This window comes from Dipodomys merriami, unplaced genomic scaffold (genome assembly GCF_024711535.1).
Source record: "Dipodomys merriami isolate MVZ:Mamm:240054 unplaced genomic scaffold, mDipMer1.0.p SCAF_4, whole genome shotgun sequence".
Taxonomy (NCBI): Eukaryota; Metazoa; Chordata; class Mammalia; order Rodentia; family Heteromyidae; genus Dipodomys; species Dipodomys merriami.
Window position 1 is genome coordinate 65,178,717 of NW_027205603.1, and position 72,089 is coordinate 65,250,805.

The window sequence follows — 72,089 nt, forward strand, 5'->3', positions numbered from 1 at the left end:
ACTAGAGATAAGAGTCTCACAGACTTTCTTGCCCAGGTTGGCTTTGAACTGTGATCCTCAGATCTCAGCCTCTTGAGGATTACAGGCATGAGCCACCGGTTCCCAGCTTCTTTTATTTCTTTTAAGTTGCACTCCAACTCCCCAAAGCTCATCTCCTACTTTCCATCGGTCCTCAATACTAGCATAAGGTCCCTGAGGGCAGACAGTATGCCACGAAATGTTGCACATGCAGAAAATGCTCAACAAAAATTAATTAAATCACTTTCAATCAAATTATGCTTGTGGTATTTTTGGGCCACAAAACTATTCTGTGATGATTTTTGTGAATTGGAAAGTCAAATATTTTGACAGAAATAAAGTCTTTACATTTAAAGTTTGTGTGTTATTGTTGTTGTTGTTAGCAAACAGTAATAGAATTCCAGGCCATGGTGTTATGTGGATTCTAGTGTGGTAATCTCCAAAGATGTCTACTGTCAAGTTTATTCTTCCCTGTGTTCACATGCTATAGCTTCCACTGAGAGATCAAGTGCTTATCTTCGACTTGGTCTATATTTGTGACTTGCTTTGACCAACAGACCATTGAAAGTAACACTGTGCCATTTCTGAGGTTAGCTTTTATTGAATATGTTCATAAGAACATATTGTAAAGAAGCTTGGTAGATGGCTGAAAAGAGAGAGAGAGAGAGAGGGAGAAAGAATCCTTGAGGATCCTGACATGGGAAGAAAGCCTCTCTTACCAGAGAGCCTAGCCAAATAACCAGCTAAATGCAACTGTGAGTACGTCACCTTAGCTGATGCCAAAGGAAAGAGAAGAACCACTTACCTTAGTCTTTCCTGAGTTCCTGAACTCCAGAATCATAAGAAATCATTTTCTAGTCCAAATCAGTTTAGGAGTTCATTAAGGTCAGTTCATTAAAATATACTTTGCATAAGTTGCTCTTTCCATTAACTTGACACAATTAGTACTTGAAGAAATGTAATGATAAATGATTAGTTAGTCATTTCCTCCGGCGGTGATGCACCATGAACTTGGTATTTTTGTCATGAAGGACATGAAGGAGCACATGATGGCTGCCATCTTAACCACTGGTAGTGGGCCACATGACATGAGCTGTGCATAAGTGCACATTTGTGAATGTTACAGGAATGACTAGCACTGTTTCTTTTCAACTTAGTAACCACACAACATTTTCATACGTAGCATAGGTATGGAATGGGATGGCTTGAATTGTCCAGAGATAGACTATTCCATAGGCTCTTCTACAGTGTGAATTTGCCATTCCCCCATTGACTGGGCAGTCTCTCTCCATTCCTTTGACTTAAGAGAACTCCATGCTTTCTTTCGTCAGTAATGATTAAGTGTAAGTTTCTCTCATGGTTCTTGGAAGTTAGCTGCTACAGAAGAAAAGCAGTTACTCTGAGTGTCCCCCGATTTCAGCACAATAGACTCTGCCATCATCATCTCTACCCAATTCTTCCAGAAACTTCTAGCAGCCTGTGTGTCTCCCACATCAGTCTGTATATAGGTTATAGTCACCGTGGAGAGTTCTACGTTATTCCAAGTCCTGTTCAGTTGTATTGACGGCAGGGACACCACACAAAGCTGTCTCACTGTCAATACTGCTGACAGTTCTCACTCCAGCTGTTGTCCTGGGGTCCCCTCAGCCACACAGGGTAGCATGGGGGGAAACTAGTGTCTTACAAAAGCCTCTGGTGGAAACGGTCCCTTCTCTCACCCCAGCAGGCACGATCTGGACTCAAGGCACAGGTGGAAAAGAAACCAAAGACTGGCGACTCCATCATCCTCATCCCAGCCTCCTTGCTCTGCTTCTCTCTGTGACCCCTACACTGTAGTCCCGTCACCAGGGACACACCGGCATGTCTCAAGCACGAGTGACGGCAGGGAAGCCACCAGAAAAAATATCGCAGGTTTTTCTCACCTATGCCTGCCAAGATGCCTTTTCTAAGAATTTGCAAGGATCTTGAGAAAAAATAAGCAACTACAAACCCCCTAAAAATGTGCTCTCTCTCTCTCTCTCTCTCTCTCTCTCTCTCTCTCTCTCTCTCTCTTTCTAACACACACACACACACACACACACACACACAATTTTTAAAATCATGGCAAGAATAAGTAGGAATCTTAAATATGCTTTCCCTCAGACTTCTGTGTCTCCAGATATGTTGTGTTAATTAACAAGGTATATATGTTACCTCAACATCAGACCTGAAACTTTGAAGCTACTACAAGATGGAGTAGGGAAACATTAGCATTTATAGGCATAGGTAGGACATTTTTGAAGAGCCCCAGGGGAACAGCAGATAGGAGAGACACTTGACACATGGGATTACATCAAAATAAAAAGTTTCTCTACAGCAAAAGGCATAGTTAGTAAACTAGAAAGACAGACAAGATACTTGGAGACAATCTTTACCAGCAATATATAGCTAACAAAGGCCTAATATCCAAAATATACATGGAGCTTAAAAAATTAACACTGCTCCAAACTAATAAACCATTTGACAAATGGACAAAGGAGCTTAAGACAGACTTCTTGGAAGAAGAAGTAAGAATGGCAAATAGAGACATGAGGAATGGTCATCATCCCTGGCCTTAAAGGAGATGCAAATCAAAACAGCTTTGAGATTACACCTTATTCCGGTTAGGTTGACCAGTATCAAGAATTCAACTTTCTCCACAGATCATTTCAAGCCAGGATAGAGTAAAGACATTTGTGCATTCCTGTTCATTGCTGCACTAGTCACAATAGCCAAGTTATGGAAACAGCCCACATGATGAGTGGACCCCCAAAATGTACCTATACACAATGGAATTGTACATAGCCATTAGAAAGAATATTATGATGTCATTTGCAGGGAAATGGCTGGACCTACAAGCAATATGTTAAATGAGGTAAGCCAAGCTCAGAGAGACTAATGGCCCATTTTCTTTTATATGTGGAGGCTAGATCTAAAATGCACCAGGACATGATAAATTACACAGGACTTTAGACACTCACACCCCAACAGTCAGACTAAAGGAAAGGAACCCAAAGGTATAACTTCTCTGAACATTTAAAATAGTATTTATTGAAATGAATTCCAGGAAACTAAATTTAAGGAAAAAAAGAAATGATTTCCAGGAAATGGAAAGAGGTTTTTGTTGGTGTTGGTGGTGGTGTTTGTTTTGCTTTGTTCCCCGCCCCCCTTTGGGGTAGAGGAAGAGGGAACAGAAAGGGAGAGCAGAAAGATGAACAAATGCAATCATGTTATTCAGTAGACACTCTGTGGAAAATGACCTGAGTAACTTACGGGCAGGGATGGGAGGGGAAAGCTGAGGGAAAGTGAAGGAAGGGGTGAATTGTCCAAAACAATAAGTGTACTCATTATCTGTAATGTGAGAGAGAGAAACTACAAAATCTATTAGTTCTATTAGGTCTCTACACCAGAGGGCAGGGATCAGTCTCAGAGAATCAGCAGCAGACGATAAAAAGGATGGACATAGAAGGAAGAAGAGAAAGGAAAAGCAGCATCCAGCCTGGAGCAGCTTCCCCCAGCACTCATCCATGGCCTGCAAGAATCCTGTCAATAATGAATAGGGCAAGTCAGCTCCTCAGGGACCCCCTGGAGCCTTTATTGCTGAGACAGTTCAATTATTGATGGATAAGTATATAGTAGGGTGGTCTGGGCTGACAGCTGGAAGGCAGCTGACAGCAATTTAAATGAATTCTGCCCACAATCAGATGAGGCTACTCTGATTCCCAAAGACACTGGAGGCCCTGGTGAATGAGGATGCGGATGAGGTTGGGGTTTTCCAAGGCCCAGAACTCCCTGGCCATGTCTAGAGATAGGAGAGAGACCTTGTCCTGCATAATGGACTTACCCAAAGATGTTCTTTACTTGTGAACATATTTAAACAATGACAACAGACAGCTTCCTTAATCACCTCATCTTACTTTGATAATCAGCAAAGATCTTATTTCTAAATAAGATTTCACCGACTTTTGGGGAAGACACAAATCAATCTGCAATGGCTCTTTCTACCAAATCTAGAATTCTTTACATCAACTTCCAGCCCACAAGTCAACAGAAGTTTCTTCATTTTGCCTATCTCTTGGGCTCAACTCCAGACCATCTTGACTCACTTCAGGAACTTTCTACCTTGTTTGTACCCAACTGTGACTCCTCCAGCATACTGCTCAGGGACCTTTGAATGATAGAGCTCCCTATATCACTACAGTTTGTCTTGTTGGATTCTAGAGTCCACGGACAACTTCTGTCTACCCAGTGTGTGCAGGAGCTGGCCCTGCCTCCTTCTCAGACACCTGCGTGTGTGTGTGTGTGTGTGTGTGTGTGTGTGTGTGTGTGTGTGTGTGTGTGTGTGTGTGTGTGTGTAAGAGAGGGAGAGAGAGAGAGAGATTGAGAGAGAGGTGAAGGGGCAACAGAGAGGATGCTTCCATGCTCTTGTTATTACCAGGGCACAGAGCTGTCTGGCTCTTAAGGGACCTGAATAACAGTCAGTTCCTGCTCTTACTTTGCCATCTGGGAGACTCTAGGCACATCGTTTAACCTCTCGAGAACTTTCTTCTCTGTGTTTCTAATGATTTTTAGGTTCTAAGGTTCCAGATAGTTAGGCAGAAGATGGACAGGAAGGATTTGTAAAGACTAGTGATCTCTCTCTATATACACCTCCCAGAGCATACAGCCTCCATTGTTTGTTGATAAACACTCAGGGGCTGGCAGTTGTCTGGGGTACCAAGTGTTCAGTGGATACTTGTTGAATGTCCAGGAATGCAATATTTTCATGAGTTGTGATCTTTTTACTTTTTCTGGGAACAGCTTGAGGAATTGCATCTCTTATAGAAGAGCGGAATCCCCAAAACATATTGAAGCAGCTCAACCTCTGAGCAGGCCTGAGTGTGAGCGTGTGAGTCTCCACAGAACACAGACCCCTGGAGAGGAGACTGACACTCATAGGTTTTCCAGAAACACATTTGTTTTCAAGCTTCTCACACTCTTTACCCTCCCACCGAACTGTTCCTCTACATTTGTGTTGACAAATGTTTTCTTTGGCACGAGCTCAAAGGTAAAACCACATGAAACTCCCAGTGCCCAGGAAAAATTTCCAAGAAAAGCAAAATCCTCTAGTAAAACATGAAGGTGATAGTTTCACTCTGTTGTTTGTGGGAAATCAAGGAAAACAAAAATATTCAGTGAGGAGGAATTGTTTTAACAATTTTGTTCCTCTTCAACAACTTTTGCTTTCTGTTCTCCGCCCATCTTCTAACACAGTCCCACTTTTAGACCTCAGGGTTGGAAAAAGCAGAACACAAGGTAAAGTTTGTCTGGCAGGGACAGGAACAAAGAGAAATGAATAGCCTCAGAGAATAATTAGCAGAACTGTGGAGATTATTTTCCTTCCCCAGAAAAAGAGAAAATGAGGTGCTCTGAAATCTTAAGAAAGCGAGAACGTCTGGGCCCCCTCCCCATACTAAGTCTTCACAGAACTGCCCAACTTGTCTTGAAGAACTTCAATTGTCTTGAAGAGTTTTCCCACCTGTCCGTAGGCCCCATGACCTCTCTACTTTGCTGGACAGCTCCCAGGACTGGCCCAGGAGAATGAGTGAAAAGGGATCTGCATCATGACAGGAGGGCAGGGCCTCTGCCTGCCAGCAAAGGCTTAAGGGAGACCCCACAGGTACTGTGGAGACCTACCAGGGAATAACAGGAAGCCTTTAGAGAAGCATAAATTGTGTCAGCCAAGCAGCAAAAGAAGAGAGTTTTCCCAGCAAAAGGAACAGCATGTGCAAAGCTGCTAGTTCCCATAAAATACTGCTGGGTTGAACAGCTCAAGGTGGAAGGAGCAGGAAGTGCCATGTTTTCTAAGGTACTGAAGGGAGTGCACAGGAAAGAGACATAGTGAGATCTGTGATCATTTCTCAAGGTGATCCATCCAGGAACCAGGAATGTAAAACCAGAAGCGCTACATTGTGGCAGGGTTGGAGGTCTGGGGTCTTGCAAAATGTAATATCCAGGCTTGGTGTTGTTGGCTCACTCCTAGCTCGCTCCTGGCTAATCCTGACTTCAAGCCCTAGTGCTTGAAAGGAGAAAAAGAAGGGAGAAAGGAAGGAAGGATGGATGGAAAGGAGGAGGAAAGGAGAAAGGAAGGAAAGGAGGGAGGGAGGAAGAAAGGGGAAAAGGAAGCAAGGAAGCAAGATAGGGGCTGGGAAGATGGCTCAGTGGTAGAGCGCTTGCCTTGCATGCCTGAGGCCCTGGGTTCGATTCATCAGCACCACATAACAGAAAAACCCAGAAGTGGTGCTGTGGCTCAAGTGGTAAAGCACTAGCCTAGCTGAAGAGCAGAGGGACAGTGCCCAGACCCCACAACCAACAAAAAAAAAAAAAGAAAAAAAAGAAAATATAATATATGACAAATGAGCAAGTTAGCAAGTTCCTTAGCCTCTTCTAGACCCTACTATGATACAAACTGTCTTGTTGATTTTCTAGTACTATAACAGAATATCATGGGCTAGGGAAATGATAAATAGAAATTTGTTCAGCTCATGCACCTGGAGTCCTGGAAGGCCAAAGTCAAGGGGCTGCAGCCGACAAGGCCTTCTTGCTTCATTACAATATGGTAGAAGGCCAAGCAGGCATGCAGCAGAGTAAGAGAAAGAGGGTACTGTGCTTATAACATGCCCACTCTTGTGAGAATCAACCCACTCCCTCTCTCAGTAATGACATTAATCCATTTCTAAGGGCAGAGCCCTCCTGACCCAATTCTCCTATTAGGCTCTGCCTCCCAACACAGTTGCACTGGGGATTAAGTTTTCAACACATAGATTTTGGGGGACATATTCAAGCCCTAGTATGGGCATAATAGAATCAGCACTTCAAGCTGCTATGATTATGAGAAATAGTTTGAGAGCAGGTAAGCAGTGCCTGTCTTACAGGATCTAGTCACAATAGTCACACTAAGATTAGGCCAATTGTACATTTAATTAAGCCACCTTCCCTTTAAAACACAAAAAAATACAGATTTTCATTCTATTCATGATAGAGTCTCTATCTTTTCATCTTAGGTTTAGACAGGCTCTGTGATAACTGTGACCAATAGAATATGGTGTGTCTGTGTGTGTAAATATATATATATATGTGTGTGTGTAAATATGTATATATGTGTGTAAATATAGATAGATAGATATAGGTAGATAGATAGATAGATAGATGCTCTTCCAGCATCCTGAACCCTGCATTTAGGAATTATCAGCTCCCATTCTTCCCTCTTGGAGCACTCCCAGAAAGCCCAGGGTAAGGATTCAGCTGGCCAGAGCTCACCATGTTGGGAAGAGCACCCACTAATGCCTGATCACCACCTTGAGTTGTTCCTGTCACACCAGGCAGGGGAGTGAAGCCATCACCAAAAGTACCACCAAGGGACCTCATCCAATGTCACAGGAACAGGAATCATGCACCTGAGTAAGCTCTGTCCAAATTTCTGATTCACTAAATCCTGACCTAGGATGATAAATGGGGTGATTTTCTATGTAGTAGCAGATAAATAAAACCCCACAGATTATCTAACCCTCCGAACAACCTGGAGAGGTGGAAAGTATTAACTGCATTTTACAGATGAGGTAAACCAAGATAAAGACCAATTACTGAGGTTATTTCAGTCACTCAGCTGATAGGAAGTAGAGCCAGGATCTAGTTCCACTGCTAGCCCTAGGGAATAGGACTCTGAAATCCTGAGTTTCAGAATCTGCACTGTGAGGTCTTAGTCTTAGATTTTCTTGCATATCTAATTCCTTTACCCAGGCTCCAGGGTATTGAAGGGTATGGAATGTGGAACAGATTTCTAGCAGAGGGTGGCATGGCCAGAGCAGGTCACTGCTCAGGCTCTGTCTACATCCTTTCTTAATGGTCAGGTCTGCAGGTTCCAGGCAAGGCTCCTATCTGGGCTGATACAAGGGGCTGCAGTCTGCTGGGACAACATCTAGAATCTCTTACATCCATTACCCTCAGGCATCACACACACTGTCATTCTTGTACTGAAGCACCTCTGTGGCCAGCGGTCGGTATCCCTGGAGCATATAGAGTAGGCTATCTGCCCACAGTTCTGTTTCAGTTTAATTACTTAGTTGTTTTGAAGTAACCCTACTCTCAATTTACAGATGGGAAAACTGAGGCTTGGGAAGGAAAACTAACTTGTCAAGTAAGTGGTTGGCTTTGGATGACCACCGAAATCTACTGACTCTGCGCTGTTGGGCTAGAGCACCAAGCAGGGGACTCCCACCCCATAGAATGCCAGTTGGGTAGTTCCAGAATCATCAAGGATGTGGTAAGCTTTGCCTCTTGGTCTCAGTTGGCCTGTCTCAACTCCCAAGATTTCCGAGATTCATTCTTCATATCAAAATGAGGGTTAAATGATTGCACATGTCATTTTGGAGTCATTTTGGATTGGGAAGAGCGGGGGTGTGAGCAGGCAGTGGACAATGGCTGAACTGGCAAAAGCAGCATGAATCACTCTGTGAGAATGAGCAGAGTCAAGACCCCATCATCACACAAGAGAAAGGCTGTTCCGAGGTGGGCTGTGGGGTCAGGGGGGAGAGCTTTCCGTTCCATCTCTGCCCAGCAAGTGGCCACTTGGGAACTCACTTAAAAAAAACTTTTTTTTTATAGAGGTGATGTAGAGAGGGATTAAATTATACAAAGTCAGGTAATGAGTACATTCCCTTTTCTGCAGTGTCTTCTGTTCCCTCACTCTCCCAATTCCTCACTCCCATCTCCACCCACAAGTTGTGTAGTTCACGTTCATCTATGTCCAGTGAGCTCCGCTGCTGCACTTTTTCTCCTTGAGTTCTGTGCCCTCCTCGGCACACTCTCAAAGACACCATAAATAATGTCAAGAAAGCAATCATCAAAAACTAAAAACTAAAACAAAGAGTCTTTTGTTTCCATATCTTGGAGTTAATTTCAGTATGTCTTTTATATAAATATGAAGAGTCACTTATGCATTGTGCCTTTGTGTTTCTCTCCTGGGAACTCACTTTCTTAAGGCTGGAATGAATGACCATGTCTCAAACAAACAAGCAAACAGCAAGAACAAAAGTAATATTATTTGAGGAAGGTTTTCATGTGGGAGGTTCAAGGAACATTCTGCATTTTATCATAAATGATACTTTCCAAAGCTGCACTGGAAGGCTGAATGTAGAATAATAGGACGAGTCTTGATCTTTGACAAACGTGGTAGCCTTGCAAAGAGGCTAAAATGTTATCCAACTGAAGAGGAAGGAAAACTGTGGGCATGATTTAAAATTTCCGGTAGCCATTTTTAAATGTAATTATTTTAAATAATTTATTTAACCTGGTATATTCAGTATGTTCCAAATGTTGTCATTTCAAAATAGAATAAAAGTATGGATAGGTTTTAATTTTTCTACACTGAGTCTTAGAAATCCATGGTAGTTTATTATGCATTTACAATATAACTCAGTGTGGATTGCTATATTTCAATTCAACAATCACTGTCAGTGTTGTGTGTGTATGTGTGTCTACTAGGGCTTGAACTCAGGGCTTTGCATTCTTGCCTGCCTTTTTCACTCAAGGCTGGTATTGTACAACATCTCCACTTTCAGCTCTTTGCTGGCTACTTGGAAATAAGAGTCTCTCAGATTTGTCTGCGGAGCTGGTTTTGAACTGCAATCCTCAGATCTCAGCCCCCCCCAAGTAACTAGGATTACAAGTATGAGCCATTGGTGCCATGATATTGAAAGGATGTGCTGTCTACTTTCTGTACCTTTATCTGTAGGCTGGATTTTTTTGACAGTATCAGAGCTTTCTATTAAAAAAAGGAGTGGGGGCTGGGAAGGTGGCTCAGTGGTAGAGTGCTTGCCTTGCATGCATGAGGCCCTGGGTTCGATTCCTCAGCAACACATAAGCAAAAAAAAAAAAAAAAAAAAAAAAGCCAGAAGTGACGCTGTGGCTCAAGTGGTAGAGAGCTAGCCTTGAGCTGAAGAGCTGAGGGACAGTGCCCAGGCCCAGAGTTCAGACTCCATGATCTACAAACAAACAAACAAACAAACAAACAACAAAAACCCAAAATTAAGTGGGAGGGGCTGGGAATTTGTGACCTAGTGGTAGAGTGCTTGCCTTGCATGCATGAGGCCCTGGGTTCCATACCTCAGCACCACATACACAGAAAAGGCCGGAAGTGGTGCTGTAGCTCAAGCGGTAGAGCACTAGCCTTGAGCTGATGAGCGCGGGGACAGCGCCCAGGCCGAGTTCAAGCCCCAAGACCAAAAAAAAAAAAAAAAAAAAAAAAAGTGGGAATAAAATGTTCACTGAGTGAACTGAATGTGGGCAACAGAGGCAGTCTCTGGGGCCAATCCTTGACTTAGAGGACATGGGCTCTCCAGGGACAAGGACAGCACTGGCAGCACAAAGCTTTGCACCAGTAAAACTGCTGGGACCCTCAGAGAGCCAAAATAGGTGCTCTGTAGTTTCTCAGTTCCCAAGATTCCTTCTTGGCACCCCATCTCATTATACTTCTCCAAGTGAGTCTCCTATTCAACCTAGCATTAATCACCATTGATGATGCTAAATGAGATACATAGACTCTACAAGGGAGCAACATCTTTTCCCTAGTTAGCCACTTTTCCTCCCAAACCATTAACATGTGGCATGTTGGTTCAGCTAAATGTTACTCTTTGATCAATATGCTCCTTAATAATAAAACTTTCCTGCAGAATTTTAGGTGGAACCCCCAAATTTATGTGTATTTATACCATACCATATATTAAGTAGTCTGGGTACACTCCAATAATTATTAGGATGAAAATGATTTTACTAGTGGAGATGAAGTTAAGGGGTTTATGGTGATGAAGAGAAAACCTGTCATGGAACTCAATGGTAGCAAGTGGCTGTGAGATCTACCATTCATAGTTAACATTACGAAGTACCTCTTTCAAGCTGAATGTCAAGCTACAGAACCCCAGCTCCCAGCTTTCAAGTGTGAAGCTAAACTAAGCTTGTGGAAAGTGCAACTCACAATACAGTGCATTTCCCCACACTGAAAGTACTAAAGTCTTCTACCACGAGAGGCATGCTGGTGAATGTTTAAAACAAATTGAGCTGTTTAACCAAAGATTGAAGATGGAGGAAACTAAACAATGGAATTGAACGTATTTGCTACATTGTTTAATTGGGAACTAGCTGATATGCTGGATAACCTACAAGAAGAAATCATTTTGCTGCAAAGCCATGATGAACTGAAAGCCACTGAATTTTCTTTTTTTTTTGTCAGTTGTGTTGTGGGGCTCGAACTCTGGGCCTGGGCGCTGTCCCTCAGCTCTTCAGCTCAAGGCAAACACTCTACCACTTGAGCCACAGCACCACTTCCAGTTTTCTGATGGTTTATTGGAAATAAGAGTCTCACAGACTTTCCTGCCCAGGTTGGCTTTGAACTAGGATTACAGGCTTGAGCCACCAGTACCTGGCAAAGCCACTGAATTCTATAAACATTATATAAGCAGCCTGGCACTGGTGGCTCAAACATGTAAACCTAGCAACTCAAGAGGCTGAGATCTGAGATCTGAGGTCTGAGGTTGGTTTGAAGCTAGCCCACACAGAAAAGTCAGGAGATTATTATGTTGTTAACCAGCAAAAATCCAGAATTAGAGGCATCGTTCAAGTGGTAGAGTGTCAGTTTAGAGAAAAAAGCTCAGGGACAGTGCCAAGCCCCTCAGTTCAAGTTCCAGGACTGGCATAAAAAAATTACATAAGCAATGATAAATTTCCAACTGTGAGGAGACATGCTTTGAAGAATGAATCTGTACTCAGAAAGACTGCTGCAAACAGTTCTTTTCAAAACTCAGCACTGCAGTCAACTGAGCTCCAGACTCACCATCACAAACTCAGAAAAGCAGTTGGAGTAACTTCATCGTCGATACCAGCTACCATCACTAGAGAAGCAGTTCCCAGCCACCACATTAGAAGTTAATTGAATGCATGACCAAAGATAGTGGACAATTTTGTATGGCCCTAGAATTATATCCAAATGGTCATTTGGCAGAAAAAAAAAGGTCTCCAGCCCTAGTTTAGTAGGATATAAAGTCCTTAAACTTCACACATACACACATACACACAGACACACACACACAGATACACAGAAACTCATCATGTCCTAATAAAGATCTTTAAAGACTTTCCTCCTTTTCAGAGATGGCTGGTTTTCTCTTTGGAAGTGCCGCATTTGATAATAAATCCTTCCAGTTCAGCAAATCTCCAGTTCTTGGCTTTCTGCTCTTCCACAGTGAACTGAAAATAAAAGACAATTTTAACATGTAATGAATTTCACAGCTTCTGTAGACTGCATGTTCAGTTTACTGTCATTTAATCAAACTTGGTGGCAAATGTTCTTTTCTGTTACCATTCAAGTGAGCTTTGACTATTTTTTTAGCCCCATATTTTGTTTTCATTAGTTCTTTTCCTGTGACCTTTGATGCTCAAGACTGAATTAGTCATGATCCTTGTATCATCTCTACTCTTGCATGCATTTGTGTGATATCCTAGTTCCGTTCCAAGTTGAAAATAGCACTGTTAATTTAGACTTACCTGTCCTAATACCTTCAGCTCTCCCTTGTTTGTTCTCTATCGGTGTCCTCCAAGTTTTGTACTTGCATTTCTTGATAACAGTATAAGTATCAATTCATGTTTGAGTTTTCCAGGGAACATGTTTAGCTAACAGGCTTTTTTTTTCACAAGCCATTGTTATTTATGTCGTTATTTCCACTACTGGAGATGATGTGACACTACACATTCTCAACAAACGTTTGGATTATTTTGAATTTTTTTCTGATTCAGTATAGCTATGATATTGTTTTATAATATTCTAATGCGTACATCCAAGATTCTTGTTGGGCTATATTCAATGTCACCAGATAATCCCAAATTGTATTCTTTTGAAACCCAGATTTTTAAAATTTATTCTTTTGAGATAGTCTCCTCCATCTAAGTTAACTGGAAAACTTATCTTGCTTCCTCCCTCAGCATTCTGAATGCTGCGTTAACATATGCCATCTTGCCTTGTGATTAGCTTTTGAACCTCAAACTGTGTGTGTGTGTGTGTATACATATATACTATACACACACACACACACACACACACATACACACATACAGGATAGACATCTCCTCCCCTTTTTAAGACAGGGTCTGGTCATGTAGCCTAGCTTAGCCAATTTGCTGAGTAGCCCAGGGTGGCTTCAGTCACTGAGCATGCTCATGTTCAATCTCCCCTTGTTGCTTGACGGAAGTTTTATATATTCGTGGCACTGATCTTTTGTCAGGTTTTGTCTCCACAGCTGTGTGACTCTTTCAGATGCCTTAATTTCTGTGAATTTGTATTTTCAAAATTACAAAAAACATTGGCACTGTGTTCCTTTTTTTTCTTGCCCTATCAGCAAGTTCACTAGCCTGTATCTTAAGAACATTCTAAACTTTGCTTTTAAGTACATCACCTGGAGTTGGCTTGTACATACAATAAAAAATACAACAGCAAATTTCTCAAGTCCCAGGCGACTGACTCTCCACCCTCTCATCGCCACACAAATTCTAAATGACATCTGCTTCCAAACTCCAGCTTTAATGTGAAAAGGCCTATTTTGATTGCTGTCAGCCTTAATCTTTATGTGGTCCCACCCAAATTCTAAAATTTGCCCTTGTAGATTCTGTAATTTCCATCTGGATCTTATTCTGCAAATATAAGCTGAACAAATCTCTGCTGTGCCTTAAAGGACTGACTCAAGCCAACACCCAATTAGATTAGCAATTATTAATACCAACTAAGCATTGATTGGGACTGGAATTTGGAATCTTCTATAATGCTTCAACTTGGACTTTTAGTAACGCCACAGAACAAACTATTATGAAGTATTTGGGTCTTACCAACGTGTTTATATTCATTTCTGCAACAAAGTAGTGGTTAAGACACCCTTTTGCAAAACTGGGTAGTTGGAATAATACATACTTGTCAGTACCGTTTGACCTGCTACAGGTACATGTCAGTCTTAAACATACAGTGCTCATACAGTGATGATAGCACACTTTGGGTCAAGCACACTTTCCCCCCAGTAGTATTTAATGCTGCAGCTACAAGCATGATGGTAAGTCACATCCTTTCTTTGCCTAGTCACTGGGCTACACTTACTCAAGTACAAATGTATAACTGAACATACTCTTCACATGCAAACCCCACTTCACTGGATTCTCCAATTTATGGGCACTGTTATGTTCACAAGACAGACATGAAGCCTTGATTTGGGACAACTAGATAAATGAGTTACAAATAAGTTTATTATTCAAATTCCAAAGGGAAGAATTTCATGTTGGAGATCCTCATTTACTGGGCACTACTGGCAGAAAACATTAAATAGCTATTATCAGTGAACTATCACAATATTAGGACCAAACACTAGTAACTAGAGCCTAATAGGCCAAATGTGACAAATTTCTGATTTATAATTTACTTGAATGAGATGAGATTCCATCCTTGGTCTACTAAGTGAACAAAAATTTCCTATCCTTGGGCCTGGGGGCCAGGAGAAATGGAAAATCTGTGAATGAAGATGTATTATGTTGTCCTAAATGCTTGAGGTTTCTTTTTCTCCTGGAAATAAAGACCCCCCAAGGCCTCCATTGCACTTTTATTTTAATGTAGTACTTAGGACAATTGTCCCAAAGGGCAGATATTTCTCAATTTAATCAAATTGTAATAAAACAAGCAACGAAACAGCATTTGGGATTTCAGTTTTTCACCCTTATCATCAAGACTCACTGCCTCCCATCATCAATATTTATTGAGCATTTACAGTGTACTAGGCACAATAGAACATACAGAAAACATTGTCCCTGCTCTGGAGGAGCTTACATTCTAAAAGAAAAAAAAATACACCTCTTTTAAAATGGCATTTTTGTTTGGTGTTTTCTGTAAAGTACTGAGGGAATATTCTGTAGGGTGAGCTTTGGGTTTAACTTAGCCCCATCATTATTTAGAGAAGAAAGATTTAAAGGCAAACAATGACAGACCATTCGGGATAGAGTTTATAGGATATACACAATCTCATCAACTAAGGAGAGATGTGCTGCAGAAGAGGATGAGGGAAATAGTTCGTGGGATGCAAGCAAAGGAAGCAAGGGATCTTAGACATTGAGTGGAGCCAGAAAGATCATGCGGCCTTTTCCCAAGTACACGGCCACCAAGGAGGAATGGTTGGTGACAAGACAGAAAGCTAAAAAAAGGAAGGTAAGCCTGTGCACCTGACAAACAGAATGACCAAAATCAAAGGCAAGCTGTATCAAGAAATTCTCAAAAACCAAGTGATTTGGAAGCACAGAATTTACAGTTAATGCTACCCCAATGTCATGATGGGCCAAGAACATTGTGGCTTCCTAAGTTAGAAAATGCCATATACCAAAATTTTAACTGGAACATATTACTTTTCCAATCAATTTCCCCCTCCCCAAGGATGGGATGGGGGAGAATGGGGAATATGGGAGACGGTCGGTTGTTAGATTAATATTTTCGTTATGATAAACTTTGCACTTTAACTTGGTTAAAAGCCCATTAGCTGCCAAAAGGGAGTAAGGAACAAATTTCTAATAATGTACAATTGTTTTAGAGAAGTTTTAAAACCAAAAGACTAATTTACATGAAAAGTTGTAGAGAAAGTAGTTGAAAAGTCCATTCATAAAACTTTTATTCCACTTACATGAACTTAATACATGTGTTCTTAACAATTATGCTTGGATTGTTCATGAAAATTTCCTAAAACATTAAACAAAGCTAGCCATCATCTCAAGTTATTTCCCTGTTAACTATTTTTACAGCACATGCATGTTAGGCAAGTATCAAAAAAGAAAAAAAAATCACAAAAGCAAAAAAAAAAAAAATCTAAAAAAAAGTTAAATACATGGGGTTTTTTTGTTTACTGATGTGCTTGATATACATGAATAATGAATACCAAGCAGTTCATTTTTACTGCATCTTTACTTTTACATTTGTTCTTAGGTTGCCTAAAACATTTAAATACAAATAAAATGTGTAGCAAAAATAATGAGAGCAAACAGCAGGTAACTTTACAAATAATGGAATGTGAACCGTTTCTGCCCTTATCCGGAGTTAACTGGGTCACAACTTTTGTTTCAAAGAACACTTCTGGTGCTGTAGTCAAGGGTGTGCACACGGAGATAGACTCTTCCACAGAAATACATGATTCCAACATGTAATATCCATGGAATATGTTTGTACCACAGCTTTGCAAGTGCTCCAAACCTTTAAAGTACCCACAATAACTACACCTGTGACTGGAACCAATTTTCCCTTTTATTCCCCACCAGTACAAACCAATATGTAGGCAGTTTTCTTCGTTTAGACATGGAAGCAGTTTTAACACTGGCCCTTGTGAAGCCACAATGTACCAAAGTACTATGCCAAACATTTATAACTTGTATAAAAATTCCACATCCCCATATTGGCCACCTCAAGATGAAAACAGATAACTCCCTAAATGTTAACTGGCTCTACTCCCCTAATATTAAACATAAAAACCACATGGGAAATATAGAAATTCAAATAGAAGTAACATAAACGTCATAAATCGTAAACAAAAAACTATTTGTGGGACAGCATGGATGACAAATGGTCTACTGTGTAAATTTTAGAATGAGGCAGACAAAAGTTGGAAGGCCGGTTAATTTTCCCCTCCTTCTCCTGCTTCCGCTTCGTCTCCTTGGGTATCCGATGTCCACAACTAGTAAAAGAAGGAAATATTTTTTCAGTGTATGTTTCAGATGCAACGAGGGAAAAAAAAAGTCCTATTTTCATTTGTAACCAAGGTCTTAGCATGTCACCGTGTGATTTCATTGAAAAGAATTCTTTGGGCTGGGAAGGTGGCTCAGTGGTAGAGCGCTTGCCTTGCATGCATGAGGCACTGGGTTTGATTCCTCAGCACCACATAAGCAAAAAGAAAAAAGCCAGAAGTGGCGCTGTGGCTCAAGTGGTAGAGGGCTAGCCTTGAGCTGAAGAGCTGAGGTACCCAGGCTCAGAGCTCAGATCCTATGACCAGACCCCCCCCCCAAAAAATTCTTTAAGACATGTCCAGAAAAGCTCCTATGACAGATGGACATACTAATTAGATACAATGGAACCAGAAGGACTTAATTCGGCCCATGCTAAGCAACTAGTAAACCTGACTAGTCTCCTGACAGAGGGGATAAATTTCTACTTCAAGGAAAATTCTCCATGGTATGGAAACTAGCAACCAGCATCATCTCTCTGAGCTGAGCAAAACAAACTTTAACCATTTGTTATATGACTCCAATGATGGAAAAATAGTATGGTCATAACCAAATATTCTGAGAGGTGAAAACAAAAGTTGTCTCATAATGCAGGGATTATGGATTCTCTATTGATAATTTTAATGTTCACTTTTCCAATGGGTTATGAAATAATTACAAAATTATTTATTTAGCTGGTCCTGGGCCTTGAACTCTGGCCCTGAGTGCTGTCTAAGTTCCTTTTTGCTCAAGGCTAGCACTCTACCACTTGAGCTACAGCACCACTTCCAGTCCTGCCTGGACTGGTTTTGAATGGTGATCCTTAGATTTCAGCTTCCTGAGTAGTCAGGTTTACAGGTGTGAGCCACGGGAGCTCAGTGATTCCAAAATTATTTCAATTGTGTCAATGTTAGAAAGTTTTGGAATTTTCCCCCTCAAGACAGTCTTACTATAGAGCCCAAGACATAGAATGGAAACCCTACTTCCAAATCATGTACTGTCTTCATTGCTACATTAACATCAAAATTCATCTGGATGTATAAATTAGAGCAGACCCTCAAAAAATCGTAATGTATCTCAGGTTCCACTTTAAACAAGAACAAGGGTTGGGAGAATCTTACAATGTTGACTAGACTGGGCTTCAAAGTTGTAATCATACTGACTCAGCCTCCTGACTATATGTAGGATTTAGAAGCATGCCCTCCTGGCCCAGAAAGAAATATTTCTTTTTGCCAGTACTGGAACTTGAACTCAGGGCCTTGGTACTGTTGTCTCAAAGTTAAGTGGTCTACCACTTGGGCCACAGTGACACTTCTAGCTTTTTTATGATTAGAGCCTGGACTTTCCTGTCCAGGCTGGCTTTGAATTATGATCTTCACATCTCAGCCTACTGAGTAGCTAGAATTATGGGAGTGAGCCACTAGTGCCTGGCAGAAATATTCTTAATAAGTTTAATGAATTAAGTGCTTCATGTGCAATGTAGATTCTTTCATTTGGAATGGGATTATAATTCAGTAGTATAGCATCTGCTTAAGCATGCCTCAGCAGTTCCTGGATTAAATCCTCAGCATTACAAAAAAAGTCTTTAAATTCTTTATTACTTCAAAAACCTCAAGTTTGTAGGTAACTTTGAATTTACTTGTCATTTTGGCTATTTAGTAGGTAGTAGACTAGAATTAAATTGGAAACAAAAGGATGACGTCTCCAAGATAAGTAGCCCTAAAGCTAACAAACCCAGCAACACTAGACTACCATCTCTAATTTCTACCTCTACCTGACACACAGCAGAGGCTGGATATGTTTTTTTTTTTTAACCTAAGCCTCAAAACTTCAAATTTAGTGCTTATCTGAAGAAAATGAGAAAACCTAAGGGACCAAGGAGACATATATGCCAGGACTAGGTGGTCTGTATGTGGATTCCAATTTAAACTAAAAACTGTTAAGACTCTTGAAATTTGACTTAGATGTATAATATTTAAACACTCTAATCCTGTAGAGTCTCTTAAAAATTTCTAAAATTATTAGCACTTTATACAAAAACAAGAAGGAACCTTAGTGGACAAAAAAAATTAGAAGAACTGATACATATATAGCCTTGATTTACTTTTGATATAAAACAACTCTTCTGGGACTGAAAGAAACAATATTTCAAACAGAAACTAAATGGCTTATGTCATTGAAAGTCCAAAACCACAGATCACAAAAAAAATCTTGAGAATTCCTATTTCAACAATAGAGTTTCAACAATAAATGTGTACATTTGTAGCACAAATCTAGTTTCTATATGGTAGTCTTCATGTAACTTGAACTGCAGATAAGATATGTTTAATACTAGAAAGAACCATAAATATTCCTTTATAGTAAAAACAATCATGAATGATGCAGTTTATGTACTTACTGTCAAGTTGTCTCTCAGTAACTGCATAATTAGCGTGCTATCTTTGTACGACTCTTCACTTAATGTATCAAGCTCAGCAATGGCTTCATCAAAAGCCTATGATTTAAAACAAGTAAGTATATTTCAGTGCTCAAATAATAATGACAATTGCTAAACTTCCATGCAACAAGTAAAATACATACTGTCTTTGCAAGAGAGCAAGCTTTCTCTGGGGAGTTCAGAATCTCATAATAGAACACCGAGAAGTTAAGGGCCAGACCCAATCTGATAGGATGCGTTGGTTGCATTTCCTTTTTGCTGATTTCAAAAGCTTCTTGGTATGCCTGTTGTGACTGATCCACAATCCCTGAGTAAAAGAACATAGGGACAAAGTTTGTGTTTCATTTTCATGCCTAAAATCAAACCTCGTGTGGCCTCTGAACTGTAAGTTCAAACAACCTTATCTGAATTACTTTAGAAAAAAGGCTTATCCATGCCCTGTGCCTCACACCTGTAAACCTAGCTACTCTGGAGGCTGTGATCTGAGGATAGTGGTTTAAAGTCAGGTTGGGTCAGGAAAGTCTGAGAGACTCTGACCTCTATCAAACTACTAAAACACCAGAAGGGGAGCTGTGGCTCAAGAGGTAGTGTGCTAGCCTTGATCAATCCGCACAACAAAACAAAGCAAAGCAAAGCAAAGCAAAACAAAACAAAAGGTGTGTCTATTAACCAGCTACTAGTTAATAGTTAATATCAAGCAGTATAAAACAACCCTGGAATCGCTTTGCTTACATTTTTAATTAGCATTTTACACTCCTCAGTTATGCAGTGGCGACTACTTTACATAACTGGGAAGAAACTAATGTTGGATACAAAACTGGCTTTTCAGAAAAGAGTTATCAATGTTAAACAGTATATATAATTTCTTTTTTTCTTTTCTCTTTTTGCTGGTCCAGGAACTTGGAAGTCAGGGCCTGGGTGCTGTCCCTGAGCTTCTTTGTGATAAAGGCTAGCACTCTACCACTTGAGCCACAGTGCCACATCCAGCTTCTTCTGAGTTGTTTATCAGAGATAATTGTCTCACAGACTTTCCTGCCCAGGCTGGCTTTGAACCACAATCCTGAGATCTCAGCTTCCTAACTAGATAGGATTAGAGGTATGAGCTACCAGCGCCTGGCTAGCAGTATATAATTTCAAGATTCAAAAGCAAAAAGCTCTATAGTTTGCTATTCAGCGTTCTAAGCAATTCACTGTCCATACCACATTTTATACAAGTTCAACCAAGAAGGTTAAAACAAAAACAGCATACCTTTCTTGTCATCACCAGCAGCAACTTCAGCCAAGTAGCGGTAGTAGTCTCCCTTCATTTTCAAATAGAAGACTTTGCTCTCTGCTTGTGAAGCATTAGGAATCAAGAACTTTTCCAAAAGAGACTTGGGGGGGAAAAAAATAAAACAGTAAGACAATTATACAACAAAATACTTTGGTGTCCACTCAATAATGAAGTATATTTTTTAAGCTCACACTATAAAAACTCTAACCCCCAGATATTGCCAATAATATAAGTGAAAATGTAGTAGAGGCATAATCTGTGATTTAAAAGTTAGCAGAGTGTTTTGGGCAGCAATATTTAAAATATGAAGGCATGTGCCACCACAGCCAGTTTATTGGTTGTAACAGTGTCTTGCTCATTTATTGCCTGAGTTAAATCTCCAACTTCAATCTCTAACTACTGATCTCTGGTTCCAAACAGCTAGTACTACAGGTGTGCACCACCACACCAGGCCATAATGATTTGTATTTAAGAACATTTTCTCATGAGCTGGCAATCTTTCCATTAAATATAATCATCTCATAAGAATAAAAAGAGCAGAACCTAAGAGGTGAGCCTTTTGGGACTGTGGAGCAATGAATGAAAAACCAATAATGCATACAGAGTTCACACCAGAGGAAGGAGAACAAGATTAACTTCATTTACAAATAATATACAAAGGGGGGCTGGGAAGATGGCTCAGGGGTAGAGTGCTTGCCTTGCATGCCTGAGGCCCTGGGTTCGATTCCTCAGCACCACATAAGCAAAAAGAAAAAAGCTGGAGGTGGCGCTGTGGCTCAAGTGGTAGAGCGCTAGCCTTGAACTGAAGAGCTGAGGGACAGCACCCAGGCCCAGAGTTCAGGCCCCACGACCGGACCCAAAACAAACAAACAAACAAAAAACAAATAATATACAAGTGAAGTAATACCTATGACAGGCAAAACATTTCAAATCGAAGTAATCTTTCAAAAGTGAATTAAGGCAGTGAAAAGATTATGAACAGCAAAGATTAAACTCACAGAAAGGGTTTTTACCTAAATAAACATTTAACAATCATTACAATAAGTAAAATTAAAATGTCATCTTGTTTGGCTTAGTAACTACATAAATTTATTTGAATCTCAATATATTGAAAATTACCTCCCAGTTGATTTAAAGCAAAAAATGTGATAATTACGGTGGAGGAAGCAGAGCTAGTATCCCTATTAGGTACACACTAAAAAAAAAAAAAAAGAAAGAAGCAGAGCCTACTCTTAATACCTACTTCTTTCTGGTATTAGATATATTCTAGGAATAAAGGTGAGATCCATTTTAACCTGTGCTGAGCCCTCCCCCCCGACCAAATCAATTCTTATAAGAAAAAAACGTACCTAATTCTTGGTTTCAGTCCTCGAATGGACTTCCATTTAATTTTTATCTCTTTTTTATGCCTAACAGTTTGACACACTTTAAAAACAAAAACCTATATCCACTATGTTAAAATGGTGGCAAGGGCAGTTGAAGGAACAAACTTGTTAGCCCAGCTGCTCCAACCTATATATAAATGAAGGCTAGTATATATGCAGTTACATAAGAGTCAATTAATCTTTGAAGATGTAAAAATTTGGCAGCAAATTTGATAGTAGATATGATGGCACATATCTGTAATCCTAACACTTGGGAGGTGGAGGCGGAAAGACATTGAGTTTGAAAGAAGACATTGATTCAAAACACCCAGAGCTAAGATTACAGCTCAGTGGTAAGGCACCTGTATGCATAAGCCAAGACCCTTGGATCAATCACCAGTAACCACCTCCATCAAGAGTGTAAAAATTTAAAGCTATACCAGAAAACTCTATTTAGGCAAGGTGTTGATAAGTACTATGAGAGCTAGGAATCTGTCTTCCATGCGTAAATTCTGTATTCCAAAAACACCATCTTTCATACTAGACTAACCTAAACCCATGCTCAACAGGCCTGTTGGAAGCTGTATGTATTAACAGCTAAGTAACTTCCCTCAAGATGAACACTGCATTAGCCATAAAATAACAACTTTTAAAGCTATTAACTAGAAGCCACAAGGAGTAATAATAAGGCTTTTTATTGACTTAACAAGGACAAAATGTCAACAGTAGCCCGTGTTTTTGGTGAAATAACTGAATGTTGTGTTGTATTCTTAACCTACTTACAAGCTTCATAAATGTATACTTTGTATATTTTAGGAATTAAAAAAATCTGATTGAACTACAATACAAGCATAATTTTAAGTTTTATTTAAATAAGCAGTTCACAACACTTAGAATAAAGCGTAATTATTAGCTTAACACCTGAAAACTTCATTATCAAGAGTTTATTACTTTACCAAACTTCTATATAATAATGACAAAATAAGATAAAAACTTGAGGCGGATACTATGTCAGATAATATTGTGCTAAGAGAAAAAAGTATTCTACTTCTCTGCAAACCTAATCTACTCATTAAGAATTACAAATATCTAGATATTGTATTAGGCACATATATGAAGGAACTACAGTATAGGGACAAGTACCTAATATGCTCATATGACTACTGGAAAACTGAAATTTTCCAATGGTCAGCATTCTGAAGGAAACCAAAGAGAAATCCAGAACAAAGAGTGTGGGAGGTAGTATGAGAGAAAAATTTATTGCCACCAAGAAATGTCATAAGAATCTCACAGACTGACGCTCAATCTTCTTGTGCTTAATTATAAGCATTAATTTCAAAACTCCTCTGGTATTCTAGGAAGCTGCTCACATGCAGTAAATACTCTTCAAGCTACCACTTTATCCTTGTTAAGGTCTGATTTAAATTTGAGATCACTTTTTCTTTCCTTTAAGTGGAATCAGAGAATTTATAGGACTGTATCCTTAAGATTATACTTAACTTCTGCAATATAGGGTTTTATTTGTTTTGAGATGGGGGAGTCCTAAAACTTTAGTTTCCGAAATTCTGAAATTACAGCTGTGGGTTACCACACCAAGCAATATTGGATGTTTAAATGTTACTGGCTAAGTAAAAGGACATCATGTGCGTCAGAGTAAACAAAATGCAAACTGTGATCCTGGATAGAATTCTGGAACCACCCAGGAAATTCTATTTGCTAAATTTAAGAGATGTAGTTTATATAGCAGTTAGTTTACTAAATTCCTGACTTTCATCATTATAATGTAATTGCTATCCATAAGCAAAAAAAGCCAATGAGAAGCACAGGCCCTGAGTTCAAGCCTTATACCAGCAGGCAGACATAAGAGTGCCACCCCCCCACAAAAAAAAGTGCAATTATTTTCTAAAAGCAAATTTTAAGGAGAAATCCTTAAAATAATGATTATTCAGGGAGATGGTGGGATCAACAGTGTACTTTGGCATCTATCCTCTTATCTTTTGTACTCTTGCTTTTAAAATTCTGAGTATTAATTTCATACTTAAGAACACAAAAACACTGATGTATGTGTAAAGAAGAATGAAAAGCAGAAAAAAGGTCTCACTTTTTCCTAAGATAGTGTATCAATTATAAGTTTAATTTCTATGAAAGTAACAACATAAAACATCAGCAAAAACAAAATGAAAATTGAAAATACAGCTGGGCTAATTTTGTTGTATGACCTTACCAAATATGTGAAGACCAAGCTCTTCCTCTATTTTAGATTCAACTATCATGGTTCATTTCCATAAAAAGAACAATGGAGACATTAGGACAGACATGCCTACTTTCACACAAAGCATGAATGTACACACATGTACACACAACTCCAACTGGTGGTTAAAAAAGATGGTGGTGCCAGGAACCAGTGGCTCATGCCTGTAATCCTACCTCCTGGGGAGGCTGAGATCTGAAGATTGTAATTCAAAGCTAGACTGAGCAGAAAAATCCATGGTCTCAGGGAAAAAAAAAAGCCAGAAGTGGTGCTGTGGCTCAAGTGGTAGAGCACTAGCTTGAGCAAAAAGAGTGAGCGCTCAGAAGCAGTTTCCAGGCCCTGAGTTGAAGCCCGAAGACCACCAAAAATAAAAATAAAAAAGGTAGTGGTAACAAACAGAGGCCCTCCAACTTGATTTTCACTAAGCACAGACTCAAAAATACAATCTAAAACAGAGTCCATCAATTTAATTAAAGTTACTTTTTTGGGGTCATTAAAGAAATCCTCCATCTTCCCAACAACCATACACAACAGAGTAAATATATTACAAAAAACCAAGATGGTATTATTTAAGTGACCTAATGTATGTCACTGAACCTGAGTTCAATCTCTTCAACTGTGAACACGAAAAAGTGAGGCTGGATGTTCCTTCAACTCTGAAATTTAACAATTCTATTCCCAATTTTACTATTCAATTTAAAAACACAAAATACTCCACAAAGGTCATTCATTAAAAGTAACAAAGGGAATTTTAATTCTCAAGTACAACATTGTTGAAATTTTCAGTCTTGTACAATTTTTTCATGCATAACTTCCTCAGAACTTCTACTTTATTCTGCAGAACCAACCCATCATTCCTGTATCTCACAAAATTTTTAAAAAGTAAAGCCATTAGGAAAATTGAGGGGGGGCTGGGAAGGTAGCTCAGTGGTAGAGCGCTTGCCTTGCATGTCTAAGGCTCTGGGTTCGATTCCTCAGCACCACATAAGCAAAAAGAAAAAAGCCGGAAGTGGTGCTGTGGCTCAAGTGGTAGAGTGTTAGCCTTGAGCTGAAGGACAGCACCCAGGCCCAGAGTTCAGGCCCCATGACCGGACCCCCCCCAAAAAAAAGGAAAATTGAGGGGATAGGTGGAGCTGGGGGAAAATTTTGAAAGGGTGACACTATTCATAAACTGACACACTGAAGTGAAATCCCTCTATACAACTATTTCAAGTTATTTTCTTTTGTTTTTCAAATGAGGATGCTGGAAAAAAGCAGTAAAGCTATTTATTTGTTGTAGTGTCCATTAATTTTAAAACTAGTCTCTTACTCCCCCTTGTGGCTGGAGTGGCTTCCATTCTTTTCTGAACTGCAACTTTAGCTGCTTCCAATCAACCAATTAGAAGTATTCATCAAAAATGCTAACGACATAGGGTGGTATAAAGAAATCATTTATAAGTGTCTGATTTAAAGTCTAACCTTTCAAAGCTTGAATTAAAATCATTGAAAAGTACAATTTTAAGTGTGTATGAGGGAAGTCAGAGCTGATCGTTTTAAAGATGAGAAGTATAGACTGAAGATAAAATGGTAAGAATTTTTTGACTAGTCAAATTTTCATTTAACTTCCTAAAATCAACAAGATATTTGATAAGACTAAGGTATAATTATCCCTTATGTTAAGAAATGTGAATACCACAATGATAGGTTTTTCCTGGAAAAAAGAGTTGCTCCCTAATTTATGCCCCAAATTAAGCAAGATATCTTATAAAACTGAATGCTGACAGAATGCCTTAATTGTTTTATAGTTTATCACAAAATAAACAGTATAGCCTGGGTAAAAGGACTAACAAAAAATGAGAATAAAAACAAACTAAGGGAACTGCCTGCCTCTGCTTACTTATGTTAGTCAAATAATCCCAGAAGGAATAAATTATTTTTTAAATGTTTAAAAGACAAAAAACAAGTTAAAGTCTTTACTTTCCCATAATTTCCATCACTGTTAGGTCTTAAGCATCTACTTCTGTTTTTAGACATGTATATTATATATAAATTCCCTAGTGGGACTATATTTTATCAGACTCTTTAAAAAAAGGTAAAATAAAACAGGCACTGGTGGCTCATGCCTAAGAAGGCTGAAATCTGAGGATCACAGTTCAAAGCCAGCCTGGACAAAAAGTGCTTAAACTCTTATTTCCAATTAACTAGAAAAAGGAAGTGAAACTGAGGCTCAAGTGCTAGATTGTTAGCCTTGAGCGTAAAAATCAAGTGAAAGCACAAGGCCCCAAAAGTCTAAGTCCCAGTACTGCCACCAAAACAAATCTGTGCCCTTTAGTCACAATTAAATGTGATATAGGTAATTAGTGAATAAAGAATAGTGGAGAATGACCCCTTAGTAAGATGCACCTAGTAAAATGAGAAAGATTGAGAGGTCCAGATTTGTGCAATATTATTTCTCCAGTGCACTTTAGGAGTTAATATAAATAAATGCCAATGGTCTTGTTTCCAAGAACAAAGGAATGGAACTAATATTCTAAAGTTGAAAATGACTTTCATATCAAGATTAAATTAAGGTCTAACAGCTAATGAAGCAGAAACCCAAGATGAGAATTAGCAGTGGCCTGCATGAGGCTTTATGTAAACGATTTTGGCAAAAACGGAGCCAGCCATGTGTTCAGGATGAAAGCAGTGTTTCAGAAAAGACTACAAGTAAGAAATGTATACAGCGTTACTGCTGTATACATTTCTTACTTGTAGTCTTTTCTGAAAGTTTGTAATGAGGGAAGAAGTAGGAGAGGTAGATTCTAAAATAAAGCAAGCTGTGAGCTAATGGAACTTACAGCAACTCTTAAGTCCCCTAAAATCTTGAGCATTACTTGTCTTCAATAGAGTTGTTAGTACAGCAAGGGCTATGGGACCAGAATGAAATCACAATGAATATTCCAGAAATTCTAGAAAAAAAAAATCTTTAAGGGTAGTTATTTTCTATAGCATGCTTCCTTTTATGTGCTAGAAAATCAAAGTAGATAGATTCATGAGGGAGGAAATCTTAAAAGGCTAAAGAAAATTCTACTTAGTTAACAGACTATACCTCAGTGTCTTAAATTTATTATATGCTTACCAAGAATTCACCATTTGTTTCCAAAATTATGACAATTATACCACTATACTCACTTTAATTATTTAAATGTTGTTACCTAATGAAATGTAACTATAAAAATGTTGATAGGGCTGGGAATATGGCTTAGTGGTAGACTGCTTGCTTAGCATGCATGAAGCCGTGGGTTTAATTCCTCAGTACCACATAAACAGAAAACACCGGAAATGGCTTAAGTGGTAGAGTGCTAGCCTTGAGCAAAAGCCCAGGGACAGTGCCCAGTTCAAGCCCTACCAACAAAAAAAGAAGAAAAAATTTTTTTTTCCCTAAGAAGGAGCCAGGTATTGATGGCTCATGCCTGTAAATCCTAGCTATTCTGGAGGCTAAGATTTGAGGATCATGGTTCAAAGCCAGACCAGGCAGAAAAGTCTCTGAGACTCTCTTCTCCCAAAACAGAAAAACTCAAAAACAGAAAATGGCGCTGTGGCTAAAGTGACAGAGCACTTGTCTTGAGCACAAAGAAGTTCAGGGACAGACAGTGCCCAGGCTCTGAGTTCAGGACAAAAAAAACAAAACAAAACATTTTTTAAGAAAGAAAAAAAAACCCTACTAATTCAAAATTATTAATAACCCTAAAATAGTTTATTATTCCTCACTCTTATTTCAACTATATAATCAAGGACTGAAAGATTTTCTTCTCTTGGACAGATTAAACATTATTTCCTAAGTATTTATGTTCTTCTTATACTTTTGAGACTTTCCTCAAGTATTTCATTTTAATTTCAGTCCTTTCATCTTTTCCTTAGTTCACTCTTACTTTCACAACTCACTTCATCACAAAACATCTTCATGTCAACCATCTCTTACTAAAGTCCTATCTAGAACTCTGTTCTTATTTAAGTATTGCTTACTGAAAAACGATAGGTAACCAACCTGCTGCTCTTGATCAAGTTACTGGCAGTTATTCTCCATCCAGCCAAACAAGAAACTCCTACCTTTCCATTCAGCTTACTTCATATACCTCAGACCTCCCCACTGTGTAACATACCTCACTGAATGCTTAATGTTTAACACTTAATACTTAAAATGACTACTAAAGTGTTAAAAAAAAAAAAAAAAGTCCAGCTTACTCATTTCTAGAAGGCTCTGTAGCTATTTACTAATGCCACCTAAGTTCTTAGGTGTTAATGACATATCAAAAGCCATAAATGACAATACCACGTAAATATTTATCTGGCACTGCAGAATACTTTCCCCCCACTATTAAAAAATTTTTTAAAGTAGTTGTACAAGAGGTGCCATTTAACAAAGCTGTTTATCAATACAATGCATCTTGACCACTGTCATCCTTTTTCAACACAGAATTCTTTGAAGAAGTCCCTATTCCAATAAATGAGCTGCCTAGCAATTTGTCAGCCTAAAAATTAATTCTATATTGAAGTTTTTAAAAGCTCAAGGAAGATATTGATAAGAATGCCAAAACTAACAAAGACCCAAAAGATGCATGCTTTCCTGTCTTGCTCCTGTTTCTGCTTAATAGCAGCTCTGTGGGCCGGAGATTAAAATCAGTGCCCAGGAACCACATCTTAAAACTGTTCCAGGCAAATAAAATGTAGAACAGCATAATCAAATACAACTTGGTTAAGTTAACTGAATCATGATTACAGTAGTTGATTGCTCAACTACTGCTATCAACTATTACAAATGTTAAATACATAATTTTACTGCTTCCTGTCTGAGGCCCCTATAAGGAAAGGAAACCATTCTTTCTTTGCTTTATTAGACAGACATGGTTTTCAAATTCAACGAAAACATCTGAAAATCTGATGGCATGAATTCTGCCTCACTGAAACACAAACACACATACTCTTAGAATTCTGGCAGGCTCATAATTTCTTTTAAAACACATCAACAGCACACAAGGTACCTTTTATCTGATTCTCATTTTCCTCAACATTAGGGTATGGGTATCATTTTTATTTAAATGAAATCAGTTTTCTCAGAGGAATTGAGTAATTTCAAACTGTGGTTTGTCTCAAAATGTTGAGTTCTTTTTATACCACAGTGCACTTATTTAAGTTAATTTTCAGTTTTCTCCTATATATTCCCTCATTTTGATTTTCATTTCATTACCACTTGGCAAGACGAAAACTACCGCATTCTTGGCTACATGTTTTGGATCCATGTATAACTTTTAGGTATCACTACAGTTAGTAAATTTGGTCTAAGCACCTGGCAGGAAAGATACAACTGTATTCGTTTTATACATAATTTCAATTAACAAAGAGCCTCAAGTCCTTTCGCATAAGGAAAAGTTCATATTGTGAAGAGTATGCCGCCATCAGTATTCTCATAAGAATGTACTCTAACACCTATAAAGTAACAATGCCCCTTTTTGTCTGCTTCTTAAATGGCAAAAAAAACAAACACTTGATAAATATAATCAGATATAATCAGAAGAGCTTATGAGGAAAACTAAGAATTCTGGCAATTATGCTGCTTTTTTAAAAGAAGTATTTTTCTCAGCAAGGATAATGCAATGATTAGTGTTTGGTTCATCACCAATGCTACAGTCAACAACTAGTTCTGCAAAAGAATTACCTATTTCCTCTAAAAATTAGTCATCAAGTACGATGGCTCAAGAAGTTTTTTTTTTTGTCAGTTATGGGGCTTGAACTCTGGCCTGGGCACTGTCACTCAGCTCTTCAGCTCAAAGCTAGTGATCTACCACTTGAGCCACAGGGCCACTTCCGGTTTTCTGAGTGGTTTATTAGAGATAAGAGTCTCATGGACTTTCCTGCCCAGGCTGGCTTTGAACCACGATCCTCAGATCTCAGCCTCCTGATTAGCTAGGATTAAAGGTGTGAGCCACCAGCACCTGGCAAGTTTTTTTTTTTTAATGTAACAATTATTAGTTCTACTGAATTTTACTAGAAAGAGGAAAAGGAATTTCATGCAAGATATTTCCAAGTCAGTATCTCTGAAAAACATGTAGGGAAGCCATATATATAATATCAAGCTATATAAACATTTGAGTTTTCTCAAGTTGAAAGCCTTGGAAAATCAGTAGTACTACTGAGCTAATTATATTACGTAAAATACTTAGCATATACAACATTAGAACCATGAAAAGGTCAGACTTGCTCTTGGAAAGACTTAAGCTGGAAAGAAAAGCCACTTATATAGCAAAGGAACAAAATCTTCAAACAAAACTTTCACTCAGACTTGCAAAAAGACAAAGTGAAGAGAAACAGGCAGTAACAAATATAGAGACCCTTGATAATCTTAAAAGATGATTGAAAGATTCATCTAACAGTTCTCATCTTCTTCAAATATTGCTTTAACTCATTTTTTTTTCTTGATTGGGAAACCAGGGAAAGATAGAATTAAAACTTTTTCCTAGGAAATTTTAACAAATACGTACTTTTTGTATACTCTGTGTGAGTATACACAGGCAAATACCTACCTGACATTGCAAATAAACTTGTCAGTGGAAGGTAAATGTTACCAAAACCCCTTTTATTCCTAAAATTGATTTTTATCTTATAGGTAATTATATTTTGTAATATGCTCTTTGAAACCAAAATAATTAGTACTTTGGGGGAAAAACACCAAGGCAAACACAATTTATTAACAAATACTTAGATGATATTGGCTAGTAAGAAAATAAAAGAGCCAACATTTTCAAATTTTAAATTTTAACTGTCTCAGCTAACACAATAGGTGTATCATTTAGTTTCAATAAGGCACAATATTTATCTTAGAAATTACAGCTATAGAAAAAATTTCAAAAAGCAAACAACAAAATGCATACATGAAAGATGCCATGTAAGATTTTGCAGCCCACTTTAATTAGGATAAAAAACCAACATCACTTTTCCTATTACTAAAGTCTTGTGTGGAATCCATATCATTACAACTTTAAACCTACCATCAAGCTAGGTGCTGGTGGCTTATGCCTGTAATTCTAGTTATTCAGGGGGCTGAGACCTGAATAAGTAAAGTTTGTGGGACTCTTATGGCCAAGTAATCACCAAAACAAGTACAGAAGTGGAGCTGCAAGCTAGCCTTGAGCAAAAAAGCCCAGGAATAGCATCTAGTCCCTTGAGTTCAAACCCCAAGTCCGCCTCTCTCTCACACACACACAAATACACCACATCAGAAATAATTCTTTTTTTGGGGGGGGAGGGGGCCCAGTCGTGGGGCTTATGTGGTGCTGAGGAATTGAACCCAGGGCCTCAGGCATGCAAGGCAAGCGCTCTACCACTGAGCCACCTTCCCAGCCCAAGTCAGATTTTTTTTTTGGGGGTAGGGGGGAGGGTCCGGTCATGGGGCCTGAATTCTGGGTCTGGGCACTGTTCCTCAGCTCTTCAGCTCAAGGCTAGCGCTCTACCACTTGAGTCACAGCGGCACTTCCGGGTTTTTTCTTTTGCTTATGTGGTGCTGAGGAATCGAACCTAGGGCCTCAGGCATGCAAGGCAAGCGCTCTACCACTGAGCCAACTTCCCAGCCCAGAAATAATTCTGCATTAGCTCTTCCATGAACGAAGTTCAAGTGTTAAATATTGCACCTTGACTTGCATACTGAGTTCCAGATTCAGAACCCTGTCCAGAGAAATAACAGCCAGTTTTGTATACCAGAGTCCCACAATATACCAACACAATGTGCAGCTACAAATGTTAGTGTAATCACTTAGCAACATATTATTCCACAAAAACTCCTGGTTCATTAAGAAAGGAAAAATATTCATGTTTATAAAGATAGATGTTAACTGGTTAAGATTTTCTACTGGATTATACTTGAATTCTTTCTGCATCAAAAAGCTCTAATTTGTAAGAGAACATTAATATTAACCAAAACATAATGTTTATTTCTTTTAATCTTTGGGGGAAAGCACAATACCTCAACACTAGGTGCTAAATACTTAAAATTCCTCTTGAACCTGGAAAAATCAAGCATGAATTATTCATAACCAAGCTTTCACTCTAGTTGTCAATGTTAGCTAGCAATACTTAAATGAATAAAGAAAAAGAAACAACTATGAAACCAAGGTTTTCCCCAGAACCAATTTACTGCATTAACTCTGTAGTGGCTAACTGGCAAGTGTTTACAACCAGTTTCCTATTACATTCGTTATATGAAGCAATATGTGTAAAATTCTTACATCTGTATGCATTTTTATAACAACTTTAGCTCACTAATACAGATAATTCTAACTATTGCAATGTTAATACAATCAGGTTTATCTTTTTGATTAATACTTGTTATACCACTGTCTATTGGTATTTTTTTAGCAAAACCGCACTGTTTGATAATTGTTGCTTTATTTACTTATTTGTCAGTCATGGGGGCTGAACCCTGGGCCTGGGAGCTGTCCCTCAGCTCTTCAGGTCAAGGCTAGGGTTCTACCACTGGAGCCACAGCACTACTACTGGCTTTTTCTGCTTATGTGGTGCTGAGGAATCGAACCCAGGGCCTCATGCATGCAAGGCAAGCACTCTACAACTGAGCTACCTTCCCAGCCCGTTCATTTATTTTATAGAAACTACCTACCATTGTTTCAACATCTTCAAGTAGTAATGCCTGAAGACTCTTATATTTATAGGTTTTTAGAAGAAAAAGAAAAGCCCAGAAAAAGATGTAACTGATACTAGTTATAAGAACCCTATGTTATAATGAAGCAAGAACAAACGATTCTCACCAGTACATCATTGCAGATATCTCTTAGTTCGGTCTCAATTTTCTCTCTGTATTCTCGGGCCATCTGCTGTTTTTTCTCAGCACCTTCCGTTTTTTGCTCAATACTTGAAACGACTCTCCAAGATGACCTACGGGCTCCTACAACATTTTTGTAAGCAACTGAGAGAAGATTCCTTTCCTCATTAGATAATTCACCTCCTTGCTCAGTTACAGACTTCATGCAGGCTGCCATGTCATCATATCGCTCAGCCTGCTCGGCCAGTTTGGCCTTCTGCACCAGCTCATTTTTATCCATGACTGGATGTTCTGCAGGGAGCAAAAAAAAAAAAAAAAAAAAAAAAAGGAATATTTAGAAAAAATCCCACAAAAAACACACATACTTAAACCCATACTTGTTGTAAATCAGCTACATTACCATTTCAAACCTAGTAAATTACTACCTGTCAAGTTGTCACGAGGAAAATGTAGCCTTCCAAAAGGATATCAAAATAAAAAATTGAAATAGCATATGTATAGTCATTAACATTTGTTTAGCAAAGCTGAAATTGCATTACCTTATCTGTTTAGAAGATCCTAACTGACATAAGGTCAAAGCACTTTTGGATAAATGAACTACCTTGTTTTCAGTATCACCAAGTGACCTAAACTTAAGCAGCCTTCCCTTCCTTCCTTCAGTAAAAACAATGCCCATAAAGAACAATTAAATCCTCATCACACTTCCAGGATCATAAGTCATATGTCAGTTTGATGTAATTCATGTCTTTTAACAACAGTCTTAAAAACTCTTGTCAGGAGTATTACAAATGGCATTGCCCCTCACACCCACCCTAAATCTACCAGATCTCTGGCCAGCTTTGCCAGCTTATCATAACATGATAATTTTCTGGGGAAAACAATCAAATTGCTTCTTAGAATTGAGTCTAAGTATCTATGTACACTAAAATATATGTCACACTGGAAGCATCCTTCAGTATTCATTATGTCATTTGAGTTTTTGTCTCTTCACTGTCACAACTTATTTGAGTATAGCACCCAAGTCCTGTCTTCCCACTTAATTCACCTTCCTCATCTGAAGTTCCCTAGACTTGATCTTCTGAAAAGTGAATGATTGCTAAACCATAGTGATGACATATAAGGGATAATGGAATGCATATCCTAAAAGGCACTACTAAATTGAAAGATGGACAGAAGAACCACAGCCACCCACGGTGGGAATTGATTTCTCAGTATCCGCATCATCTTTACCTTTCCAGAAAGTCCTCAAACACTTCTTTAAAACACATAAGTAATAAAAGCATTAACTTAAACTGAATGATGTAGTATGTCATTCTGGGTCTCGAAATTACAAATTTTCTCTCTAGGAACTAAAGAACCCTATCTAGTTGACGTTGCTTCTGCTGAAAAAATGACTTTAAACATTGTAAACCAGGACAAAGGTTTCCCTCGCCAACCTCTAGGGTAGAAAGGGGAAGTGGATTCGGTTTCTCACAGAATTAGAGCTCCCCAGCCTCCCTCCACTTTGCGGGAAGACTCTCACCGCACCCACTTAACTCTTAACTGACTTAAGACGTTCGTGGGGGTAAAGCGATCTCCCGAAGACCGTGACTTTCAAGCGCAAATCCTTCGGTTCGCACAATCCGCAACCACCTCCCTTCCCAGGCTCCGCCCAGGCTTGTGCCTCCGCACCAGTCCCCGACTCCCTTTGTCATGGCGGAACTGTGTCAAGGAGCCCAACCTACAGCTGAGTGTTAAACGCCTCCCCCCCTTCGCAGGAGGAGGGAGGAGCAGCCCGCGCCCCCGCCCTAGTCCGAGGGGGGGCCGCCCGCCCGGGGCAGAAACGCCTGCGCCGCCTGCAGAAGCCCAGCCGCCACCAGGCCATCGCCGCACACCCGCTCACCCACCGCGCTCCCCGCCACCGGACACGGCGGGTGTCCACCCCGATCCCACCGGGCCTCGACAGCTGCAGCTCGCGGGGGGGGGGGGCGGGCCACACCCAACCCGGCGGGGCCTCCCGCGGCAGTTCGGTCCCGCTCACCTCCGCGAAGCTCAGGATGGGCGTCTCCGAACCGAGCACCCGGACGCGGGAGCTCCGGTCCGCCCGGGAGGGCGAGGCGCCCACCGCGCTGCTACTCCCCATCCCCGGCCTCCCCCGGGCCTGGCCCCCGCCCACGCCGGGACACTACAGACCCCAGAAGCAGAGCCCACTCGGTCCCCCGCCAACCCCACCCCACACCTCCCCCGCAGCGGGCTCCACGGCGCGGCCTCGCCCCGCTCTACCTGGCCGCGCCGCCCGCCCGCCCGCCGGACCCACGCTCGCCCCGCTCCGGGCTAGGCCCTCCCCCGCGCGGGTCCCCGCGGCCCCCCGCCCGCCACCGCCCGGGGTGGGGGAGGGCGGCCCCGCCGCAGCGCGGGGCGCGGAGGCTGCGCCGCGGAGGAGGGAGGGGGAGGGGAGGCGGGCTAGCAGGGGAGCCGCGGGGAGGGGGCGGCCTCACCTGCGCCACCGCAGTGCCCGCCGCGGACGAGGCATTATTTCGGGCGGAAGCGGGGCGCGGGGGACGAGGGCTGGGGGGGGGGGAGGGCCGATCGCGGCCGGCCGAGCCCCGTCCACCCTCGGGACCCTCGCGCGTGGGCGCCATCTCCATCCCCGGGGAGAGGGATTCGGCACCCGGCGCCGATCCGGACCGGGGCGTCGGTCCGGAAGCGAACAGCCGGAGGCGGCCGCAAGCGCCCGCCCGAGCCCAGCGGAAGAGCAGCCGCCGCCCGTGTCCGCCTGAGGAGACTCCGCCTCGGCTCCGCACCGCTGCGGCGGGCGACCAGGCTGAGGCGGAACGCCGAGTGGGGCCCTCGGAAGGCTGGCTTGGGCAGGAGGGAGCGGGGTGAGGCGGCGGCGGTCGGGTTCCATACCTGTGTCCCGAGTGGGCGGCGGAGGACGGACGGGGGTTCAGCGGTCTCTGGGCGGCGGCGGCAGCAGCGGCGGCGAGGCTGAGACTCTCTGTCCCTGGATCTCGCAGCTCACAGGCTACAGCGGCTCCGCAGACACGGGGTTTCCTCCAATCACCAGCTCCGGCAGCAGGGGCACCACACGCACGATGACGTCAAGCGCTGCTATGGCAACCGTTGATTGGTGCCCACAGCTCTCGGGGCCCAGTGCAACCGCCGCTCCCCAGCGCGCGCTCCCTGCCCGCCCGCCCGCCCGCCCGCGCTAGAGGGCGAGCGGAGGAGCGCGCGTCCTCGCTCGCCACCGACGCCCCGCCCCGTTAACCTCCCAACTTCTCCAGTCCCCGGTGCGCCAGCGTTGGAGGCTGCTTTGTGTTCCTCCCCGCCACGACCCCAGTTGTCCGCCTTCCCCTCGTATCCTCCACGCCCTCTCTTCCCCCGGCAGCCTCAGCGGGCGCTCGTTTCCCTTCGGCCTGCGGGGTAGGAGCCCTCTTCCCTACCACCCCCCCCCCACCTTCACTTTCGTTCACTTCTGCGCCGGCGCCAGTCACTCCCTCTGGAAGGGGCTCTGGGTCCGCCACATCCGGGACCTTTCACATCACCCCACCCCGTCCCCGCCGCCTGGCCGCCCCGCCCTCCGCGGTGGCAACTGCGCCCCTGGGCGGCCGAGGCCGGGTGACTAGCGGCTCCGCGGCTCGGGCATTGTGAGCAGGCCTGGGGTGGGGACCAAGGCGCGGCGCCTCCTCGGGCTCCTACGGACCGGCTGCTCCGCAAGGCCGGGCGGGGCGACCTTGGCGCGTGGCCCCACCCGCCTGCCCTCCGTCCGGCTTTACCTGCGGGCTCGGGGGAGGGGAAGGGGGGGGAACGGCCTTAAACCTTTTAAGGTTCGGAACCGCGAGCGAGGCGTCCCCGCCCCTCCCCCTAGCTCGGCTGAGTGACAGGGAGGCTGTCCAATCCGGAGCTCGGAATCTACGCGCAGTGACAGCCGCGAGGGGGCAATGGGTGGGCGCCGCAGCGGGGGCGACGACGGGCCGGGCGGAGCCGGCGGGAGGTGAGGTGTGGCCCGGAAGGAGCGGTGGCGGCTTTCGGAAAGAAAGTGGTCCCTTTGGGGAGAGACCGGCCGTGTGAACCGCAGCGGGCGGGGAGGCGGAGGGACGGGCCCGGGCACTGAGCGATCCTCCCGGGCTCGTGTCCACTTGGCCTCACACTGCCGCGGCTTTACACACGCCAGCCGGGAGCATTTCGTCTTGTGGAAGCCGGGTTCGAGGGATCTCGTCGCTCCCAGGGCCCTGCGGGCTGTAGGACAGGGCCGCGAGGCTGGGCACGGGAGCCAGGGCCAGGGGAGGAGGAGAGGCGGTCAGGGTGAAGTATCCGCCCTGTTAACCGCTTGGGCGACCTGCAGAAGTCATCGAGTCTAGTTCATTACGTGCAACTCTGATTGCCTCTGTGGGGTCAACTCCACCGTGGTCCCTACGCGCCTTTACTGTGCACCTGTGTGTGTGGGGGGGGGGGGGTCCTAACGTGAGCACGACTGACAAAAAGAACCTCCGAATTCAGCCTCAGGCCGTCTAGAAGGTTCAGTTTCACTGTAGCTTAAGACGGATGCACCACAAGACTATTTTTACAAATCCCTTTCTTCTCTTTTCTTTGGCCTGTAATGACAGCGGGCTAGATAGTATAGGCCCAGAACTTGCAATGGACCAGTCCCCCCCCCCCCAGTTTATACCCCCACTTCTCCCAGTGTCCGCCTCAGCACTGATTCACAGTAGGCTAAAGGGATGAACAAATGGATCGAGGTTTTATTTCTGAGATGTTAAAGTCAACTTGCTTTGACTTCCAAGTAAATTCTTTCAGGGAGTGACTCACCTAAAATGACTAATATTACAAAAGCTATTTTTTTTTAGTCGTCTCCCGTTTTGTAGTAGGCTCTAGGAATTTGATAAAAGATACTGGATAAAATCTTTTTTAAAAAAGGAAATTGGTGTTTAATGTCTAACCTAGATAGATAGATAGATAGATAGATAGATAGATAGATAGATAGATAGATAGATAGATGCCTTTGGTTTTAAAGGAAGTTAAGGCATTTCTCTACAGAAGTCAGATTTGCTTGGGAGAGAGAAACTTTAGGGTTTTGCCTCTTTTGCTTTTAAGTAGCAAGGCATTTAAAAACCATTCAAACAAGTAATGGTAAGTTTTACAAACTTGTATCAGAATAAAGGTGTAATGAGGCTGCAAGAAAGCTAGAATAAGGTTTGACACAAAAGCCCCAAGTAAAAGTATTTTTAAGGAATAACCCTTGGCAAAAACAAAGCAATAAATAGAACCTATGGACTTGAACTCTGGGGAAACTCTGACTAGCAGCCTGACTTGTTTTATTTTCTTCACTTCTCAGCTCTTACCTCATCTAGTTGACCAACCCCTCTATGCCTCTGATATCCACAGCAATAAAATATTGATCATCATAACACTTAACTCTAGCTGGGGCAATTGCATGCAGGTGTGTGTATGGATATATTTATTAGCAGCATTCTTTGCATTAACATGTAGGGATATTTATTTTTGTAAGTGGATATATCTGATGGATGTCTCCACTGTCCAAAGAGTAATCATCAGATGCTGGTGGCTTACAGCTGTAATCTTAGCTACTCAGGAGGCTGAGATTTTAGGATTGAGGTTCAGAGCCCAGGAAGGAAAGTCCACAAAATTGTCCAGTTAACCACCTAAAAAGCCTGAGGTGAAGCTGTGGCTCAAGTCGTAGAGCACCAGCCTTGAGCAAAAAAGGTCAGTGCCCAGGCCTTGAGTTCAAGCCTCAGGACCAACACACACACACACAAGTGAGAGGTTCACTTTTCATTGATGATATACAATCATGTGATCATATATATGAAATTACAATTCAGTCAGGCTATCATCTCACTTCAGCATAATGTTAGTTGAAGACTACAGCATAGTGTAGAGGGTTTCATAGTCCATGGGCCCAATCTTGGCTTGTCATTGTGAAATATGTGACTTTAGGTTACTAATTGGACATAGTAAATCTCAATTCCATCAGTGAAAAGGAGATGGCTACATATAATGCTATAGATCCTGATTATCTGTTGCTAACCTGGAGTTATTGAAAGATGCAGGCTAGATGTTGTATAATTGCCACAGCCAGACTCCATTGCCCACTCTCCTGCACAGGCAGCTGTGGCTCTGAGACTGATTATTAGGGACATGACCTAAATGATATGTTCTGCTCATTGGTCTGGTCCATAAATCCTTGCTGTTCCAATCTCTGTTCAATCCATTTTTGCCAGCTAAATGGAGAGCACTCAAAGGCATTAGAGGTGGATGTGGTCATAGCAGAAAAAGAACCTGGGTCCCTGAAAGTTTAAAGGGTCTCCTTCAATCCCATAGAGTTTGTTGAGTAACTTCTGTTAAAAAGCCACTGAAATTTAAGGTTTCTCTGTTACAACAACTATTACTATTATGTCAGCATGCCATTGGCAAATCCAAAATAGTGAAAAGTAGGCAAGAAATAGAAAAGAAAAAGTTAATGAAGTGAGATGGATAAATTAGTAATGTGACAAAAGGCAGTTAAAATGATAGTTTTATTAAGTATTCTGGTGACCTCTAGAATGACCTTAGAAAAGGAACATTCTGCTCATTACTCTCATTTTCTCTCATGGTGTTATAACTTAGTTGCTTTTAACTTGGTACTATCTTCATCCCTCTGTCTACTCCTTGGTCTTGTTTTTAAAATTGCTTTTTATTTACATACCTGCTAATTCTACCCTTTGTGTCAGAATGTAGCCTTATTCTATTGTCATTAACTTTTTTTAGTATTATGATTTCAAAAACAAGAAAGCCAAATAGACTTTGGCTTTCCATCTCTGTATTCATGAATTGAAAGGATCCATCGCATCCATCCCAGGGGATCACGCAGAGGCAGGCAGGCACAGGAGAGAGATTATTACAAGGTTTATTAAAGGAGCCATATTTGCCCCAAAGAGAGATCGCATGGCAGCCTCTACTATCTAGTTAGCAGCAGGGTCTGAGGGTAGGAAATGAGGTAGATGGGATCTCAGGTGGATTTGGGCAGAGAGAGGGAGGGGCCAGCTGAACTCCAGGGCAGGGAGGAGCTCAGGTGTGGGTGGAGCTGAGAACCAAAGGTGGGCATAATACTTACATGAAGTAACAAATAAGTGTTCACTAATCAGAGATTATGATGAGAGTTGAAGATAAAATTGGTTAAGTTAATCAGTTTTCCATTGCTATAACAAAATACCTGAGATGATAAGGTTAAAAGGAAGGAAGATTTACTTTGTCTCAAAGTTTAAAAGGTTTCATATTATGGCCAATTGCCCCTGTTACTTTGGGCTTGTCATGGCTCAAAGAGAAAAAGAAGACAATATTATGGCTCCTGATAACTCCTCCATGACCATCTTCTAGTAGGCCCCATGTATTAAAGGTTCTGTCACCTCCGAATAGTGTCATGCTCTGAGCCTTAATGCATGGGCCTTTGGCAGGACACTTTAGATCCAGACTACAATAATGGATAAATAATGGTTCCTCCTTAAAAAATCACATTCTAGGGGCAATGACAGACAATAATGTCAATTAGTAGTATAGTAAAGAGCTATAAAGGTGGATTGTTTTGAGAAATCTTCACTGTGAGTCCTAAATCTTCATGAAAAAGTGAAGAAGTCTCCCTGAAAAGAACTAATATTCATCCTATAAATTGCTAATTTGGTTATCACCAGAGTCAATTTTCCTTTCCTCCCTCCAATGTAACATTGTATGGTTAAATGTTTAGTTTCTTTACACTCTTCACATTCTCCTGCTAAGGATATAGAGGTTTTCTAAGGGTTTCTTTTCCCATAGTAAATAAATTTGTCAGATAGGCTCATCGTTGGAGTTTTTAATATATTCTGCTTACTTGTATATATTCTGCTTACTTGTACTCTAGAAGTTTTTGTTTTTTTATTTTTTTGTCGGTTGTGGGGCTTGAACTCTGGGCTGGGCGCTGTCCCTCAGCTCTCCAGCTCAAGGCTGGCACGTGAGCCACAGCCCCACTTCCCATTTTCTGATGGTTACTTGGAGATTAGAGTCGCACAGACTTTCCTGCCAGGGCTGACTTTGAACCGCAATCCTCAGATCTCAGCCTCCTGAGTATCTAAGATTACAGATGTGAGCCACTGGCACCCGGCTCTAGAATTATGGGTAATTGTTTCCCAACTATGTGTCAATGAGGGAAATTCCCCCAAATAATGACATTTCCTTTGCCTCTTTCCTCTTGAAAAATGAATAGATCTAAAGTTACAGGAGGCAGCAAGTATCTACTCTCTTGCCAAAATTCTGAGATCCAACAGATGTTTCCATTCATCACCTACTGAGTGGCCACTAGGATAAGATCTCCTGACCCAATTGTCCACTTGTCCCCAATGAGAGGAATTTATATTGTAAAGAATCAGAGGCTATCTGTGGTGGTTTTTTAATCAGCGCTGATAAATGGAAAACTCACAAACTCCAACACTGTTGGCTGTCAGCATGTGTCTGCATGCAACATTATCTCAGCTCTTGATAGTAGGAACTATCCATCACATTTTATAACCAGTTGTCTTCCAGGCCTTGTTACTTACGTTGTGACTTCTGGGATTTAAAAATTCTAATTGAGTAGTAGTTTGGAAACTTTTTTTTTTTTAAATAGGGTCTCATGATGTTGCTTAGACTGGTCTCTATCTTGGGCTCAAGTAATCATTTCTTCTCATTCTCAGGTGTCTGGGACTTGAGAGTTTAATTTTTCCCCTATCAACTTTGCTCTTCTTTTTCTTTTTCTTTCTTTTTTTTGGTCAGTCATAGGGCTTGAACTCTGGGCCTGGGGACTGTCCCTGAGCTCTTCAGCTCAAGGCAAGCGCTCTACCACTTGAGCCACAGCACCACATCCTGCTCTTTTTCTGAGAACAAAGTATTCGTGATGAATTTCTTGATTGGCCTGCTTTAATAATTTAATCAATGGAAATGCATCCCAAGTCTTGCAAATGATTGGCTCTTAATTTTTTAGAGGCTATGATATTTCAATAAGAAAAGGAAATACAGCAAGAAATCTAATTTTAGCATAATTTTAGCATAATTTTTTTCTTTTTGTCAGTCCTCGGGCTTGAACTCTGGGCCTGAGCACTGTCACTCTGCTCTTTAGCTCAAGGCTAGTGCTCTACCACTTGAGCCACAGCACCACTTCTGGTTTTCTGAATGGTTTACTGGAGATAAGATTCTCACGGTCTTTCCTGCCCAGGCTGGCTTTGAACACCGATCCTCAGATCTCAGCCTCCTGAGTAGCTACAATTACAGGCGTGAGCTAATTTTAGCATAATTTTAGCATCATAATGTTAATGATAAGTCAATGATATTTTTTACTATATTGTATAATTGTGTGTGTGTGTGTGTGTGTGTGTGTGTGTGTGTGTGTGTGTGTGTGTGTTGATGATGATAATTGAATTCAGGGTCTTGCATTTACTGGGAAAGTACTGTATCACTTCAACCATACCAACAATTTTTCTCTTTTGTTTTATTTATTTAGGTAGAGTCTTGTGCTTTTGCCTGGACAAGCCTCAAACTTGAATCCTCCTGCTTCTGTTGCCTGAGTAGTTCCTTGGTATTTTATATGTATACCACCATGCTTAGTCCCACTATGTTGTATTATTACATATTGTAAGTAAAGATGAGATCTTAAATTGGAGTCAAGCATCAGGAGCTCTTGGAAATTTCTATTGGGTAACACAATATAAAATTTTGTCTGTATTTAGCAATCATTTCTATAAGAGATACTTACGGTACAAAAAAGAAGTCTGAGAATGGTGGTACGTGTCTGTAATCCCAACTGCTTGGGAAATAGATTAATGGGATCACAGTTTGAGGCCAATCTCAGGCAAAAAGTTAGTGGGATCTCGGCTGGCTAGGCACCAGTTGCTCATGCCTGTAATTCTAGCTTTTCAGGAGGCTGAGATCTGAGGATCATGGTTCAAAGCCAGCTGGGGCAGGAAAGTCCGTGAGACTCTTATCTCCAGTAAACCACCAGGAAACTGGAAGTGGCGCTGTGGCTCAAGTGGTAGAACGCTCACCTTGAACTGAAGAGCTCTGGTGCCCAGGCCCCAGCGTTCAAGCCCGATGACCGACAAAAAAAAAAAAAAAAAAAAAAAAAAAGTTAGTGGGACCTCATTTCAACAAGTCAGGTATAGAAGTCCACATTTGTAATCCAGGCTACACCATTTGTCAGTTGTGGGACCTGAACTTAGAGCCTGGGCTCTGTCCCTGAGCTCTTTTGCTCAAAGCTAGTGCTCTACTACTTTGAGCCAGAGCGCTATTTCTGGTTTTCTGGTTAATTGGAGATAAGAGACTCATCGGATTTTTCTGCCCAGGCTGGCTTCAAACCATGATCCTCTGATCTCAGCCTCCTGAGTAACTAGGATAACAGCCATTGTGAGCCACGGGTGCCTGGCTTGAGACATCGGTCTTGAAACTTATGTCTCATAGGTCTTAAGACATAGCTGGAGACTCATTGTAAAACACAACTAAATCAAGAAGGACTGGCTTATGTGGAAGAGCACCTTCATAGTAAGTAGAAGTCCTGAGTTCAAATTCAAACCCCAGTATTGGGGGAAAAAAGAACAACAAGAAGAAGACAAGAAAGATGGTAGGGGGAGGGAGAAAAGGGGAAGAGAGATATATGGAGAGAATTAGAATCAGAATGTAGGTTTTACCAAGTCTTCTTAACCTGTGCGACATGTGGCAATATCTAGGGGAGGGGTGAGGGAGGGAGATAAAGGCAGTTGGGAGCTCCCAATTTCAGTACACCCATTTACAAGTCAGAAACAATGTGTAACATCATCCCAAAAGCAATCTTGGGAGCGTTAAGGTCAGAAGACTGTGTCCCTTCTTGGCTTGTGTTTAGGTCCTGAGTACTCAAGAATAAGCAGTGAACATTTGGAATTCATTAAGGGTTTAAAATACAATAAGAAATTGTATGTGAATACATATGCACACACCTATATAAAAGAAAACTTATTTTCCCTCTTTCTAGCAAAACAGTCATCTGGAAAGGGAAGGAATCAAGCGCAGTGTGAGTCTTTGGTAGTTTTCCTAGGACCTGATAAAAAAATGTTTCCTTGACCTCATAGCAGAATTTCAGCATTCTAGTTGACAATTGCTCTCAATAGAAAAATATTTTTTGGAAGGAGGTCCCACTATTTCTTAGCCATGAAGTCCTCAGGCATTCCTTAAATATTTTTATATTTCAGTGGCTTGATAGAAAATATAAACAAACCCCATTATTTTGGAAGTTGTTCTGGGCATATCACATGTGTTTTTGACAAGGTTCACTTTCACACAATTCATGCCTTGTTTATTTGTTAAACATTTTGGGTTTTTTTTTGTTTTTGTTTTTGTTTTCAGTCAGGCTGATATTGTTGGTAAGCTTCAGGCCTGTGCAATTAAAAAAAATCGCAGGAATATATTCATTGATAAGTGATCAGCAGAAAAGATCCTAACCCATGACTTATCAAAGTTTCTAGCTAACCAATTTATAAGAAGAGGTTCCCTTGCTTTTTTGTGACTTTGTGATCCTAAGTATCTGTAGTTTATGCAGACAAGTGGCATAAATGAGTTTAACAATGTTAAGCTGAGGAGAGGCTACAGACTGACAACAGTGTGAAAGTCAAGCTTTGGAAAGAAAAATTAACTCTTAGCTGCTTGACAAAGAAACATATAATTTGTTCTATTGAGTAAACTGAAGGTCAGAGTACTGGGAAGAAAGTGATTTGTCAGACTTGACCTGAGAGTAAAGAATAGCAAATCCTTAGGTCTGCACAGACAGTAGAGAACTCCTTCCATACTAGGGCCTGGGTTAGAACATTCTACTATTTTCAGAAACATCTCCAGGGCCTTTCTAGGAGGGTAAGTAAATAACATCAGGATCAGGGAATCTAGAATGTCAGAAGAATTTTCAGTGCTACTATCCATTGTAGTCCTTGTCTTTAGAAAAACAAAATACCAATGGATTTGGGCTTGGGAAAGGTCAAATTCATTCTTTCATTTATTCTTGAAGAGATGTTTATTGAACAGTAATTTGAATACCAGCAAAAGTGCTTGTCCTGGAAGGATGAGAATAAAAGAGACACTGCTGGACTACAATAGAGTCACATTTGGGAAGGGAAACACATAATTGCTATCTCTGCAGGTAATTGGTAAAGATTAGTTGAATGGAAGAATAATCAATAAAGTAAGTGGATTAAAAAATAACATAGCATTTAGGCAATTGCTAATCCTACTACATATAGATAATATGGATAAGTGAAATTCACTGATAAACACATATGATGAATACACCAGAAATGGTAGGGAGTACTTTTTTATTTATGGTTTTTTATTTTTTATTTTTTGGGTCCGGTCGTGGGGCCTGAACTCTGGGCCTGGGCGCTGTCCCTCAGCTCTTCAGCTCAAGGCTAGCGCTCTACCACTTGAGCCACAGCGCCACTTCCGGCTTTTTTCTTTTTGCTTATGTGGTGCTGGGGAATCGAACCCAGGGCATCAAGCATGCAAGGCAAGCGCTCTACCACTGAGCCACCTTCCCAGCCCTTTGTTTATGTTTATTTGTTTGCAAAACCCTAGTTAATAGATTTGGTTAGGGATGAAATGAGAGAAGGCTTACGGAAGAAGAGAAACAAGACTTAATTAATCCAATTATGGATAAATACAATAAAAGAGAATGTCTTGTTAAATATTTACTCAATTCAGAGGATAGACATATCAATTTGAAAAAGGCAATTAAAATTCAAATATCATCTACAACTCTATAAAATGTATCCATATAAAAGGTTTATAAATCAACAGTGTAATATTTTTGTAAGCCAATATGTAAATGCTTCCTGGCAGATCCCTTTTATAGAAAAATTTTAAAATACATCTTTAAAATTTTGCAGTTTTTATGTGTTATTAATAATGAGTTTTCCCCCCTGTAGTGTATCTTTGTCTAACCATTTAGAACCTACCACAATTTTCTGTAAAAATAAAGCACTTATAATTATTGAATACATGTGAATCAATTCATGAGTGTTATGTGTTTTAGATTTTTTTGTAGATGAGTCAGATTTCTTGTTCAGACTTACCAAGAAGATAGAGACTGAGAGTCTTTGAAGAAACAAATGTAAGTATGGCCTAACTATTAATAGAATTTCTGATATTCATCCTAGCACATGTCTTTTTGGTATAAAGAGCATACTCCCCAGCTTCCTGTCCAGCTAGGTATAGCAGGTAAGAGATGACCAAAGAAATGTGAGATCCCTCTCTCTCCCTCCATCTTTCCCTCTCTTTCTTCATCTCCTTCTTCCCTCTTCCTCCTCCCATCCTCCTCTCTCTCCCCCTCTCTCTGTCATACACACACAGACACAGACACAGACACACACAGACACACACAGACACACACACACACTCTTTTGCCTTCTCTCTCTTATTGTACTTGGATTTGAACCAAGAGCTTTGTTCTTGCTAAGCAGGCACTCCTACTCCAACCATTACTCTAGCCATTGATTTTGTTATTTTTTTTCAGGTAGAGTCTCATGCTTTTGGCCTAACTAATCTGCACTGTGATCTTCCTATGTGTGTGTTTTTTTTAAAAACTGTCATTTTCTGTTTAAGTCTATGAAGGTTTGTTTTTATTCTGTGTGTGTGTGTGTGCACCCACACGCGTAAGTACGTGTGTAACAAGGTCTCATATCCTGACCTTGACCTCACTATGTAGCATAGGCTGATCTCAAACTCTTGATCCTCCAGCCTCAGTCTCCCAAGTGTTGTGATCACTGATGTGTGCTATTATGCCTAGTTTGAAGTTCTCTCCCCTCCCTCTCCTCTTCTCTTCCCTCCCTCTCCTTCTCTCCTCTCCTCTGCTCTCTTCCTCCTCCTCTGCTCTCCTCTCCTCTCCTCTCTTCTCTTCCCCTTCCTTCCCTTCCTCCCCTCCTTTTCCCTCCCCTCCCCACTCTTTCTCCCCTCTCCTCCTTTTTTATTCCCTCTTCTCTGCTGAAGTTCCCTCTCCTCTCTCCTCCCTTTCCCTCCCTTTCCCTCCCCTTCTCTCTCCTCTTCTCTCTCCCCTCCTCTCTCCTTCTCTTCCCTTTTTCTCTCCTGTCCCCTCTCCTCCTCCCTTCTCTTCTCCCCTCTTTCATCTCTTCCCATCCCCTTCCCTTCCCTGTACCACCTCCTCCTCTCTTTTTTTGTTGTAGATTTCTAATTGCTTCAGTATTATTTATAAAGAAAGCTAATCTTTTTCCCTTCAGTAAATTGCTTTTTTACCTTTGTTAATATCAATGGTGCTTATTTGTGTGAATCTATTCAGTTCATTCCTTTCACACACACACACACACACACACACACACACACACACACACACACACAACACACACACACATTTACTGAGTAGTATTCCTTTGTATGGATAAACCACAATGTATTTGTCTACTTCTTGTTGGATATTTGGTCATTTCTAGTTTTGAAATATTATGAAGATACCATGTCTAGCACTTACATGTTTTTGTATGAACATGTACGTTTATTTCTCTTGGTTAAAAGAGTGATGTTGAAGAAGGATTATGTGGTAATTATTATGTTGAACTTTATAAGGAACTTCCAATTATTTCCCAGAGTGATGGTACTATTTTACATTCATCAACAATATACAAAGGATCAGTTGTTCTGTATCCTTGTCAACACTTAGTATTGTATATTATATATTATAATTATATGTATTTATAATTAAATATAATATATAATATATAATATATAAATTTTAAATTATAGCCACTATAATGGGTATGCAATGATATCATTATGTTTTTAAAATATATTTCTCTAATGAATGGTTTTTTTTAATTGAGCTTATTAGTTGTTTTTTTTAGTTGTGTTTTAAAAACACCAAACAAATACTTTGAAGTATATTACTTTCAAAGGAAACCTGACATAATTCTTCTTGAACTCAAAGGATCTTTGACCTTTAAGAAAGTTAAAGTACTCTTTGTATATGTATAAATGCATCATTACTAACTTCCACATTGTATCTGGTGTCATTAGCTCTCTTCTATAAAGAAGTAAAGGATAAGATGTATGTACATGTATGTATGTATTCATGTAAGTATGCATGTGTATGAAAGAGGAAGAGATATTCCTGATTTTATATATATATATATATATATGGATGCTAATATATCCAGCATTAAATGTTTTTTTAAGTATATGATGATAACAATTCTCACTGGTTATACTTTGGTAACTTAAAGTGAACATGATACTTTAGTCATTTATATTGCTTTATCCAAAATGAGCAAAGTGTCTTCTTCAAACCATGATGTTATCATTAAACTCTTCTGAATTTTCCTGACCTCTCTCTGACGTCTTCATCTGTTCCTCTAGTGTTGAAAAGTTCCTCTATGTCTCGTGACACATTTTTTGAGGGAACTGCATTATCTCTAAACCAGGAAGGTTGTGATTTTACAGGGGATAGATAGTGGTAGTGTCTTCTGTCTTGATTTCATTCAATTCAGTGGATGCTTTCTGATCAGGGTCTCTCCAAGACCTGTGATGCCAACCCAGGAATGTAAGTTAATCTCATTCTGAAAGGACTACAAATCCTACTGAAACAAAAAGCATTTCTTCTTTTATTTCTGCCATCAACATAGAAACACATTTTACTAAAGTCACTGTTGTTGTTGTTTTTTTTTTGTTGTTGTTGTTGTTGTTTTTGGTCCAGTAGTAGGGCCTGAACTCTGGGCCTGGATGCTGTCCCTTAGCTCTTCAGCTCAAGGCTAGCGCTCTACCACTTGAGCCACAGCGTCACTTCCAGTTTTTTTTTTCTTTTTTGCTTATGTGGTGCTGAGGAATCGAACCCAGGGCCTCATGCATGCAAGGCAAGCGCTCTACCACTGAGCCACCGTAAAAGAGAGCTCTGGAAGCATTCAGCAGGTTGGCAGTAGAATGTGCTGCTGCAGAAAGGAAGATCTCCATCTGGGAGAAGATTCAAACCGGAGTTCCAGGTCATCTGACAGCAGTGATACAGAAGTTAGGAAGTTAGCAACATCGTTTAAACCATTTTAGTTTTATTTATAGTTGATTGGAAGCAACGTGGCAGAGTGAACAGACACAGGGTATTGAGTCACTGCCACCCTTTGACCTGATCCTTTACTCCTTTATAGAAGAGAGCTAATGACACCAGATACAATGTGGAAGTTAGTAATGATGCATCTGGCCACATATTTGGCTCACAGTAAGGTCTGTGAATAATAATAATTATTCTTATCTTCCTAGTCCACAATTTAACCACTTAAAATCAGAAATGTGCCAATTGTACTGTGATTTTTATTTTAACATACTACGTTATAGATTATTTTCCTTAAGAAGACATTATTTTCCAGGCTGTGTGCCAAATGTTTTACATATAAAACCTCGCAAAAGCAGACTGAGGTGGTTTTCCATAGCCTTATGTTAGAGAAAACATACACATATACACACACTCACACAAAGATGGGGATTGTAGGTGTCAAAGCAGCAGTTCAAGCCAGAGCCAGGCTGTGCCATTTATAATGCCTTTCACCTTCACTTTCTAACCTTTACCTTACCTAGACTCAACTTGCTTAACTTACCTTCAGCTGTGTTTGCAGATATTACTAAAGCATTGAATCTAGAACAGCATAAACATAAATAATATATGATTTACTTTAGCTTCTAAATTTTCTCCCCATACTGATTCCAAAAATCTCAGGAGCTGACTTTACCTATATAATTCCATTAGTTAAATATTCCAAAACTTTCCCAATGATTAGCATAAAAATGAATGTTGGTATTTCTTAATAAACTTTTTTTTGTCAGTTGTAGGGATTGAACTCTGGGCCTGGGTGCTGTCCTTGAGCTGAAGAGCTCAAGGTGAGAGATCTATCACTTGAGCCACAGCACTACTTCCAGTTTTCTGGTGGCCAATTGGAGGTAAGAGTCTCACAGTCTTTCCTGCCCAGGCTGACTTTGAACCTGATCCTCAGATCTCAGCCTCCTGAGTAGTTAGCATCACAGGTGTGAGCCACTAGTGTCCGGCTTAACATTATTCTTAATTAAAATATGAGAAGCAATGAGTAAGTCTGAGTATCATCTTTGTAACTTTTCTTTTTTATCTTGAACCCTTTAAAGTTTTAATTTTACAACAAAACTTTTGATGACTGTTTCAAAAAGTAAAATTTCTTGCAACAAAACTACTTACTTGATCTATCTTAATCTAGCTTCTCCCTGAACAAAATCTGAAAGAAAAGTTATTTTTAATCCATGAGGGTCAAAGACTTCTAGCTATTCTAAATTGGTATCAGGGAGAGTGGGTAGCAGGAACACAAGCCTTTATATTCTGATTTGTGCCCATGTACATTTATTTAATCATAGTTTTTACATGTATTTTGAAGGATTCATGTGTTGAGATGGATTTGGTCTTGATAAAATATTGAGATTGTATTTTAAAGTTTTATTTGTACTTTCAGTAAGGTCTGCTTGAAATGGGATCTTGCTAATTCTATTATGGAGTATCGGACTCAAAGACAGTCTTCCTCTTTATAACACTGCATCAAGAAGGGAAAAATTCTAAGATCCATAGAACCTGGACTTTACAATCCATAGGGCCTAAACTTCAGTGAAACCAGGTCTTCTGCTGATAAAGTTCTCTAAGTAATTACTTCTACTGTTGAACTCTTCCAATTGTTCTTTCTTTTAAAGGAGAAAAAAGAGAACTATTCTGAGATTGAAACAGAATCTGGAGATTTGTAGTCTTCATTTTTCTCCTATAATGGTTATTTCGATTCTGAGCACATTATTTGTAATTCCCTTTAGTCCTGGCCTCTCCAAAGCTAAAGTTTGAGTATTATCTTTGTAAATACTTCTACTGTTGAATTCTTCCAATTGTTTTTTTTAAAGGACAGAATTAAAAGAGAAACATTCTGATGTTGAAACAAAATCTGCCCCCAAGATCCTGTTCAAGATGTCATGAGCTAAGTAGGAGTGGAAAGTTGCCATGATCAGGAGGGTATGACTACCATGATTTGAATGTTCCTACCAAAGCCCATGTTTAAAGATAAAAGTAAGAGAAGGACTGAGTGGGGCCTTTAAGAAGGGAGGAGTTCATGAAGGTCATGGGTTATGGAATAATGGGCAATCTCCAATAGAAAAGCCAATTTGGATGTGTTTTGTATGCACCCTTAATGCTATTGTAATATCCTGTGCTGAAATCAGGACTCCAGAGAGCCCCGACCAGCAAGAAGGCCCCCTCCCCAGATGTGGCCCCTTGTCCTTGCTCCTCCCAGGCTCCAGAATCAAGAGTAGAAGAAACCTTTATTCTTTACAAATTAGCCAGTCTGTGGAATTTAGTTATAACAGCAGAGAATTGACTTAAGACAGTGACCTTGGTGAGAGCTTAGGTGCAGCCTGGGGACACTGCCAGCTAGAGGCAGTTGGCAGCAGCATTCCTGCAGCTGGGCAGCAGGTCGTTTCTTGAAGAAGCTCTGAGCAACACATGACTATGTTTGCCCAAGGCGAAGAAAGGGAGGATTCTGAGAGGTTTTACAGAAATCTTAACAAGTCTTGGTGTCAGACAGATGTACCAAAGGGAAGGTCAAGATAAGCCCTGTAACTAGGAGAATAGTGCCATTACCAGTGTGACTGGGCTGAGATGTTACTTCTTTCCATCAGGCTTCCACTGCCTTGATTAGCTTTTGTACATGTTGTCACGGCCTGTGTAGTCCTCTATGTTCAAGGACCAGCCACTTTCCTCAGTTGCAATCTATGGAGTTGGTGAAGGAACAAAAACATCCATATGTAAGTTGAAGTGCCTTTGTAAAACTGTCTCCTTTTGATTGAGAACAAAACAACTCAATAGTGTTTTTGTAATACTCTTAATTAAGAAAGGCTGAAGCGTGAACTCAGACTAGATCCTAAAGGAAATGGGCTACTGTTCCTCCCTGCCTCAGAACATTGTTGACTGAAAGGAACAGAAATGTTGGAAAGTGAAACTTCAGATGAGAGGGATCCACTGCATATGACTTGAAATACTTTTAAAAACTGAAGAGGGGCTGGGAAGGTGGCTCAGTGGTAGAGTGCTTGCCTTGCATGCATGAGGCCCTGGGTTTGATTCCTCAGCACCACATAAGCAGAAAATGCCAGAAGTGGCACTGTGGCTCAAGTGATAGAGTGCTAGCCTTGAGCTAAAAAGCTGAGGGACAGTGCCCAGGCTCAGAGTTCAGGCCCCATGACTGGAAAAAAAAAAAAAAAAGAAAAACTGAAAAGATGTTGAAGCATGACTTACAAGAGGCCAAGTAACTCTGAAAATGAGGAATGAGGATCAAAAAGTCTCTGTCATTTGTGTCACATGTTACTAACAACAATGAAAGTCAGTTGTACACTCAGTGTAAATGAGACATAGTGAAAACATCTTTGACTATGATAGTTATGTAAAGTAGTATTGAGCTGATGAAGCAGGTGTTTCTTGACTCCACTTGGGGAAAGAAGGAAACTTTTCATATGAAAACTTTGTTTCCTATGGTTCAAAACTCAAAAGATACAATACGACATGGAGTGAAATAGTAGTAGCCCTATGTAAAAATAGTCAACTGATTTTTTACAAAGAAAAGAGGCAATTGAATGGAAAGAAGTTTGTCTCATCAACAAGACAGGTCATTTGAACAATTAAACATCCACATGCTAGAAAACTGAATCTAGACACACAGACCTTACAAATTTTCTCTCAAAAGGGGTCATAGAGGGGCCGGGAAGGTGGCTCAGTGGTAGAGTGCTTGCCTCTCATGTATGAGGCCCTGGGTTCGATTCCTCACCACCACATAAACTGAAAAAGCCGGAAGTGGTGCTATGGCTCAAGTGGTAGAGTACTGCCTTAAGCTGAAGAGCTGAGGGACAGCGCCCAGGCCCAGAGTTCAAGCCCCACAATGGACAAAAAATAAAAAAAGGGGGGGTGTTCATAGAACTAAATATAACTATAGACCTCTTAGAAGAGAACATAGGATATAGCTGATCTTAGATTTGGAAATGACCTTTTAGACATAATGCTAAAGCACAAAAGAAAGAATAAGTGGGGTATCATTAAAATAAAAAATATTCTTATATAGACAGATATCTATAAACATATATAGATAGAGATGTCTGTCAATAGATCTATCCATATCTATCTATCTGTCTACCTATCTATCTATCTCAAGGCCCTCAAGCTCTCATTCAACTTTACCTGGCTTAAGCCACATTTGTAGCTCAACATTTTGCTAGTTGATTATAAATGGAATCACTCAGACTTTTCTGCCTGGGCTGGCTTTGAACTGCAATCTTCCAGCCTGGAGGATTGAGTAGCTGAGTAGCTAGGATTACTGCGTGAGCTACAATACAATACAATGGAAAGATAAACCACAGATTGGGAAAAATATTTGCAAAAACATGTGATAAAGGACTGTTAGTCAAAATGTATAAAAAATTCTTAATGCAATGAGAAAACAAACTCATTTAAAAATGGGTCAAAGATATGAACAGATATTCCATCAAAGACAATATGCAGATGGCAAGTAGACATGAAAAGATGCCCCATAGGGCTGGGAATATAGCTCAGTGGTAGAGCACTTGCCTAACAGGTACTGGGCCTGGGGTTTATTCCCAGCACTGAAAAAAAACCAACTATATATATATATGTGTATATATATGTGTGTGTGTGTGTATGTATATATATGTGTATATGTATATATATATATATATATGTGTATATATATGTGTGTGTGTGTATGTATATATATGTGTATATGTATATATATATGTATATGTGTATGTGTGTATATATACATATATATATATATATATATATATATTCAGAGAGTGACAGAGAACTCATATCTTGACTAAGCCAGGAACTCTCATTCATTGCTGATAAGAATGCAAAAACGATATAATCATTTCTAAGATAATTTGATAGTTTGCTACAAAACCAAGCATGATGAGAGCTCACCAATCAATGTCCATACCCCTCAATATTGACCAAGGGTTTCCTGAACTGAGATCCTCCTATTTTTCAGTTCCTGCCATGACTGGGAAGACAGGCACATGCACTATGCTCAGCTTCTTTGACTGAAGTGAAGTCTCTTGGACTTTTCTGGCCTGGAGCTATCATCCTTTGAGATAGCAGGTACATACACCATGTCCAGATACTGTTGGAAATGGACTTTCTCAAACTTTTTGCTCAAGCTGGCTTTGAACCAAGATCCTCTCATTATCCAGGATTACAGGTATGAGTCACTCATTCCCGGCAAGGGTACTATTTTTTAAAGGATGATCTTGGGAGGCCTCCCTGATGAGATATTTAAGGAGATACCTTAACAAAGTAAGAAAATAAGCCATATGGATCTCCTGGGAAAGCTCTTGGGTAAAGGAACAGGAAACAACTGTGTTCTAGGTAGACTCATTCTTGTACTGTTTCATTGTCAGAATTGCTTCTGTTCCTTTTCCAAAGAAAGACTCATAGGAGAAATAACTATCTCCACATTTAAATCCAAAGACTAATCTTAATTTGGTCATGATGTTGTCTTTCTTCCTATAGCAATGCTTGTTAATCTGGCCATTTGCTTATACAAAAGGATTGCTGTAAGTATAGTGTATTTTGCCAGGAGGCTCCTCATACTGCAGGCAAGTCAAGGCAGGTACACCAGAAAACCTTCATTCCTTGCCACATGCTACTTTCTAAAGCTGCTCAGATGTCCTTACCATGCACCGTTCCTCATAGTAGCTGGTCCACATGCAGCAGGTCAGAGCCACACATTTTTATTACCTAATCTTGGGTGTCACACTGTCATTCCTGCAATATTTTACTGGTTTTATAGCACAGCTGGATTTGGTTCAGAAAGGGACTTTTTGCAAAAGAGTATGGATATCAAAAGTCAAAAATCAAAAGAAGAGGCCATTTTCCAGTGGCCATGCACTATATGCAAACACTATTCTAGATACTGATGATAGATGCAGTAGTGAACCCAATGGCAGATAAAAGAAAAAAAAAAAGATCCAGTTCTATGGAGTTCCCTGCTGGGAGATAAGCATTACCTAAACTGATGAATGAACAGGCAAGTGGCAGGAAAGACATAAAGCCAGGTGGTGTAATAGTGAGTGAGCGCCAGCTGCTGTCGGCTCATGTCTGTTATCCTAGTTCCTCAGGAGGCTGAGATCTGAGGATGACAGTTCAAAGCCAACCCAGGCAGGAAAGTCTGTGAGACCCTTATCTTCAATTAACTACCAAAAAACTGGAAGTGGCACTGTAGCTCAAGTGGTAGGCTTTGAGCTAAAGAGCTAAAGAGCTGAGGGACAGCACTCAGGCCCAGAGTTCAAGCCCCATGACCAACAAAAAATAAAAATAAAAAAATAGTGAGTGTGGTCTGGGGAGGGCTGCTAATGTAGATGTTTCGGGAAGAACTGGCTGAGATCTGAACATTAAGTAACTTGCTCTGCGAATAGCCAGCCAGTGACCAAGTGTTCCAGGCAAAGAGAACAACAGGTACAAATTATTGGTGGAAGTAACTGGAGGAACTTTGATTTTCAAATGGGGGCTAAAAATATAGTGTCAGCAAAAGAATATCTTTTGTTTCATAACTACAAGTTTCCCCCCACCATTTTGAGACAAGAACTAATATAAAGTAATGATAGGACTATAAGGTGGTAAAAAAAATCTCAAAACTTTGTTCAGCAGTAATTACTAAAAAATGACAATGTGTTTCCTTTATGAATGAGGAATTCCCCCAGTGCAAGAGATATAAATTTGTAAGTCCACCTAAAGATACTTAGACAAGTGCTTAGACAAGTGGTCAAAGCAGCTTTGTTTATAATAGCACTGACCTAGAATCCTCCCAAATGTCAACAATTAAGAATAGATAAATTGTGATATATTTATATAATGGAATACTAAACAGTAATGAAAGAAAACATACTAATTCTACATACAGCAACTTGCATGGATCTCACAGACATAATACTGAGAAAACAAAAAGCCTGATATAGCTGCGCAGTGGTAGCTCATGCCTAAAGTCACAGTTACTCAGGAATCTGAGCACTGGTTCAAAGCCAGTTGGAGCAGAAAAGTTCCTGAGACTCTTATCTCCAAATTAGCTAGGGGGAAAAAGCCAGAAGTAGAGGTGTGGCTCAAGTGGTAATGTGCCAGCTCTGAGTGGAAATGCTAAAGGACAGTGCCCTGTCCTTGAGTTCAAGGTCCAATACTGGCATGAAGTAATTTTTATTTTCTTGGGTTGGTGCTTACTAAGAATGCTTGAATTCAGCCCTAAGTTGGATCCTGAGCACTACAAGGAAAAAAATTGTTTCCTATCTTGATCTGGGTTGGTATTGGTTGTCTCCACAGATTTAAATTCCCAAAGCCACGTGGTAAATTATATATATATAATTCTTACTAGAAACAGCAAGGTCAGCTCCAGGTTTTTCTAGGAAAACATCAGGGACCCAGGTAAACAGATACAAAAAGATCCCAGGTTTATCCCAAGGGTGCCATATTTCATTAGAGTGTTAAGTTACCCAAGCCAGGCAAGTTCCAGCTCAGAGGCAAGTCTGGCCCTGGGAACGGGTTTCTTTCTGTGGTCATCAGCTCCAGGAAGCTCATGCAGCTCCAGAGCTTCCTTGCTTCCGGATAGCTTTTTCCTTCATAGATGCCTTTTTGCTCCCCCTTTCTGTGCCCTAGACAAAGGCTAGTTTTTCTGTTTCGTTTTGTTTCTTATATCTTTTAGGTAGATGGCTGGAGCAGTTTACAGATGAATTTTTTTTTTTCCTGCTAATAGCTTTTTTTTTTTTTTTTCAGGCAAAGTAATGGGGGTGTGAGAAAGGAGTGCAGAACAGATAATGACTTAGTCACCCAGGTAACCACACTCTGTGAGAGGAAATCATTAGGGTTCCTCATAGCAGCAGGAAGGACAAGGTCTCTTCTGCTTCTGTGTGGAAAGGAGGAGGTGTGGAAAGGCTGAAATGGGAGGGGAGAGTAATGATTATTGGTACTGGTCTTAAATTCAGTGCTGCTTTGTATAGAAACAAGAAGTTGGGGAAAAACTACAAAGGCGTCCTTGGTGGTATAGGGGGTCACACCCTCAGCAATCTAGGAGCACAAGGTGACAGCTCTCTGGTATCTTTGTGACTTTCTATAAGAATAGCTGCCCTAGTGGCATACTCATAGCTCATGCCTGTTATTCTAGTGGAGATCTGAGGATTGAGGTTCAAAGCCAGCCCAGGTAGACAAATCCAAGAGACCCGTATCTCCAGTTAGTCAGCAAAAAGCTGGAAGTGGAGGTGGTTAAAGTGGTAGAATACCAGCCTTGAGTGGAAAAAGCCAAATAAGAAAACTAGGTCCTAAATTCAAACCCCAGTGTCAACACACACAGAGAGAGAGAGAGAGAGAGAGAGAGAGAGAGAGAGAGAGAGAGAGAGAGAGAGAGAGAGAGAGAGAGAGAGAGAGAGAGAGAGCAGAGAATGGCTAACTTTCAGGCTCAGTAGGCAGGTGCTGTGTCAAACACTTTGCATTCATTTTGTTAATGCATTGGGCACTCTACATGTCTCTGTTATTCTTTAAGGAAGCAGAGCTCAGAGATGTAAGGTCATATGCTGAAGGTCACCCAGCAGAGCCAGAAAAGAAACCCACATTAGGTTCATTGGTAAGCTATGCCAATCTGCCTCTAGCCTCTGAATACAGGCTTCTTTCAGGTTCTAAGGAGATGTTGGGAAACTCCCTGTTTCCTCCCTTTCAAATGAAAAGCAACATTGCCGCTACAGCAACCTGAAGGAATAAGCAATGTGATATACTGTAAGGTTGGGAAATATCAGATTTCCCTTCCTCTGTGAACCTGCCCCCATAGCACCAGGTAACTATTTTATCTTTAATCCAAAAGTGTCAAACATCTCTTGGAATTGAATTTCCCCCCCCCCCACACACACACCCTTAGACACTATGGATTCCTATAATTCCTTAACAGTTGGTCCTATTCTATAGGTCCTCATGATGTGGATTAGAACACCTGTTCTGTCCTCTATGTGTCTAGCAATGTTCAGGAACCAGGAATTAAGCTGTGAATAAGACAAAAGTCCCTCCTTCCATGGAGCTTGCACTCTTCCTGGGACAAGACCAATGATGGAACAGGGTAAAATATTAATTGAATTCATAAATTTTATTGATATTTATAAATTATGATTAATCCTAAGTGCATTTAAAAAATATAATCCTTTAGATTGTATAAGTAAAGCTTGAAACCCCTCAAAATAAAAAAAAAATAATTGAATCCAGAGAGTAGTTAGTGACAGGGAGGGCAAGAAGGCACGACACAGAGGGATCTTTTGTTATTTGCTTTGTTTTCTCCAGGTCAGCCAGTTGTCGTTTCTGAAACTTGTCACCTTTCACACTGGGTCCTTTGAGGCCCAAGAAGTATTTACTGATTGAACACAGACCAGTTTCCTTAAGCTCATGGTTATAGAAAAAGTTTGCTTTTCCGAGCTTCTGACAAAAGAAGTTGTTCCCTGTAATACTAATGGCCCTTCTAAGAGGAAGTGATTGTTTATTTTGGGGGTGAGTTCTTTGCTTTCTATGGCATTATCAGGGCCCAGTGTACCCGGGCAAGTTTCAAGCAGCATTTCAGCATGAACCCACAGAGAATAAAAGAGTTGGTCAGCAGTGATGAGTCTTATTCCTTTTATGGAAGAGAAGAAATGAGAAATAGGAAATTAAGGGGTGGGGGAGATAATGTTCATGTCAGAAAAGGAGACAAGAAGAAGCAAGGAAAGTAAAGCAGGAAGAAACGCAAGTGTGAAATACAAAGAGAATGAGTTGACAGAAAAAGCCAAAGGTAGGAGAAACTCACAGGGCTTAAAGTCTGAGGAGGCACCAAGAACTGGCCAAGAACGGGTGGGAGGATAGTGGAGGGGGAAGGAGCTGAAACGAATCCACGTCAAGCATTCGATTTTCAACAAATTGTAACAAGCTCTGAAAGTCTCTCACTAGCAAGTCTGTCCTAACTAATCTTCATGTTCTTTAAAAATCAAGGACAAAAGCTGGATGCTGATGGCTCATGCCTGTAATCCTAGCTACTCAGGAGGCTGAGATCTGAGGATCATGGTTCAAAGCCAGCCCTGACAGGAAAGTCCATGAGATTCTTATCTCCAATGGGCCACCAGAAAACTGGAAGTAGTACTGTGGCTCAAAAAGGTAGAACACTAGCCTTGAGTAAAAGAGCTCAGGGACAGCACCCAGGCCCTGACTTCAAGCCCCATGACCAGCTCCCCTCCCACCAAAAAAAAAAAAAAAAATCAAGGACAAACTACCTTATATTTTAATTGAAGAAATTTTAGGGAGTTTGGACCCAGGACCACATGCATGTTAAGCATGCACTCCACCACTGAGCTCTATCCCTAACTTTTAGTTATTTGAGACAGTAGTCTATGTTGCCCAATTTGGCTGGCTTTGAAATTCTTTTTTTTTTTTTTTGGTGGGTCATGGGACCTGAACTCTGGGCCTGGGTGCTGTCCCTCAGCTCTTCAGCTCAAGGCTAGCACTCTACCACTTGAGCCACACACCCCTTCTGGCTTTTTTTCTGCTTATGTGGTACTGAGGGATCGAACCCAGGGCCTCATGCATGCAAGGCAAGCACTCTACCACTGAGCTGCCTTCCCAGCCCTGGCCTTGAAATTCTGATCCTCCTTCCCTACCCTCCCCCAAACTGGAATTATAGAGATGACCATCTTATCTGGTAAGATAAACCTTTTAAGTGACCAGTGGTTCCAGAAAGCATCCATGGTCATGGGTTCACAACAAAGTCAAAACAAGTCCCTTTAGTGAAAGTTAATGGAAAGCAGAAATAGACAATTTTAGTAGGTTCTCAAGGAATATATTTCCATAAAATACTTTTTCAAAAGTATCAAAAGGAAACAGGTACCAGTGGCTCATGCCCATAATCTTATTTACTCAGGAAGTTGAGATCTGAGAATCACTGAAGTTGGAGCAGAAAAGTATGTGAGACTTTTACCTCCAATTAACCAGCAAAAAGCTGGAAGTAGAGTTGTGGTTCACGTGGTAAAGTACCAGACTTGAGTTTAAAAAGCAAAGCATGTGCAAGAGACCCTAGTACTAGCACAGAAGAAAGAAATTTACAAAGCATTTCTGCTATATCTTCAACTAAGTGAAGTTTTTAATGTGATTGTAAGATTCATGTGGTGGTCCAAATATCTCTTCCATAGGTACTTGATTCAGATTTCTTGCTGCTTGTTGCTTTAAAAAAAAATCATTGCAAGGAACATTTGATTGCTAGCCACAGAAATCAAATATTTGAAGCTATGAAATAGAAACTTTCCCTACCTCATTACTACAGAAGATGGGGAGGGGTTATGAGTAAAACAATCTATACTTTCTGGAGCACTTAAAGCAAACTGAAAATATATCCTGGCAGGAAGGGTTTTAATGATTAAGTTCAGCACAGCATTTGTCCTTCAGATAGTCTCTGAGAAAGTCTTTTCTACAGTCAAGAGTAGGAACTGGGAGGGAATCTGCTCCAAGAACAATGTACTGGGCCTTTACTTTTCAAAATACTCATGGATGAATAGACAGCGGGGTCATGGTTTATATCACAGAAACAACCAGTAAGGTTTTAGTTAGCTGTTTTTGAGCCTGGAAGATACCAGAAATGAATCATCAGTGTGAAAAGCCCCATGAAAGACAGGAGAGACTCGTGGGCTTTGCTGAACATGCAGGAACAGGGATCTAGCAAGGGACACCATTAAGAGGAGAGGTTGATTGCTGCCACTGAGATGCTCTTCTCATGACCTAACCCAGCTTTCTCTGCCATCACCAAGGTGGATGCTCTCTAGAGCTTCACTGATCCAAAATTGGAACACGGAATATAAAAATTCTTCACAGCAGACCAGTTTTCTTCTGAGGAAGAGAATACACAAGATAAAGTGATGCTACTTAAAACCCTAGTAAATTTGGAATGAAGGCAGGATCCTCTGTGTATGGTTATCTTTAAAAAAAAATCAAGAAGGCTGTAATTGTCATCTTGATTGCCAATCTGATTGAATAGAGAGGGTTAGAAGATTAGTAAATTATATTTCTGGATTTGTCTGTAAGGGTGTTTCCAGAAATGAATGATATATAGGACAGTCACTGAGGGGACCATTTCCCAATGTCCAAGAGGCTGAGAACTTGGACAGAACAAAAGCTAAAGGAGGAAGCTAGCTAGCACAGATCTCTCTGTGTCTCTCTCTGTTTCTCTGACTCTGTCTCTTTCCCTTTCTCTATCTCTCCCTCTCTCTTTCTGGCCATGTTATTTTGTCTTGCTTCAAGCCCCAAACATGGGATGCTGGGGACCTTGAACTGAAATCTCCTTTCCTCCCTCCCTCCCTTCTTCCCTCCCTCCCTTCTTCCCTCCCTCCCTCCTTCCCTCCCTTCCTTCCCTCCCTTTCCCTCTCTCCCTCTCTTCTTCCTTTTTTGATCAACACTTTGGATTGAATTAGGGCTTTGCACTTCCTAGGCAAACTCTCTGTCTCCTGACCCATACCCATAGCCTTCTGCTGAGGAGCAAGAGTCATGTGTTATGAATTAATCTTAAATTTTTCCACAATCACCAAACCTCATTAGACTGCATTATAGCAATGTATGTATAAATATTACAAATTTTGATTTGTTAAAATATGCATTTATAAACAAAAATTAAGTCTACCCATTTGGATCATTATTTAAAAAATAGATACCTTCCGTTTTATCTGTTGGAAAGAACTCTATAGTCTTTTCTAACCTCATGGAGACTCAGTCTAAAAATTCAAGTGCCCTTTTGCCACCTATCTCTCACATAATGACCTTAATGAATAAAATTTTATTTTTAGACTTCACTTTCACTTGGCAGGGATGGAAGGAAGCAAATAAAAATGCTTATTAAGAAGCAGGAGAGCCAGGCTTTCTGGTACATATATGTAACCCCAGCACTTGGGAGTCAGAAGCAAGAGATTCAGATGTTTGAAGGCAGCCTGGGCTACATATCTCAGAATCAAAGTACAACCCCCCTCCCAAAACCAAATAATAAACACAAACATTTGTCACAGTGGCACAAAACTCTAAGATTCAAAAGCAATAACAAATTATGGTGCTCCTGAGTTGATTGGAATCATAAAACACATTTGGCCACTGATGTAGGAGATATAATGGAGAAGTTTGCACAGAAGACTTGGCACAGTTCAGCCTCTTATACCTTCATTTTCAGTGGCAAGTACACACAGGAGCAACTATTTGGTCCTTAAAAGGTAACGTTACAGGTCCCAAGAGAAATGTTCAAGGTTCTCTGAGATGATTAAAATGAAGTAACTGGTAGAAGGACTTTTCCTTGGGTAACTTAGATAAATGAGGGATGGGAACAAGTTTTTTAAGACAAAAATTTTATTTGAGGAGAACCCTTCTGCCTTTCCTCCTTCCTTCCCACGACTCCCTCCCTTCTTCCTCATTCTGCTTCTGAGAATGAGTATGTACTTCTTGTACCTTCAAGACACTTAAGGAAAACACACACACACACACACACACACACACACACACACACACACACACACACACACATTTTTTTGTTAGTGCATATTAATTGTACACCAGATTTCCCCTGTTATTTTACACATGCATATTCTGGACATTGCTTTCTCTTCTCCCTGTCCCTTGCCCTCCATTATTTTTCAACAGCTTTCAGTGGGTTTCATTATGCCATCTTCATATGTAGCTACCATATATTTTGATATTATTCACCCTCCATTAATCTCTTTCCCTTTAACTTTCTTCTTCACTCCTCTAGTCCCACAATTATAATCATGTTTTACATGTACATATAGTTTAGGTCTAGATTCTGTATATAAGAGAAAACCTGACCTTAGTCCTTCTAATCTTGGGTTATTTTACTTAACATGATAACCTCCAGTTTCATCTACTTTTCTGCCAATGACATAATTTCATTGTTTTTATAGGGCATCTGTACTTATTCCATAGCTTGGTTATTGTGAATAGTGCTGCAAGTGTCTCTGTTGTGGCATGATTTACATTCTTTCAGATTTAGGTCCAAGAGTAATAAGTCCATTTTAGTTTAATGAGGAACTTGCATACTGATTTACATGTGGCTGCATGATTTACGTTTCCACCAACAGCATAAAAAGGTTTCCTCCTACCACCATCCTCCCTAGCATTTGTTGTTGTTTATATCTTTGATGCTGGTCATTGTGACTGGGGTAAGATGAAATCTGTGTCATCTTCACTTGCATTTCCTTTATGGACAAGGTTTCTGAGCATTTCTTTATGTATTTATTGGCCATTTATACTTTTTCTTTTAAGAATTGTCTTTTCAATTCATTTTCCCATTATTAATTGTGTTGTTAGTTCTTTTGTAGTCTTTTGAGCATCTTGCATATTTTGACAATAATGTTGATAGTATATTATTGACTTGGCTCAATTCTTTATAAATTAGCAAACTCTAAAGGATGCTATCAGCAACACAGAATACTATTTGTGTGAAAATGTGTAAACAATGTAGAACAAAACTAATCAGCAATCTTGTTACTATAAAGGTTTGAGTTTATTATTTTAGTTTTTTGTGGTTCTGGAAGTTGAACCTAAGGTCTTGCATGTTAGGCAAGTAAGGGATCTACCACTGAACTACATCCCAATGATTAAAAGGAATGAAGATATTAAACTCTAACCCAATAATTTGATGGTGAAATGAAATTACACACAACATCTTTGTATGTATTTGTGTATGTATGTGTATATGTTTTGTTTGGTGCTAGAGATTGAACTTTAGACCTTGCACAGAATCTACTACTTAACTATGCCAGCCCCTCATCCTTTTTTTTTTAATGCCAACACTGTGGCTTGGACTCAGAGCTTTGTGCTCTCAGCTTTTTCACTCAAGGCTGGCACACAACATTTGACTCACACCTCAACTTTCAGCTTTTTTCTGGTTAATTGGACAAATCTCTCAGATTTTTCTGCCTAGGTTGGTTTCAAACCATGATTCTGAGGTCTGAGTAGCTAGGATTATAGTCATGAGCCACTGGTGCCTTAGTCATCTATATTCTTTTCTTTCATTTCAGTACCTGGGGCTTGAACTAAGGGCCTAGGCACTGTTCCTAAGCCTCTTTGTGCGCAAGGCTAGCACTCTACTACTTGAGCTATAGCACCACTTCCAACTTTTTTTTCTTAGTTTATTAGAGATAAGAGTCTCACCTACCTTCCTGCCCAGGCTGGCTTCGAACCACAATCCTCAGATCTCAGCCTCCTGAGTAGCTAGGATTACAGGTATGAGCCACGGTGCCCAGCATCATCTATATTCTTTTTTTTTTTTTTTGTCAGTTGTGGGGCTTGAACTCTGGGCCTGGGTGCTGTCCCTCAGCTCTTCAGCTCAAGGTTAGCACTCTATCACTTGAGCCACAGTGCCACTTCTGGCTTTTTCTGTTTATATGGTGCTGAGGAATCGAACCCAAGGCCTCATGCATGTGAGGCAAGCACTCTACCACTGAGCTACCTTCCCAGCCCCTCATCTGCATTCTTAAACGGGTTATTTTTATTTGTAGAGTGTTAAATTTAAGCACTGACTTTATTTAGTATTTTTGGATTCCTTTAGGGAATTCGTTTCTGCTTAGGCAAGATTAACTCCCTTTTTTGTGCATTGGCTCCTTTTATGCATCCAGAAGTTTTAGCTTCTACTTATTTGTAAAAACTTGGCATTCGTGTGCAGTGGGGACAGTCAAGCACCCTAGTCTTCCCTTTACATCTGGGGCCTCTACAGGACCCTGAGGGGCTTGGTTTGTTCCTCATCATTGCCACATTCCAGGTGAATACCAAGTAAATACTTACCCACTGAAGTGTCTGAATTCAAGCCATTCCTGAGGTTCTGTGTACTAGTTATTTACTAGGCACTCACTATGGGTCATAGAGTCAATGGATTTCAGGGGTGACCTGATCCAACCCCTTCATTTTATAAACAAGGAAGCTGAGATCCAGAAAGACGGGCCCTGCCCAAGGTCAGACACATCACACTCCATGGAACTGAAAAGAAGCTCACAGACCCAGGTCTCCTCCCACCTACATAGCTTCATTATCCTGCACCAGCCTTTATTCTCTCTCTCTCTTGAAATTTAACTTTAATTAGGCCAGATTTTTGTAGTTTAAGGTATTGCATGTTTAGAATGTGAAGTTAGGAATCTACATTTGGGTTTCAGGAAAAGCTGTTAAAAAAAAAAAGAGGCAGAAAACAATTGAACACTGCTACTTATGTATTGAAAATTGGTTTGACTTTGTTTTCCTTTTTTTCTCCAAAAGATGTCAAGAAGCTTCAAAGGGGCAAGACAGAACATGGATGACAAATACCAAAAAGAAAAAAAAAGACAAAGGGAAATTGGGCACTGGAATGAGATTGGTGTAGAGAAATGTCAGAGAAAGCCCTGCAGACTTGCTAAAGGGACACCACAAATTGCTGCCAACCCTCATTGCAAAAGGCAAGTGAACTCTTCCATAGTTCACAATCCTCAGAGAAAAAACCACAGCAGTCCTGGAAATGAACATCTTTTTTTTTTTTAAACTAATGAAGCTCCCATGAGAACTCATATCCCCTGAAGGATACTAGGGTAAGTTGGAATTAGAATCATAGCCTTTTTGATTACTTGGGGACTATGCACTTAAAAGTCATTTCCCAAGAATCGGAACTGAGACTTCTCAAGGTCACTGGGTCTCAAGGTCATATCACTATGATGAGTGTCTAGATTTGGGGAAAAGTGATGGGAGCCAGGAGCCTGTTTCACACACAGCAGGTAGGGATGTGCATAAGTGTAAATCCAGATACTCTTACTTGGTTGTGGAGTTTTTTCCTCCTGTTCTAAATTGGTATCCCACTCCACCAAACAAGATGACTTCCAGAAGGAGGTTCCTCAGTCTTCCAAGGAACAGTCTCCAAGAGGAAAGGAAGAATTCTGCGAGCTTCTATGAAAGCTTGTCTGGCTGGCAGGATTGGTTAAATGATTTCCCTGAGTAAAGGCAGGTGACCATTTTGAGATCTAAAAGTTGAAGAGCAAACTTGGGTAAGGGTCAGGGAGAGGAGGCTGGCAAAGAGACAGAGGAGCCCATTGTATCCCCAACTCCCCCTGGCAAACCCAGAAGAAAACTGTGGGGATCTTTTTGACTAAACAAAGGTTGAATTCATTTCCAAAAAGTGACATGTATTTTAGGTTCCATTTCTCTTTGGGTCTTGTAGTCCTTTTAAGAAAGTGCTCTTGACAACAATAAATTAGAATTTGAATCAGTTCAAAATTATTAGGATGATATTCTGCCTCATGAGGAAAAAAATATATATATCCACACAGGAAAACAATGTTTTATTTTTAAACTTTGCTCTTGATTAACCATCACAATGGAAAACAGAGAAAATAACTTTAAAGGACTAGAAGATAAGTTCCCCTGTAGTCCAATCCATCCAAATATTTTCTTCCATTTTTGTTTCTTGGAATTATTTTCATACATAGTTGATATTCAGTTAAAAGTATTAACTAATTTGAAAATCAATTTTAAGTTGCAAGACAGTTCCTGGGTTTGCTTTTCATCATTTTTCTCCAAAACTGGAAGAGTGGATTTTATCTTCTAGAGAAATTTGTAAGGTTTAGCTATAAAGTAAGAGACTAAATTATGGACAATCCAGAGCATAATCATGGCGCTCTACTACTTGAGCCACAGCATCACTTCTGGATTTTTCTGACTAATTTTTGGAGATAAGAGTCTTCCAGATTTTCCTGCCTTGGCTGGCTTTGAACCTTGATCCTCAGATCTCAGCCTCCTGAGTAGCTAGAATTACAGGTGTGAGCCATCAGCGCCTGGCGATTTTTTTCACTATAGCTCACAATGGTGGAATTACTTCCTGAGCTTCTAGAATATTTTTGGGTGTGTGCATTGTCAGATTGACAAGTTCTCTGCCTTTGAGAGTGGGTTTGAGAATTTACAAATTGCCAAAGTTATCAGCAGTCCGATTAGATCAATAAGGAGAGTGATCTCTCAAAGCTGGGTGATACTATTTTTGGTTGAGAATATGTTAGGTCCAAAATGTAGTGCAACATGTTTTTCTCATGCAGTAAAATTGTTTTGATGAGGAAATGTTTCAGTGGAAGAGAGATACTCTCTAAGACTCAACAAATCTATAGCATGGACTGAGAAATTGTCTCTGCAGGGCTAATTCAATTTTGGTCTCCTGACTTGAAATTACACTTCTGGTGGCCAAAAGCTATTTGTTTTATAACCTCAGTGATAATTCCATTCTCAATGTCTGGCAAAGCAAAGAGTATTCCATATTCAAATGTAAGAGTCACTGAGGCAAATTGTTCTTAACCAATTAATTAACACTACACTTGCCATTACCACTATCTTGAGATGTGGAAGGCTGTTCCATACTTTAATTACCCTGTTACTCATTTAAAATGTTCTTTCTATTCATTTCAGCTTGAACATTCCTTCCCTACTTTCCACATCAATCTGGTAGCATAAATGAGAAAATTAGGTGGCCCTGTTGTCAGCACAGATTGTTAATATTTCTGAAGGTTGCATTCAGAGTTATGTGTAGTTTTCTGGAGCCCCAAGCTTGTATTATGCTTTAAGTGCAAAGAATCAGTCTTCTTGGTGTTCTTTTAGTGTGTGTGTGTGTGTGTGTGTGTGTGTGTGTGTGTGTGTGTGTGTGTGTGTGTGTGTGTGTGTGTGTGTGCGTGTGTGCAAGAGATTGCAAGCATTTGCTTTTATCATTCAAGGATTCTAGTACATAACAAGAAGAGCCAACAATATTACTCAATTTATGTTTTTCCCCCACAAATTCTTGGTTCTTTCTGAGAAGTTGAGTCAAATAAATGGTGAAGCTGGGAATAAATACAGATATAAACACACATTCCTTTAAGTGCTTTTGCTGTCTTATTACTGCTGTTTTTATTCCTTGAGGACTAATTTCCTTTCTTGTACTTAATTTCTTTCTTTACTTTTCTTTCTTTGCTCTTTGACCCATTGATGTTTATCAATTCTGAGAATTCTATAAAAATAAAACAAGAACTAGAGGCATGACTCAATGGTGGAGCATCAGCCTTGGGGAAAGACCAGAGTGAAAGTGCAAGGAAGTGAGTTCAAGCTCCAGTATTCACACACACACACACACACACACACACACACACACACACACACACACACACACACACACACACACACACACACACACACACACACACACACACACACACACACACACCAAAGATCTCTAAAAGTATATGTGAGCAGTTATCTACGTGGAATTGCTTCCATTTGACAAAAACAACATGGTGTGTAGGGAGATATGTATGCGTAATTGCATGGACATCTCTGGAAATATATGCAAGATGTATGCATTGCTTGTCTCTGGGTGAGGAATTGGGTGGTAATTGTAGGAGGAAGGAATTTTATTCCAGGTATCTCTTGAACCATGGAGAATACAATGTCTACTACAAATTGAAAACAAAATACCCACCAGATTAAAAAATGAAAAGAAAGACAGGTGCTGGTGCCTCATGCCTGTATTCCTAGCTATTCAGGAAGCTAATATCTGCAATTCAAAGCCAGCCCATGATACTGTTATCTCCAATTAACCCCTCTCCCTCCCCCAAGCTGGAAGTGGAGCTGTGGCTCTAGTTGTAGAGCACTAGCCTTGAGTAAACAACTCAGAGATAATACCCAGACCCTGAGTTCAAGCCCTAGAACTAGCACACACAAAAAAAGAAAAAAAAATTAAAAGAAGGAAAGGATCAGGAAAAAATGATGCCCTTTTGGTGGTCTGAGTCTGGAACTTGATGTGAAGATTGAAAGAACATCATTCCTTGTGAGAGGCTGAATATCTAAATTGTGAGACCCGGAAAGGATTGGGAGTTGGAATGCCTTCTCCCAATACACTCTCAGAAAGCTGACAGTTTTCCTGGAAAGATCAATCAGTCCAGGCTTAACGGAAACTCAGATTCCACTCTAAACTGAATGGTAACCTAAGGGTAGACATAGGTTTATGCAAGTTGTAGGCTGTTTACTGTTTAGCTCTCCTTCCCAGAATAAGAAGGTCACCTACCACTTGTATACAAAATATTGTCACTTGCTGAAGTTTGTACCTTCCTTGCACAAGACCAATAAAAACCTTGGTTAATGAAACTTTGGGATCTGTTCCCGGCGGAAGGCTACAGGGTCCCTAGTACCCCAAACTTTAGTTCCACTGTCCAGTCTCGGTTATTGTGTTGCTCAGGGTCGTGGAGGATTAAGGAGCGTGCACAGGTTGCAACAATTCCTTTTCCTGCTTACTCCATGTCTGTGTTTCCACGAGTCTGTGCCATCCAGCAGCCTTTTGCTTCTACCGATTCAATAAAGAACTGAGAACCCACAGGCAGAAAGTTCATTAAGTGCCCCCCAAGATGCCCCTAAACTCTGAAGGATCCTCAGTAGACAGATGGGGTTCCCTTACACTATGTAAGGTCACCTCCCTGGGTTTGCTCCTCACAACCTTATTCTGGACAAGGCAAGGAAATAATTTCTCATCAATGTATACCTCTTAAAGCTCTATATGTATATACTTCACTAAGTACCTGAGTTCACTAAGTACTTAGGTTTTTCTACCACTGGGCCTCTAGTAGGTGGTTCTCCATTTATTCTGCTGAGTCTTACCAATTCTGGAGACTCAATGACTGGCTAGACTGGCCACTTCCTCCTTGAGCAGGAATGTGTGACTCTGAGAGTGAGAGATGGAGGAAGACCTCCCTGCTTTGCATTTCCTATGTCCCTGCAACTCCACAGCATAATTTAGGTCTGTTTTATCCTTTTTAGTATTAGTCACAACAAATGCTCGTAGAATGACTAGAAAAGTAAGCAAAGAAAATCTTGTTGACTTGCCCTATCTTCCTATCTGCAAGAGGTTGTGCAACAACCAGGACTCTGCCTTTCCAGGATTTTAGGGGTCTGCCCTAATAGGATAGCCAATAAGTGTGCTATGGACATCAACTGAAGGATGGTAGCATTCTCTTGTCACATGATGGAGAAATGTTCTCTAGATGGAGTTTGAGTAAAAGACCTCTTATGAAAAAATAGTCAACTTAAGCCTATTTCTAGAACTTTTATCTTTTGTCCAAGTTCTGCCCCTTCTGTTTATGTGTGTGTGTGTGTGTGTGTGTGTGTGGTGTGTGTGTGTGTGTGTGTGTATGTATGTCCACACATATAATGAGGACAAGGATTTTAGGTAGTCTTTTTTTTCAGTATTGGGGGTCACATATAAGTGCTCTATCACTAACTGAGCTACACTCTCAGCTCAACAGCCATATTTTGAGAACTAAACCATGAAAAGTATTAAAACAATACTTATTAAACATGCATACGCAATAAAATCAGAAAGCCAATGACAAAATAATTATCCAAAAAAAGCATTTGAAACATTGAAAAAATTGAAACTAAAAAATACAATGTTTAGCAGGAGTAAAACAAAGCTCTAAAATTGGATTTAAAGGCATACACATAGGGTAAGGGAAAACAGGCAGAAAAACTGTTCAGGTGGAAACAGTATTGTAGGCTGACCTCACTCAAATACTGAGTCAACAATGTCATGGTGTGACTTTAAAATGTACAGTATTTTAAAATTAAAAAACAAAAACACCCAAAATGCTAAGTACTGGCCTCAAGAAGTAGAAGCCCTTTTTGCTTATTTAGCTCAGCCTGAAGTATCTAGGGACCTTCTTCTAAGAACATATACAGGCTAGAATGCATCTAGAAAAGGATTTTTAAAACTATGAATTGTCATTTATGAATGAGTGTAAAAACTCACAACAACCAACATTAAACCAAATGATTAAGGGCTGGAGTAGGAAAAGAGCACAGTGCAGAACAAATGGAATTAAACAGAAAGAGTCCAATTATGCTCCTGTGAAACTTTGTAATTGCTTGAGTGTCTTGTAGTCACATGAATACAGATCATGTATAAAACCAACTTCTTTCTTTGGATTGTAGCCAGCCAAGTCTCAGATATCTTTCTCAACTAATGTAGAGAAAGATACCCAGATGGTGACAATTACAAATACCAGTAACATTTAGCTTAAAGGTAGGACTAAGAGATGACACATGAGCTCCCTTCCATTAGTTGAAGGACTATTATGAAGAGAAGAGAATGACTATGTTCTCTGTTGTTTCAGGAGATGGGGTGGGGGGTCTGAGGGCGGGAGTTTTTAGAAAACTATCCAGATGAATTATCTGACAATTGGAGCTGTCCATCAAGAGGAAGGCAAAATAGCACACTGTAGGAGTGCTTAAGCACAAGGCAGGGGACCATCTGTCGGGGTTACTGAGGCAGAAATGCCTATATTGGGAAACAGGTTGGAGTAGACATCGTTGAATGTCCCTTAGCTATTCTCTTTTTCCTGTGGGTGTGTTTAGATTTCATAAGTTAGATCAAGTAATTAACATAGCAGATAATATAATCAACAGGTGGTTGGAAACACACACAAAATTCAACTCCCTAATTTCTGGCTATTCTTATAATAGTTGTAGATCATAACATTTAATTTTTATACATGACCTCTGTTTCACCTATGAGTTGAGAAAGGTCATGCACAGGTAGAATTGAGACTAGGAGTGAACCCCCTGACTTTGACACAGCTCTGCTGGTATCTCAATACTGAGCATCACCACGAAGACCATCAGGTTGTAGTAGAGATCTCTGGACCTAGTGGGTGCCTGTGGCTCATGCTCGTAATCCTAACTACTCAGAAGGCTGAGATCTGAGGATCATGGTTCAAAGCCAGCCCAGGCAGGAAAGGCCCGGAAGTGGCACTGTGGCTCAAGGGGTTGAGCACTAGCCTTGAGCTGAAGAGCTGAGGGACAGCGCCTAGGCCCAGAGTTTAAGCCCCATGACCAACAACATCAACAAAAAATCTCTGGATCCCTACCTCAATACTGTTCTCTCCTTGCTTATAAGAGAGTTGCCATGCTTGCCCTGGGTCCATGATCAGCTGCTAGAAACACTGTATTTTCCAAAATCCCTTCCAGCTATATATATGATTAGTTAGATTCAATTATGTCCAACACAATATGAGTGGAAAAGAGTTTTTGGGAAACTGGACAAAACAAC

General features: G+C 40.5%; 1 protein-coding gene across 1 annotated transcript; it reads right to left on the reverse strand.

Moving 5' to 3' along the window:
- Nucleotides 1-14,837: 14,837 nt before the first annotated feature.
- On the reverse strand, nucleotides 14,838-36,473 carry Ywhaz (tyrosine 3-monooxygenase/tryptophan 5-monooxygenase activation protein zeta). The gene is made up of 7 exons (XM_069991151.1): nucleotides 36,383-36,473; nucleotides 35,836-36,033; nucleotides 32,933-33,237; nucleotides 20,520-20,643; nucleotides 19,414-19,577; nucleotides 19,232-19,327; nucleotides 14,838-16,808 (listed from the first exon to the last, which is right to left on the reverse strand). Exons 3-7 carry the CDS (start codon nucleotides 33,224-33,226, stop codon nucleotides 16,749-16,751), a joined length of 738 nt encoding a protein of 245 aa, XP_069847252.1. The 5' UTR covers nucleotides 33,227-33,237; nucleotides 35,836-36,033; nucleotides 36,383-36,473; the 3' UTR covers nucleotides 14,838-16,748.
- Between the last annotated feature and the right edge of the window lie 35,616 nt (nucleotides 36,474-72,089).

Coding starts and splice junctions, on each gene's coding strand:
- Ywhaz (XM_069991151.1), bottom strand. CDS start 33,226: ATGGATAAAAATGAGCTGGTGCAGAAGGCCAAACTGGCCGAGCAGGCT. Junction 19,578..20,519: donor TGCTGGTGATGACAAGAAAG/GTATGCTGTTTT, acceptor TCTTTTACTCAG/GGATTGTGGATCAGTCACAA. Junction 19,328..19,413: donor CTTGCTCTCTTGCAAAGACA/GTATGTATTTTA, acceptor TTTAAATCATAG/GCTTTTGATGAAGCCATTGC.